The 68664-nt window shown below is 42.7% G+C and overlaps 1 protein-coding gene across 2 annotated transcripts; it reads right to left on the reverse strand.

Annotated features, from left to right (window-relative positions):
* Nucleotides 1-1420: 1420 nt before the first annotated feature.
* MTMR6 (myotubularin related protein 6) lies at nt 1421-59524 on the reverse strand. Of its 2 annotated transcripts, XM_075851655.1 has the most exons (14): nt 59388-59524; nt 48295-48411; nt 46834-46996; nt 42688-42845; nt 37954-38082; nt 32643-32777; nt 32429-32561; nt 30984-31093; nt 26740-26865; nt 24749-24798; nt 22311-22511; nt 15589-15723; nt 13606-13732; nt 1421-9877 (listed from the first exon to the last, which is right to left on the reverse strand). In XM_075851655.1, exons 1-14 carry the CDS (start codon nt 59409-59411, stop codon nt 9623-9625), a joined length of 1863 nt encoding a protein of 620 aa, XP_075707770.1. In that variant the 5' UTR covers nt 59412-59524; the 3' UTR covers nt 1421-9622. The 2 variants fall into 2 exon arrangements, with proteins under 2 accessions (XP_075707770.1, XP_075707769.1); XM_075851654.1 differs by having other exon boundaries at nt 32429-32777.
* Between the last annotated feature and the right edge of the window lie 9140 nt (nt 59525-68664).

Genomic DNA, 68664 nt, shown 5'->3' on the forward strand with positions numbered 1-68664 from the left:
CTTTATGTTAAGTAATGCCCCCCCCCCCCCTCTCCAAAAAAAAGTTCTATAATTAAATTGTCACGAGAGACAGCTCAGTCAGAAGTGACTTGCAGCGTTATTATCTAATGTCAGGCGCCCATTCTCTGAGCCTGTCTGGGTAGAAATCTTAGAATTCATGTTTAAGTCATAAAATTATCATGTCATCTTCCGCATCCATTTATAAAAGAGGCAAAGCTTATTGTCTCAGGTTTATTCTTGGGTATGGCACATTAATAAAAACCTAGATTTGCACATGTTTATTATATTGGTTTGTTGTCTTTTTTTTTACATTTGTATACACTTTTCTTTTATTAAAGAACGACGCCATTAATATTTAGTCTAATTCTATCACACATTTGTTGGAAATTATTTAGGACATAATGACCCCTCTGCTGTAAATTATAAGATTAGAAGTCACAGATTCAGGGGGATAAACAGGGACTGCCAGGCACGTACCAGGAGATATATATATATATATATATATATATAATCCTTTATTCACCGCTCCTCCTTCTTCTGTCTGCCCAGGATCCGCTCAGGCTGCCACATCAGGCCCAGTCTGTTCCACGGCGCATTAAAAATCCTGACACCGGGCAGCATTAGGATGTTGTGTGCGAAGCCGGGTAGAACGTCTGGACTGTCTGACAGCTAAGTGCATTTCTCCAGGCCTCATGCCTCTGAGACTCCTTCTAATATTCTTATAATTTACAGAGTGGGGTACTCAGTAAATTATAATGCACATCTCAGCTGCTGCAGAACTATTTTTTAAAGTTTTTGTTTTTTTATAATGTCCCAAAAAATTGGTTAAAGGAATGTGATTTGCAATATATACTACACCTGAGAAAGGAGCAGGGACTCCTAGCTGGCCATTTACATGCCGGGGAATTAGCCGCTGCCAGGCTTCATCAGCCACTTCTGTTTCAGTACGGAGCAGTATTCCCGCAGGGAGGCAGGGACACTTAGCGTCATACATAACTAGGCTGCTAGGAACCCGGCTCCCTGAACTGTATGGTCTGGGAAATGTGGCCAACATACGGTCCATATATCACAGACCAAACGCGGTCGTGTGCATGACGTTTTTCACGTCCGAGTTGCACCTGTGCGGGACCCATTTTCACGGATCCCTCATAGACATGAGTCTCAATAGACTCATGTCTATGAGGGATCCGTGAAAACAGAAGATAATAGGACATGTCCTATTTTTCCACAGACCCTTCACACGGTTCGTTAAAACAACGGCCGTGTGAATGGCCCCATTGAAATACATGCGATGTATACTAGGGTCATGTGAATAAGCCCTAAATGACCGGCTATTTTTTTTTGTTTTTGCTTCTCCGCCTTTTAGCAAATTCCTAATATGTGTAGGCTTGTTTTTATGTAAAGTATGAGCAATAAAATATATTGGACGACGACATTTCTTTATTATTATTTTAGTTACATATTTTTATTTTAATCCCATGAAGGGATAACTTAACAACTTTAGTATATTAGCATTCTCCTGTATACTAATACATTACAATGTGTCACTATGACACAGGCTGCTGTTAGGGCAATACAAAGTGTTCCCTAGCAGCAGGCATACTGAACAGACAGCCCTGGGGTCCTTTCTAGGTCCCAAGGGCTGACTGCAGAGGGTTCCCACAGTTTCCGATTGCGTCACCGGATCTTTATGGACGTGATAGAAGAGCGGAGTCCCCTTTAATCATGCTGCGTTCACAGACCGTGGCGAACAAAGGGTTAAACAGCAGCTAGGGTCGGAGTTTCCTCTGATCCCAGCTGTATTGAGCAGGCTTCTCTAAGTATAGGAACTGTTAGTAACAGCTCTTGCATAGAGCATGAGGGCTCACTGGGACACTCATATGACTTTTCTACAGTGACGCTTAAAGAGGTCACTGTAGAGTCCGGCCCTGACTGCCCGCCGTCAAAAGACAGTGGGTGGTCGGGAACGGGTTAGAGGGAAAATCTTTCAGGACCAAAATATTTGCAGACAGAACAATAACATATTTCCAGTCAGTCATTTCAGGACAGAGGTGTGCAACATTACAATTTATGTTTAATGAACTACATAGAAATAGGCTGAATAAATTTACAAATTTTGAGGAATTAAGAACTTATGTAGAGTAACATTCAGACAATCACAACGGATGGAAATAAAAGTTTAATAACAATACACTATGTCATGTACCCAGAAAAGCGAGAGTTAGGCCTTACATTACTGGCTTACATCCCCACAATGCATTATGGGATAGTTGTTCTGCAAATAATTGCCATTCGTGGGCTCTTCACCACAACAGTAGGCAAAATACAAGGCACAGGACACACCGCTTATAAATTCTCGATATGTATGGACTTACATATGTCATTGCACTTTTCTGATTTTGACCATATAGAAGTCAATCTAAAATCAGATGTTCACCTTTGAACACCATTTTACAGTGCATATCTAGAACTAATTGGCATAAACGATGAGCAAGGCGTCATGAACACGACTGTAGTTTTGCGACCGTTTACTATCCGCAATTGTGTATAGTATAGAACACATGCTATCCGATAGGATAATGCACATGACCATGGTTTCTACGGTCCGTGCGCTGCCGGACCGCAAAAAAAGTAGGACATGTCATTATACGGTCCGCAATTGCATTGAAATGAATTAAATGCATGCACATCTTGTGTGTGAATAGTCCGTGATTGCAGATGACACTCCGCTGCCCGTCCATGCCGTAATCCCAAACCGGGCACACAGCTAAGGTCGTGTGCAGGAGGCCTAACATTGTTAAGACATTACTTATCTTGTTTTGATATGGCATTACAGCCTGTATTACACTCCAGAGCTGAATTCACAATTCTGCAGGTTTCATAGCAGAAATCTCCCAGCATTGCATAGAGTCAGCACCGAGCTTGATCTACAGATTTGCATTCTGGGAAGTGTCTGAAAACATAACTGTCCCATTGCATTATAGGAGCTTACCTAGGATGTTAATGATATGTCTGACAACAAAATTGTTGACTGTTTCCAGTAGCAACCAGCAGAATTGTAAATGCAGCTCAAGGAAAGAATATAGGCTATAACTCAGACTCAATGTAAAATGAGTAATGTAATATATTGACAATAGATACTGTAAACTTGTGTTTAAAGGTAGACATACCCTTTGCGTAAGGCACCACTGACCCCCCTCTAGCGGTGTATCTTCAATGGATGAACCAATATCATGAAGCAGCTACTGATCAAGTAATTTTGGCAACTGGCAAATACATTTATAAAAAGACATTGAGAGAAATATGCGGACATACGATTCAGCACGATTCTATCTGGTTTTACATTTGGCACATCAAATGCCAAAATATTAATGGATTATTTATCAGCTTTCAGATTTTTCACCAAAGTTACGTCTAGAAAAAAATTATTAATAATATAGAACTTTAGAGATGGGAAATCGCTTCGTAATACTGCTGCCAAGATGCGTTTCCTCCTCTCATGTCAGCGCAGTGCCAATCCAAATTTAAAGGGGATTTGTCATGGGACAGTCTTAGTTAGGACATATATTAGATAAAATACTTAAATGGCGCCTATGTACGCTACTGCACCCCTGACCGCTGAATGTTATACAGCGCAGATTGGCCTGAGAGAGATCACTAGGCTGGCATTACAACTCTTATACATGACAAGTGTCGGACTGCTAGCCGCGTGATCCCTCTCAGCCAAGAGGGACATGCTGCTTAGCATACAATGGGTGCTATTAAACGACCTTCCTATTAAGGGCGTTTTACACAGGATGATTATCGGCAGACGAGCGTTCATATTTCGCTCGTTGCTGATAATTACCCTGTGTAAACAGTGGAACGATCAGCAGATGAACGAGCAAATGCTCGATCATCTGCAGGTCGTATCGTTTTAAAAAAGTTAAATATTATCATTGTCGGCAGCACATCTCATGTGTAAAAAAGGAGACGCGCTGCCGACATGATGATAATGTATGGGGACGAGCGATCGGAGTAACGACCACTCATCCCCCATCCATAGCTCTGTGTGACAGGAGCAAACGAGCGCTGATCAACGAGGTCTCGTTGATCGGCGCGCGCTGCACCGGCCACTTATCAGCCGGTGTAAAAGGGCCTTTAGTTTGGGGCTGCTCAGTGGGTGCAGTAGAACCCGTGGACACCCTAAAGTAGGGCATCTCATTTATGTCCAAGTTTATAGAGGGCTGTCCCTGACAGATCCTCTAAACAGAACAACTTAGTGATGTGAAATAAACTGGTTGCTATGGATATAGCCTAGTAACTAAAAAATGTAAGTAGCAACCAATATCTCAAATATCTTCAAGTAAAGAAGGATGTGGATTGCCTGTACTCAAACCAATATTTCCTCTGTATCTTAAGCCAGTCATACACATATCTCCCTTGACCCAATAACCATGCACCATTGGCTCAGCCAAGCATGCATCCTCCGACAACGACTTAGCACTTGGCACAACAGAGGATGGGCATGGTTAATGCCAACATGCTCGATTCTCGTTTCCACTGACATAGTGGTCAACTGGGAGAAGCCCAACATTACTCTTAAGTGTATGGGTGACTACTATGGTTAGTTACGGTATGTGTATCAGAGCTGTGTCTTCTATTGATCCCAGCACCTGTGTGTCCATCACATGACCATGGACAGAATTTTATCCACTAGAAGTAAATAATGAATGTTCCTACTGAATAACAACAAGCAGAGCTCTTGAAAACCGTGAGGAATTAAAACAGAAATTAGACTGAAAAATGTCTAACTTTTAATTATACAAAAAATAACGTTAATTTTGCTAAAACCCCACCACCCCTTTAAGTTCCATATTAATCAGATTTTTGTAATAGGTGGAGAGAATATGATTAACAGACCCATAGCATATTATACTCATGCAGGCTATTTCAGTTGCCTCCAGCCAATGGCTCCGATATAAAAGACAGAACAGTAAAACACAATTTGCCATGTGGTCTATAAAAACGATCAAAGTATAAAATGAACAACTAAGAATTCCATACATTCCTTCACATTGATGGTTATCATACAAAAATATCTCTTCACTCTGAGGGTCTAAGGCGAGGGTCTAAGGCGACATTCACACGAGCGTTACAGATTTCCATGCGTAAAAAGACACACGTAAATCTGTCCGGGTGCGTTGCGGTTTGCGTCAGTGTGCTTTGCGTATGGCATGTGTTTTTCACGCACTTTTTTTTTTATTTCAATGTAACTGATGCGTGAAACACGGATGTGCGTCCGTATGCGGACTGTGGTTTTCACGCACCCATTGACTTCAATAGGCGACTAGGTGTGTGAAAACAAACCAATATAGGACATGTAGCAAATTTCACACAACGGACACTCGCTGCGTGAAAACTCACGCATGTGTGATTAGCCCCATTGAAATCAATAGGGCCGTGTGCTGTGCGTTGTTTCAACGCACAGCACACGGGCGAGAATCACGCTCGTCTGAAAGAGCCCTAACACATGACTAGTTGTGGCTGTGACTGTAGTATACAGTATAGGATACGCTAAGGTTAGGGCTCTTCTGCAACTTTTTCCAGCTGGACTTTCTCATTTTAACTGTCAAGCTACAGCTGCAGTCCAGAGGAGTACTTTGGGTTGCATGCAACGAAGTGCACCCCTGTGGACTGCAGCAGTCACTCGATAAAATTGGAAACTCGAGGCACAAAAAGTTGCAATGGGAGTGTGGGCATGCTCTATGGGTATGTATCCACTGCAAACCAAGGTGATCTGTATTACGGCCTCCACAGATGGGAGTATTACCCCTGCATTTAACTGTTCAGATAACAGATGTAACCCCTGGATCCCCGTGGTTATAGTAAAACAAACTTTGGTTTAGAAGAACCACGTGGAGTCTGGGTGTTAGGTCTGCAATCCGCTCATCTGTGGACACACGAAAAGTACATTTACATTTCCCAGTTGTGAAGCAGAACAGAGCCAGGCCACCACCTTGAAAACTGCATGCCCTAAAAATCGCCTCTCTTATAATCACATTTTGTGAACGGGATTATTTAAAGGGATCTTCCTATTAAGACAATCAACTGATCGCAAAGGGTCCGGCTCTTAGGCTGTGTTCACACAGAGTTTTTTTACAGGCAGAAAACTCTGCCTCCAAATTCCGCCTGGAATTTTGAGGCAGATTTTGATCTACCTGCACGCCGTTTGCCACGTTTTTCGCCCGCGAACATTGAGCGCAGCGGGCAAAAAATGCGGTAAAATACACTTTCTCTGCCTCCCATTGATATCAATGGGTGGTCAGAGACAAACGCCTGATGTTAGGGCATGTCGCTTCTTTTTCCGCTCGCGGGAAAAAAAATGCCTCCGCCTCCCATTGAAAGCAATGGGAGGCATTTTCGGACATTTTTTGTCGCGTTTTCCACGTCAAAAAACTAGCAAAAAAAACTCAGTGTGAACTGGCCCTTATACATTTCCTCTGCAGTGGTAATATGGACAGTATTTGATTTTAGGAGACAACCACTTTAGGAACCCCATCACTGGTGTAACATCTGACTATTGTGGCAAATAACATACGGCAAAGACCAAAAAACGCCAAGTCACTACATGTGATCACAACCGGTCATGACTGAAATCAAACAGCTGTCCAGGGTAACAGGCAATAATATACAGTAACTAGGTTTTATCAGTATAGAGATTTGAGGCAAGATATTCCGATGCTTTGTTATGAACAATCCAACACTCTTTTCACATTAGCGTCATGGCTTCCATTTATAACTTTAGCTGTTTTCAAATGGGTACCGGCGAATCCTAACAGACCCCATTAACTTTAAAGGGGTCTGTAAGGTTTCGGTGAACAGAGCCTTTAAAACAAACAAAAAAAACAAAAACAAAACACAACTATACAGAAAACTCCTGCCTTAATGTTAGAAGATAGTGAGACTGGACCGCAGATCAGGATAACAATTTAAAGGGGTTGTACAGGTGTAGAAAAACAGGTCTGTTTTGGTTTTTTTAACCCAGAAACAGCACCCCTCCTGTCCGTGGGCTTTGCATTGTACTGCGGCTCATCCCTATTAACTTGAATGGGGTTTAGCTGCAATACCAGACATAGCCCACAAATAGGAGTGGCGCTGTTTCTCTGAAAAAAAACCCGCAGACTGTTTCTAATTTCACACAATCCCCGAAGAGATTTTTACCTAAACCAAATCACTTCCACTGACACTGCACAATCCAAACACACAATGACTACAGGACAAACTACTGAAAATGTCCTGAATGACTGGCTAAATCATGTGTCCAGCACAAAACAAAAAACTGCAATTCTACATCACTGATTTGATAGCTACAAAGCTCATAAGTCTAAAGCCAGGCTGAGATCCCATAACAACGTTGTATCCCTGATGACACAATTGCCATGGATTACTATAATGCCATATGATTCTATTTGTATACAAAGTGCAATAAAACTAACAATGACAAAAATAGAATGTGTATTTCCAGTTCAGCCATTTACTGAAGGCCTTATTACACCGGCCGATAATCGGCCAATGCAGCGAGCGCCGATCAACGAGACATCGTTGATTGGCGCTCGTTTGCTCCTGCCACAAGGAGCTGTGGATGAGGACGAGCGGTCGTTACTCCGATCGCTCGTCCCCATCCATTATTATCATGTCGGCAGCGGGTCTCCCGGTTTACACAGAGAGATGTGCTGCCGACAACGATTATGCTTTGTTGATCGTATCGTTTTAAAAAAGTTGATGATCGAGCGTTTGCTCGTTCACCTGCTGATTGTTCCCGTTTACACTGAATTACCGGCCATAGAACGCTCGTCTGCCCGATAATCGCCCAGTGTAAAACCCCCTTAACATTCTTTACTGGCGGATAAAAACTAGGAAAAATGATTAAGCTATGGTAGTAGTGGATGTAAACATGTGACGTGTGGAACCACTTCATCTATGGTAGTGCGTGATACAGTATATGCAACATGCAGAAAATAACCAAAAACAGACAACTCTACTACATAAAACCCAATATTGGAGAAACGGGCCTTATTAGATACAATGGGGGGACCCATACACCCGCCAAGCCTGTCAAGGTACCACCTGTGCACCAGGAAACGTCACCTAGTGTCAGCAAGAGCAGCTAAATCAGAGGCACATTCACCTATACCAGAGTCCCTTACTAATAATGATTAAAAAAGAAGCAGCGCAGTACGTACATACAACACCCTGAACCACTCACGATCATCACATGAGCTTCAAGCTTTGTAGTGCAAACAATTCCCTTTATAGTAGAAGTTTAAAAACAGCAAAGAATATATTTACATGACCGATTTCTATCGTATCTCCAAAAACAGTCCTCATTTATGGGTTGTAGAAGGGAAACGTTCCTATGGCCACCTATATAGAGTCACTGGTGTATGGTAAAAACAAAGTCATACATACAGAGCCATAGTGTGTTTTGCCAAACAAGGTTTAAAGGACTCTGGCTCCGTAAGTCATGCTGTGATGGTACTCAACATCGCTCAAGCCCTACACCACTGAATCCATGGTTTCCCTAACTTGCGCTAATGAGGACTAAAAAGCCAGAAACTGTTTTGTATGCAGATTGGAATAAGTGGCTCCTTACTTAAAGGGGTTGTCCTATATAGACTAATTATTTTTATATGGAAGTCGGCTGATCGATGTGGATCAGGCTTCTCTAAAGCCATTTATCATATTAATGGCCGTCCATGCAACGCATAGAGGAGCCTAGTCTGCCAGAGCTCTGGATAGTGGCTCTCCATTCTGGCTCATATAGGGGACCCCCTCTAGGACATCCATATGCCCTAATAGCGCCTATGGACAGGGGTTTTCATTACGAGACAACCCTTTTAAAAGTTTGTATCTATTTTAAGAAGGTCTTGCTTGCTGTAGCCCTTTATTTCGCACTCACCATAATCCTACACCCTAAGAAATTCAGAAACTGTAATGTTCTACTTCTTCTGGCTTATAAAACCGGTTACCAAAAAGCAACTGAAACGTTTTCCAAGTCCCTTGTAGAGGTCTCCATGAATTATGATAAAGGATGAATTATTGTGTGATGCAAATATATATATATACACACACAATACGTATACTGTGTTACTGATATGTTATAACGTTACCATTCTACAACAGTGAAGGCCCTTATGTAACAATACAACTACATAGGGGTGATATAAAATATACTCTGTACATATCTATCAGGACAAGTGAAACACACTCCAGAGGTTCTTGCCAGGGGCCCGGAAAATGGCTCCATAAAAAGAACTAGGAGAACCTGGTTTAATAGGAGATATAGGTTATATTAAAGTGTATGTCTTTATCAGTATCTACACATATCTCACTTGTCTGACACTTCAAGCGACTGTATATATCAATCATTTATCGGACTCTGTAAAGTAGCAGCATCACGTAAAAGGTCCCTCGACGACCTGCTCACAGGTGGTTACCATTCCTCTAAATTGATCCTATATTTTTCTGTCATTCTCACATAGACCATCACTATCCATGTTACGTCGTAAGCCAGACAGAGGCACGTCCTGTGCCCTATGGTTGTAACAAACACATGAGGCATTTTCAGTGTAGTCATACTTTAACTGACTCTCATTTTGGCAACTCCAAACTCCAGGCTGACAATGGAGGGCTCAGCCTTAGTGATCTCCTGTGAGTAGTCAGTATAGCGGTTGTCTTCAGTAGTACTGCCCTCTAGGGTTTGTTTAGAGTCCTGCAGGGGGTGAAGAACTTGTTCCTTCTTATAACAAGACGACTCCTTTAGATTGGGGGACACTTGGGTGGTAGGGGAGCTGTTGCCGGCGTATTCTCCTTCTTTCTTAAGGTTGCTGACTTTCTACAGAAGAAAAAAAAAATTAGATTACTGAAAAACAAAAACAAATTAATGTCTGTGACCCTATGTACATAGAATATTAATTCATAAAAAAACACCGGGGTCGTGTATAGAGACTGACTAAAAACAATGACATTGCCCATGGCAACTAGAAGTTAGGTTCCCATTTTTTTAAGTGAACGTGTAACTGATCGATTGCCCTGGGTAACAATACTGCTTTTTCACAGCCCTCGTTTAAATAGATGACCCTCATACTGACCATCTCAAAGCTGGAGCTACACACCGTTTTTGGCGCTTGAAGGTCGCAGTACACAGATATACAGTACATTTAGTAAATGCAACAGAAAATTAGCAGTTTACTAAATCACTTGCCGACCGCCTGATGAAAATAAACATCAGACCGGCGTATGACTCTAAAGCAGCATTCATAAAGAGCGCTGAAGAGTCTGCAGCCGCTCTGTGAACGTGCAGGAGGAGAAAGAAAATGTCTAGGGCGATTAAAGTCCACATAGAGAGGGCAGGGATGGTTTATTACCAATCAAAGATCAAGTGATAAATCATGAGATCACTGGGTACCCGGTAAAATGAAGACCCCGCAACGCTTAGGCTTTGTTCACACGTAGCGTAATTGCTGCAGATTTTCCGTCTGGATTTGCAGAAGGAAAATCCCCACCGTATTACAGTAGCAGCAAAGTGGATGAGAGTTTAAAAATAAAAAAAAACATCCACATACTGTAGAAAATTTCTGTGCAGGGATGAAAAAATGAAAATGATACACATTTATAGAAAAAAACCCTTTTCAAATATATAGGTAGCCTATAAAGCCATCTACTGTCCCTGCTGTGACGGCTCCTGCGGTGACTACTCCATAGATTCACAGTTCTCACAGTAAAGAAGGCTTGTCGCATCTGCAGGTTGAACCTTTTTTTCTCCAGACGGAGGGAGTGCCCCCTTGTCTTTCTTGGGGGGATTTTACATGGAACAGGATTTCACTATATTTCTTGTATGGGTTATTCATATATTTATATAAGTTAATCATGTCCCCCCCCATTAGTCATCTATTTTGAAGGCTAAAGGTAGTTTATCAAGAGGCATCCAGTGAACAAAGAATTACATCTAACGGATGCCATAATAACCTATGGGTGATGAATGCCACTGTATGGCATCCGTCACTGGCCTCGGTTAAAAGTATACATCAGAAAGCTCCAGTGACATCATCACCGCCAATACATGGCCAGTCACGTCACTGGAGCACCCCGGGGTGGAGGTTAAAAACAGCCAGAGACTCCGGCTGCTTTGATGGTTTTGCCGTGACAAAGAGGAAGGATAGTTGGGTTCCCATGCGGGCGAGTATGCCTGGTGACTGGCAGGTGTGGGGATGGCAAGAGAGCGGGCTTTATAGGCAACTTATCCCACTGCATGTCGATATAGTGGGGTACATCACAGCCTTTTGTCAGAGGTACACGTCTGGAGTTCTCATGACGTAAACCTCAGACGGAGAGCTCAAAATGAAGTGTGACAGGGGCCGCACAGGGGGCTCAGAGGCAGGGTATCTCAATATCAGCAGTGGAAATCTGGTGAGACTTTGCTCACTGCTGCCTGTGGAGACACCTCCGGCTGAAGAGCTTTTAGAACTCCGAGAGGAATATTTTTTTATTTAGACAGGGACAGATAAGGCTTTGTATGCAGCTACCAGTCACTCCTCGTCTCTCAGGAAGGGGTCTGTACTCCATCACGTCTTGTAGACCGTAATGATCTATGACATTTGTCTGTTAATGGACATTCATTTATTTCAGCTGCCATAAAGCGCACACACCCTGCTCTACTGTCCATAGTGACAATACAAGAAGGAAATGTGTCTCCAATATGGCCGCCCCCAGGGAAAGGTATTCAAAATTAAACATTATTAAACAAAAAAACAAACACATCATTTGTGTTTTACAGACTTAAATCTAATTAAAAATCTAAAATAAAATTCATGAGACGTCGCCCTTAAGTTTTAATAACAAATGGAAGAACCACATACTGTTCCAAGCAGAAGAATGAAGGTGGTAACATATTGAGGCGTACAGACATCACAATTATAAGATATCACTTCACAGCCATTGCAGTTACAAGCAACTATTGCCCTAACGTTCATATATTCTACGATGGGAAAAAATTGTGTAACAAAATATCACCATTCATAAAAAGACGAGGTTGGAAAAACTAATGTGCGGTTACATGCAAATTGCCGATCTTAGGCGGGATTCACACGACCGGGTCGCGTCCGAGCCCGAGTGCCGGCCGGTAAAATCGGCCATTCTGCCCGGCCGGTTTGCATAAAGTTATGCATCCGTGCCAGGCCGGGCAGATCCGGACAGTGACATCAGCGGCAACTCCTGAAGGGGAATCCCCATGTGTTCGGGGATTCCGCTTCAGGAGTTTCCCCTGATGTCACTGCCCAGATATGGACAGAGACATCAAGCGCTCTGTCCAGGAGCGGAATCCCCGAACACACGGGGATTCCGCTCCTTCGAGGAGCTAAAGTGCGGCTAGCACATAGCAGAGCGGGGAGATACCTCCCCGCTCTGCTATAGTGGCGTCGCTACAGTAGTAGCAGCAGCTGCTGCAGCTGCTAGCGGCGCCATCAAAGGTGTCGCCGGGCCAGGGCGCTTTTAAAACAAGCAGGAGAAGGGAGCCAGCGCAGCGCTCCCTTCCACCTGCTGTACACCCCGGCCCTGCCACACAGTGTACAGCGATGCCATTCGTCAGAATGGCATCAACTCCTCCGCCTCACATGCACTCTGCGCTGTGAGGAGGAGGAGATAGAGCGCAAGAGCCGGAAAACCCGGCCGTCACTCGGGACACATCCCGGTGATGGCCGGGTATTACCCGGCCCCATAGACTTCTATGGGGGCCGGGTACCCGGGCGAAAATAGAGCATGTCCTATTTTTTGACGGGCGGTTTTCCCGGCCGTCAAAAAATCGGTCGTGTGAATAGCCCCATTAGGGGTCTATTATTCCTAATGCAGCCGGGTGCCGGCCGATTTATGAACGGCCGGCACCCGGCCGGGAAACCCTGCCGTGTGAATGAGGCCTTAACCTTAGTCACGTGGCTCTGCTACATTACTGGTACCAGAGTTTTGTAACTAAATTGTTGTGCACTGTCATACAATCTAAACGTTTGACTATGGGGGTATAAGTGGCGTGCCAATAGCAAGAATTCTGAAATGGTCAAAATGCGTGCGTTCAATGCCTTTTTCCCACATAGAAAACCATTGCGGTCACTGAACGGTCATGATAACTTGCTCTTTTACCATGACCGTCGCACAACCAACATTTTTCATAGTGCCCTAGCCCTAAAGGTTTTTTTTTCGCTTTGGACAATCCCCACTTGTTGCTGATCACAAAGTGTACCCCTGCTGGGACTCCAGCAATCAGCTCCTATCCGTGGAGAATGCTGGCAGAAAGAGTTCAATTTCCCTGCAGCGCCACCATAGGGGAAATTAAGCATTACACAGTGCTCATTCAGATCAATAGTTTGTCTGTATAATGCAGGACAGGCCAGGTCCTCCACAGCGAGAGACGCGCTTTGTAACCGCTTTTCACTCTGGCCAAATAATTCGGATGCTGAACAGAAAATCCCACTTTATTGACTAAGAACTCCCTAATGGGATGTATGAAAATTGGTTTACTAAACAGGACAACCCCTTTAAAAGAACGGTGACTTATAATTAAATGAACTTTACCAGTTGAAGTTGTTTCAATTCATCCTCCAAGTTCTTGTTTTCAGCAGATATTTTCATGAGCAGATTGGGCACGGACTGTCTGGGGTGCAGCATTAGATCAAATTGGTGATACATGTTCCTCCAAAACCTGTTTATAGAAGAGAATAATACAGATAACTAGCAGCGAATAGTGGACCCAAGTAGCTGGTGAGCAAAGACTCAGACACAAACACCAAATTTGCCTAAGGCAAATAAATTAGCCCTTTTTAAAAAGAGTAGCCTCCCCCCCCCCCCCCCCCCCCGAAATGTTTCACCAACGTAGTGGCGCCCTCAGGGGAAATAGGGCTTATGGGGGCGAACGCGGCTAGATCCCCTATGCATGATCTCCTAACGTAACTCGAGCTAGACAGGACAGAGAACCAATCAAAACAGCCCTCATTCGGCAAGCCCTTCAGAATAGCGATAGACATGTATATACTCCAATCAGAAGTGCTAAAGCTTCAGCCTATCAAGGGCTTGCTTTTGTGCTGGCGTAATGCTCATAAATGACTCTGAAAACGAACAAGCGCCAATCAGAACCCACTGCGCATGTCAATGGACTTAGTTTTGAAGAGCTTGAAAATGCTTCAGATCAGTGCCAATACCAATGCAATGACAGTACTTAAAGTGTAGCTCAACGTTCGACAAACTTCTGACATGTTATAAAGACATGTCAGAAGTTTGGATTGGTGGGGGTCCGAGCACGGAGACCCCCACCAATCGCTAGAACGAAGATGCTGAAGCACTCGTGTGAGCGCTGAGCTGCTTCGTGTCTGTTCGGCTTTTTCCAGAAAGCCGATGTATCGGTGTACGGGCTCATATTCTTTCTATTGAGTCTGTACACCGGCTATTTCCGGAAATAAATGTATCGAACAGACACGAAGCGGCTGAGCGCTCACACGACCACTTCAGCTGCTTAGTTCTAGCGATTGGTGGGGGTCTCCGTGCTCGGACCCCCACCAATCCAAACTTCTGACATGTCACTATGACATGTCAAAGTTTGTCGAACGTTTAGCTACACTTTAAGGCTGGATACACACGAGCGTGCGCAAAAACCACTTACCAGCTCCGTGTGGCGGCAGCAGCATATGATGCGCGGCTGCGTGATTTTCGTGCAGCCGTCATCATTATGACACTCCCTGATATGTACTAATTAAATACACGTAAGATGGTAATGTAGGATAGGTTAAAAGGAATATACTGATAGATTATTTTGGTAAAGGAGGGTTATAAATTAGGTTCCTTTTTCTATAACATATTGTCAATTCTTCTATTGTCCTTCTGCTCTCAATACAAAAGGCGTCTATTGATATTAAAGATCATAGTCAGAAGGTGAGTATATGAAATATCATTTATGTAATAGCTAGGAGATATAAGACATCATAAGTATGAATTGTACGCTATCGCCGCCATATCGGAATACAGAAGTGAAAATGGCTATATTCATCATACCAATATTTTGAAAAAATATGAAATGAGATAGAATAGAGAACAATATTTAAAACAAGTCATAGGATGCTTCGAGGAATTATCAAAAGTTTATGCTTTATTATAGGTAGGATACAACAGTGAAGCCTTCAACGGGGCTGAGGCTAGGGGGAATCCAACGTGCTTCTTCCTGTAGCAGTCTACGGTCCAAATGACCTCCTCTAGGGCCAGGTTTCACCAAAGTGATCCCCCAAAATTGAAGGGATCTGGTGTCGCACTCATGCGTTGATCTCATATGTCTAGACAATGGAGACTCTTCTTTTCTATTAATTGAAGATATTTCGAAATTCTTCTTCTAAATTGTTGGATAGTTTTGTCTACATAGAATTTGGAGCATGAGCATTTAGCAATGTGTACAACTCCCGAGCTCTGACAGTTTATGATAAGATAATTGATAGAGTTTCCCATAATACAGATAACAACGTCTATGTAAGAATTACCTGCAACGTGATGTATGGACGTAAAAAAGGAGCTTACTTGAAGTTAAAATGGCTGTTGTTTGGTTCCAGAACTGGTTGGGTCTTCAAGGAGTGTAGGTCAAATATAGGATTCTGATACTTGCTCTGCTCATTTAGAAGATGAGCCCATAATGAATGTGTTTTCTCCTTTAATCTGTAGGAAAAAAGTAAAGGAAAAATGTGTAGCTTTCTGAGGTCTTGTTTTTTGCGAGATGTGATGTAGGTTTTTTGGGCTACATTTTGTCAAACACATCAGTAAGCGTTTAATTAATACAATTATATAAATGGCTTAAATGAAAAAAACAAAACCATAAAAACAGTTGCGCAATCTTTACTTCTGTCATTTACCAATCACCAGTGTTCCCTATAAGGTGCACTGCAGCGCACCTTCCACAGTCCGCCCGCTCACTAAAGTTTAAAGCCCGCGGGCGGATGCAGTGGCGTCGCTAGCACCGGAGGGGGCTCCGGTGCTAGTGACAGTCACATTCACTTGTATGTGCGTCATCAGGACGCAGATACAAATGAATACTATAGGCTGCAGGCCACGTTAGGCCTGCAGCCTATAAGGCGCTGGGAAGACTCCCTGCGTAGGCTGGCGTAATGACGTCACATCATCACGCTGGTCTGCGCATGTGTCCCGTCCGAGTGGCAGTGTAGTACTCCGTCCGTCGCGGGAGCGGGGCAAGGTAAGCACAATCTTTTTTTGGGGGGGCTGTGTGGTAATATACAGGGAATTGCTGTGTGGCAGTATATACAAGGGTAGAGGGGGCTGTGTAGAACTATATACAAAGGGAGGGGAGATTGCGGTGTGGCAGTATATAGATCAGGGGGGGAGAGAATTGCTGTGTGGTAGTATATACAAGGGGAGAGGGGGCTGTGTAGCACTATATACAAGAGTGGGGATTGCTGTGTGGCAGTATATACACGGGGGGGGGGGGGGGGAATTGCTGTTTGGTAATATACAGGGGGGGGAATTGCTGTGTAATACTATATTCAAGGGGAGAGGGGGGCTGTGTAGCACTAAACACAGGGGGGGTCACGGTGTAGCACCATATACAAAGGAAGGGGGGCTGTGTGGCAGTATATACAAGGGGTGGTGGCTGTGTGGCAGTATATACAAGGCGAGGGGGGATTGCTCTGTGACCGTATATACAAGGCGAGGGGGATTGCTGTGTAGCAGTATATACAAGGGGAGAGAGATTACTGTGTGATAGTATATACACGGGGAGGGGGATTCCTGTCTGGCAGTATATACAAGGGGAGGGGGATTTCTGTGTAGGAGTATATACAAGGGGAGGGGGATTGCTGTGTAGCAGTATATACCAGGGGAGGAGGGCTGTGTGGCAGTATATACAAGGAGAGGCGGGATTGCTGTGTGGCAGTATATACAAGAGGGCTGTGTGGCAGTATATATATATATATATATATATATATATATATACACACATATATACACCAGGGGCTGTGTGGCACTATATATGCAAGGGGGCTGTGTGTGGTACTATATATACATAAGGGAGCTGTGTGGCACTATATATATATATATATATATATATATATATACACACACACACACACACACACACACACACACACACACACACACACACGGGGGCTCTGTGTGGCACTATATATACAAGGGGGCTGTGTGTGGCACGATCTACAGGCGATCTGTGTGGCACTATCTATAGGGGCAGTGGTGTAATGAAGGATTCTTTCATTAATGCCTATAATTGGTGTTTATAACGGTCTATTTTACTGGTGTACTTGTAATAATATAGTATGTAAAAAAGTAATTAAACTAATTTAAAATACGTTTTCTTATTCTCTTATTTAGTACGCTATATTTGCGTTTACTGGGGGTATTACTTTTGGTCATCAGATCGGCCACCATTGATGGAGACTTGCCCTTTTCCTTAACTTCCCTGCTCAGGAGCTGCCAAGGCATAGAGTGAACATTGCCGATCACCATAAATAACATGTTCTCTGTATTGTACGGGTTGTTACAGCATCAAATTCAACTGTACCCGTGTCCGGAGGACGCAAATACAGTTGGAACAGAGACATCAGTGAGTGGCTCGTAACCCCCCGGAGGTCTTCACACGACCCTCCAGGGGGTCGTGACCCACAGTTTGGGAAACGCTGATCTATGTCATATATACCGTATTTTTCGGACTATAAGACGCACCCAGCATTTAGACCACAGAAAATAGGAAAAAAATTATTTGTTAAAAGATAATTGATTCTGTTTCACCACATTCTGAGAGCCAAAACTTTTTTTATATTTTTTTTATCGATTGAGCGGTGTGAGGGCTTTTTTTGCGGGACGAAATTCTTTTATTTTTTACATTGTGCTTGGGGAAAAATGGGAAAAGGCTTCTTTTTTTTTTTACACTCCTAAAAATGTATCTAACATTGTTTTTTACACATTTTATTTGTTCCCCTAGGGGACTTGAACCAGCGGCCACTTGGTTACATGTGGAGTTACTGAAACAGCGTAACTACGCTGTTTCCCTAACTCCCATAGTAGTGAATGGCAGTTACGGAAGCAGTGTAGCATGCGAGCTACGCTGTTTCTGCAACTACTGTTCAGTTCTATGGGAGTTCCGGAAACAGAGTAACTCCACATGTAACCAAGTGGCCGGGAGCGCACAGAAAGCTAGAACGGGTTTAGGGGGCCCCGTTCTAAAGATAGGTGTGGGTCCCAGAGGTGGGACCTGCATCTATCTGACATTTATGACATATCCTGTGGATATGTCCTAAATGTCCTTCATAGAAAACCCCTATAAATGCCGCAGTCGCTATTGACCACGGCATTTAACTAGTTAAAGGGGTTTGCCATAAAACACATCCACAGAATAGGGGCTACATGTGAGATCACTGGGGGTCCGAGCGCTGGGACCCCCAGCGATAAGGAGAACAGGGGACCGAAAGTCATCCAAAGCGCTACATGAGAAGCCTGGACTTCCGGGTTCTGTGTCTGGCTTATCTGTTCCGCAGCTCCATAGAGATCAATGGAGAGCAGCTCGCGCATGCGCAGAAGAATCCCATTGATCTCTATGAAGCTGCTGGACACAGAACGCGGAAGTCACAGCTTTTCGTGCAGCGCTCTTGGTAACTTTCGATCCCCGTTCTCCTTATCGATCACACATGTATCCCCTATCCTGTGGATAGGGGATACATGCGTTTTATGGCACAACCCCTTTAAACTGCCAGGAACAGCGAAATTGCTGTTCCTGGCCGTTATAGCAGCGTGTCAGAAGCGGACACCTGCAGTGTATGGAGTGGGCTCAGCGCGTGAGCCCGCTCCATACATCACCCTCCTCCAGCTCCATGATGTGCCGGCACGTCATGGGTCGGGAAGGGGTTAAGTAATGAAGCGGTCATGGGGCCCGGCGATGCCGGATCCCTTGACTGCGGACTATAAGACGCAGGGACTTTTTAGCAAGATTTATTCTTGCTAAAAACAGCGCCTTATAGTCTGAAAAATACGGTATCTATCCTCCCACCTGTCCAAGGCAGTTATTTTATTAGTATAAAATAAATGAATATAGATTTATGGCAATTAAGAAACCTCAAACTCCAACCTTCTATGCCCTCCCAAAGATACACAAGGTGATCACCCCTCTCAAGGGTCGTCCAATAGTTTTAGTGATAGGGGGACTTATGCAAAACGTGGGGATTTATATAGACAAAGTCCTCAGAAATTTTGTAGAAGCCTTATCTTCACACACAAGAAACACAATGGATTTACGATCAAAAATCAATGGTATCACGGAAGACCACAACACTATGAATAGTACACACTGAACAGTAGTTACAGACACGGCGTAGCTCTCATGCTACGCTGCTTCCGTAATGGCCATTCACTACTATGGGACTTACGGAAACAGCCTAGCTCAGCGGGCTACGCTGTTTTCGTAACTCCCGACAATATAGTCAGGAAGTGGCCGGGAAGCAGCGAGAGCAGAAGAAAGTAGAACAGGGTTTAGGGGGCCCCGTTCTAGAAATAGGTGCAGGTCCCAGAGGTGGGACCCGCATCTATCTGACATATCCTGTAGATATGAGAAAGACCCTCCACCTGTCACGGGTCAAAACGTTGCCATTTTTTTACTGGATGTTTGACCAATAAAAGAACATATTGATTGAAATTTGGGAGACGTGTGCGGCTGTTCAACCATACTTTTTCTGAGGATTATATCCTGTAGACATGTCATAAACGTCTCTGGAGGGAATCGCTCCCTTAGATATACAGTGTACTAATATTTTACACCAAAAAATGGTGCATGTGTTTAATAAAGTGGTACTTTTTAGTCTCCTCTTAGGCCTCATGCACACGACCGTGCAGTATTTACAGTCAGTAAATACTGCACAGACGGGCCGCGGAGTATCACCCAAATCAAAAACTATAAGAGCACAGCCCGTAAATGCAAAAAATAGGACATGTCCTATTTTCTGCGAGTCATTTCTACAGCCCGGAGGCACACCCGTAAATATACGGTAACGTGTCCGTGGGCGATAGAAATTAATGAGTCCGCAATTTCAGATCCGTAGTTGCGGATAAAAATTACGGTCGTGTGCATGTGGCCGCTATGCCCTTTTCTCTCAACACCTTTCAAAATGATCAAAGTAGGCATAATAGTATCTAAAAATACAATATAGATTTGGCACAAGATAGTGTAGAGTGCCACAATAGAATTCTGTCAGATGTACCTTAGTAAATCTCCCCAAAGTTTATGGCGTGCACAATTTCGGAGACACAATCAAGTAAAACATGTTTAAAACCTGTAAAAATCTTAGTGATTTGTGGTATCAAAGATGGATTTCGTCATTTGCCTTTGGAATCTACAGCAGCCGTAATGTGTGCCCGAATCCTTACTCCAGGTCCTATTGACAAACCCACCTAATAATTATTCTTATCATTATTAGAGAAACCTTCGTAATTGTGTAAGCACAGCTGAAAGAGGCTCTGTCACCAGATTGTGCAACCCCTATCTGCTATTGCAGCAGATCGGCGCTGCAATGTAGATTACAGTAACGTTTTTATTTTTAAAAAACGAGCAATTTTGGCCAAGTTATGACCATTTTTGTATTTATGCAAATGAGGCTTTCTAAAGTACAACTGGGCGTGTTGAAAAGTAAAAGTACAACTGGGCGTGTATTATGTGCGTACTACGGGGAGTGTTTACTACTTTTACTAGCTGGGCGTTCTGATGAGAAGTATCATCCACTTCTCTTCACAACGCCCAGCTTCTGGCAGTGCAGACACAGCCGTGTTCTCGAGGGATCACGCTGTGTCGTCACTCACAGGTCTTGCATCGTGTCAGACGAGCGAGGACACATCGGCACCAGAGGCTACAGATGATTCTGCAGCATCATCAGCGTTTGCAGGTAAGTAGCTACATCGACTTACCTGCAAATGCTGATGCTGCTGCAGAATCAACTGTAGCCTCTGGTGCCGATGTGTCCTCGCTCGTCCGACACGATGCAGGACCTGGGGCAGGAAGTGAGTGACGACACAGCGTGATCTCTGGAGAACACGGCTGTGTCTGCACTGCCAGAAGCTGGGCGTTAACGAACAGAAGTGGATGATACTTCTCGTCAGAACGCCCAGCTAGTAAAAGTAGTAAACACGCCCCGATGTAACACACATAATACACGCCCAGTTGGACTTTTACTTTAAACACGCCCACTTGGACTTTTGCAAGCCTCATTTGCATAACTACAAAAATGGTCATAACTTGGCCAAAAATGCTTGTTTTTTAAAAATAAAAACGTTACTGTAATCTACATTGCAGCGCCTATCTGCTGCAATAGCAGATAGGGGTTGCAAAATCTGGTGACAGAGCCTCTTTAGGCAAGCCAATTGTCTTTGATGAACTTACAGAATGAATTGCAAAGCTATATTAGCCATTACAATGGGTAAAATAAGTCAGACAATGCAGTGAATGACTCAGAAGAGTATTATGGCGGCACACAGAGTTCAGTAATTCAGGGTCCATACATGAGCCCTAAATTTAAAGAAGCACTCTGTTGTTTTTTTCTATAATTAGGAACCCCCCTCCCCCAATATATATATAGTTCTTCTCTTTGGTTGGGTCATGTGACCTCACTCTGACCTGAGTCAGCATCTGCACTTCCTGATTTATGGACTGTACCAAACAGGTACTCCACAGAGGGGATACAGAAACAACCATCACTAACTACTGTGTGACAATTATGCGTCTGCTCATCAGTAGTTAGTAACATAAGTTATATCTTCATTCGAAAAGAGTCATATCTTCATTCCTCAAGCATTTGAGTGAACCCTGCCTCCTTACTTTGATTGACAGCTCCTTGCCTCCCCCTAGCACATACGAAATAACGCGCTTGCGCATCGATGTCCTGTTCTGGTGCGTGCGCACAACGGGATATCATAGTGGCGCATACGCCGTAACTAGATTTGAAACCCGGGGGCGAAGCAGGGAAGGGTATTGGACCACACACGATGGGCGCATGTGCGCTATCTCAGACGAGATTTAGGCCTTCAGGGCGGGCCAGTTTTCAGCAGTGGAGAGCAGAAGAAGATGAACGAATTGCAGGAAGACCAACTCAGTAATTTTAAATCAAAGTTATCACATTGCATAAAATAAACAGCTCAGTGACGAGATCAGCTCTGCTACATCTGTAAATATACTAAAAAAAAAAAAAAAAAAAATCAGCCTTAGTACATTTCTTTTCCCATCAGGAAAGATCACTAACCTTAGTTCTTCTCGCTCCTTTTCACACTTTCCAATAAAGTTTCCAAACTGACAGGAATGTACATGCTCATGTATTTGAAGTAGAAACGCTTCATTGTACTCAAAGGCCAGAGGGAATTGCTCGGTGAGATGCCAGACACACTCCAAAAACTGTGTGAACACCGGGGAGATCTCCTTAGATTCACTGTCTAACTGTCCGCACCTAGAACCAAATTCACATTTCTTCATTTCACAAGACAACTATCAGCAGAACATCAATGCAGGAAATAAAGTAAAATGTGGTTTGTTTTAATCAGTTTTGAGGTAATAAACTTATTCAAAGAACACAACCCCTAAAAAACTAAAAAACAATCACAAGCAAATATAAATCCTTTCAGCCATTTCTTGGTTACATCTTCTGGTAAAGGAAGGCGCCAACCAATATATAACTAATAGCTTCTAAAGGGGTTGCCTTCCAACTTACCTAGACTCCCTCTGAAAAGCAGATCTGCCTAGTTATAACACAATACGGGATACATAATGTATGTGGAATTAGGAAGATTTGCTATTCTAACAGGAAAAGCTGAGGGACAACCCCCGAGGAGCAGTAATGATGGTCATATTGGTTGTGGCCCAAGCTATTTACTTCCAGTTCAAACCTAAAACTCTAATATTCTGTAAGCTCACAGCATCTTCTGGACCAGCAGAATGTTGGATTAGCCGTTCCTTTGGACTACATGATGTTTTAGCTTAAGTATAAAAAAGGGGCTGTAAACACAAAACCAGGAGAAAAGAAACAAAAAACAATCCTTCATATATTGTGCATGGGGAGCTATTTTTAAATATCATCGGTCACTAGTTTAGTAGTGCCCCATCTCCTAGCTAATCTAATATACGCCGTCACACTGATAATGCCAGTGAAAATTATGTCCCAAAACTTTTATTATTTTAAAAGTTATGAGCTTTTTTCTAAATATGCAAATGAGCCTATACTAAACGAGTGGGTGTCAACAGCAGCGATTCTCCTGAGGTGGAGCTGCCTCACAGCCTGTGACGCTGTCCAATCAGCATGAAGCTGCTTCAGACAGTGTGAGAGACTGAGGCTGGAGAAGGGGGATCACTTCAAATAGCCATATCTCCAGCTGTGGTTCTGGTGGCATATGAAAGAGAAGATTCTAGTCTTTCATAGGACACCAGGATCGCAGTTCTAGCTGTGACACAATCGGAGATATCACCAGTTGAATACAGTCGGGAATAGAAGCCATGTACTATATGATCACTCTGTGTTGCTGGGCAAGGAAGGGGGAGAAGCTGTAAGCTGATTGGACAGCGTCATACAGAAAACATTACACCGCCCAGAGTGAAAAGAAAGAGTCACCTCCTAATTTGTAAATATAGCCAAATTAGTAAAATGCTCGTAACTTTGTAAATAATAAATGTTTCTTGAAGAAAAAAAAAAAAAAATCACACTGTAGTTATTATCAGCAGCAAAGTGCCTATTAGATTAGTTAGGAGATAGGGCATTAATAAACTAGTGATAGAGTCTTTAAGGATTACAAAATCATCAGGTTTTACTTATTTATTTCATCAGTATTTCAGTACACGTCGTTCTCTGCACATTTTAATAATAGATCTGTGTCCAAATACTGAATAAAGCAGCTCTGTCTGCCTCTCTCCGAGCAGGAAATCCCAGCAGGATTAAGAGTAACCATTAGCAGAAGAGATACATGCAGCACATCAGTCCAGTCTCTCAACTGGGGAAACTGGCTCAGACTCCTTATCACCTCTCAAACACTGAAAAAGCAGCAATTACTTCTCTGCTAAAACGTAAATCTGTATTTTGATGGCGCAGAGCTTCCATTTTTTTTTTTTTTTAATTACGTATTTTAGAATTGGCTCTAGGCATAAGATAAATGTCAGCCGATTTCAGTCTTCCCTGATTTTTGATAATTATTTGGCCACATTCTTTCATTTGACAACTGACAGACGACCTGTAGAAGTTTTTCTTTGTTTGGTAGTCCATCAATAAACAGTGGCTATGAAGAGCGTCTTGCTCCCTCTCGGGGACCAGTCATGTCTGTGCATTACCCTGACGGCCATGGGTGCTATGTAATTCTTCATTTCCCATGTGGTGATGCTACAATGAAACATTTGTTTCGCAGTCCGTCCCCCCACAAATTACAGCAGATTGCTGCTGGAGGTCCCTGGGACACCCGGTGATCAACTTATTTTTAAAGGGATCCTTCTAACAAGCAGGGATGGTCCAAAGCAGACAACCTTTTAGTGTAATGAGCGGTGTACCGGTGTTAGTTGGATATGATCAGGTTTTTCAGTGACAGAAAACAGAGATTTTGAAAATGTTAAATAACTAAAATACAGAACTATACTAGAAAATGGTAGAACTTTTCATGACACATTAAATAAGACCTAAAATTGGAGAACAATATTAACAATATTCACCTGTCTGCAAACTTGTGCCCAAATGATATCCAGTCTTTCTCAATTAAAACCTGGAGAGAAGTGGAAGATTTTAATGGATACAGTTCATGAGACTAGTCCTGCAGAGCTGCAGTGTGGAAGCCATTGACAGATAATGGATAGTAGTAATACCCAATAATACTATTACTATACTAATAGTAGCTTATTGGGTAAACACTGGGCGTTCTCAAGCTGTTTTTTCTCTCTTGTTCTGGTCAAGGTCAAGACCACAGGACAATACGACAGGCTGGAAGTGCAATTCAATGTTACTACACCATTGTCTATGTCAGTTGTACTAAGCCAAGTGCCACCTACTGAAATAAATTACATCCAAGTACCCCAAAACCTTACACTGTGATCTGTCAGGTCTCCTATCTGAGGTAAGTGCATGAAAGAGGGGGAGACGTTCTCGGGGATAAATCGTTTTCTATGATTTAATTCAGTATTGATACGTAGAGAGATGTCAAAATGCTGCCAGGACTCCGAGAAAGCCTGTGAGTCCTACTTTCCTCGCCCACACATAGTGATTGACAGCTTTTCCGGTATGAGTTTCTATACAGGAAGAGCTGTCAATCTGCTGCACTCAGATAGGGTATCATAGGAGACCTGACAGATCAGCTTTGAAAGCACAGCATGAGGACAATGCGAGACAAGGGGTGGGATTTATTAAACAACTTACGCTAGCTATCGGGCATTAAAAAGTCGAAAATTTTGGTACACGTCGAATTTTCACAAACATTTGTAACTCTTTGCGGGGGTGAGCAAGGCGACCATCAATACATCAGATTTACTATAATTTACGCCAGAAATTGGATTAAATTATAGTGCATATTGGACAGCCAAAGATACTCCAAATTTATGAAGAGACATGAAATGTCCTTTTCATGGTAGGACTTCGATGGTGTAATTTATGAATTAAAGGGCTTTTCCTGTCCTAAGAAATTGATGGACTATTCTCAGGATAGGCCATCAATATCTCATCAGTTGGGTTCCCAGCACCCCCGCCGATCAGCTGTTTTAAAAGGGGCCTTCCCCTTCATTTCCTTTACTGCGCACACTGTGAATCGCTAACACACATGTGGAAGCGGTTCACAGTATTACAGCCTTCTCCCACTGAAGTAAATTTCTTAGGATTGGAAAAACCCTTTAAGACTGCAAAAAAGATAGAACAACGGTCATCCATGTAATACAAAGACGGGGTCTCTCCGTTCCGGCACATAGAGGGAGGACCATGTGGGGAACCCCCTCTATGATGTCCATATGCCCAAATAGGGCATATGGATTGGCGATTGACTTGATGGAACAATCGTTTTAAGCTGCCCATACACATTAGATTAAAGTTAGTAGGATCGGCCGTCAATCTAATGTGTATGGGGTACTCCTGACAGCAGATGTCTGGGCGGGAAAAAAAAGAATGTCTTGTTGTCTCTTTCTACCCCACTCTAGGCTGAGCTTGCATGTTTATGGAGAGGTCGGAGGAGATTGCCATCATCCAAATGAGTATTTGACCAACACCTACCTTATGTGTATTGACGATTTTACGCTTGGGTAGCTCATAAACGCTCAAGTGCCTGACCATGTACCTACCCGACTCTACACGAGTAGACACATTGCCAAACATATCCTAGTACCACAGATAACTGATCCCAACCTTTCCTATGAGAAACTGATACTTTCTATCCTATTGAGAAATCTATTGCACTAATAGGCTATTGTGGTTGAGAAGTTCTGCACATCATCCCATGTAGGACCTAATTCTCAGCCATTGAGCCAAAAACAATAATGTAAATAACCACCTAAATAGTTTGTCTCTTTAATAATTCTTTCCGTTTTCTTGACCCATATCCTTTATAGAATTTTACATACCTGTAATATTCACTAATTGCAGTCTTCATATCCTATGTACTATCCTGTGTATCATTGTCATTTTTTCCCAGGGAACATATCATATAATAAGGTGGTGTTGAACTTACCATGAATCCTTTGATGGTTCTGTAAAATGGATCAAGCAATAAAGATCCGAGTGAACAGACTTGAGATGTGCGGTCCCAGCCATCAGAACAATGTACTAGCACGCTGGTCTTCTCATCATGTATAGCCTGAAGACAAAGAATTGGATTTCGCTAAATATAAGCACATTCAAGAGTATTCAAGGGTTTACATACCATTAGGCAAGAAAGGGGGCCCAGTCCATGTTAGCAACATCCCTTGTTTTAATGGGTGGTGAGAATCGGTGATGGGATTCCCTATCCTTACGCCCTTTAACGTCAGCTAGGAACTAACCCAAGGATGATGAAAAGGAAATGAGGGGAAACAAGAACTAAGTCCCCCTTTCCCATTTGGTTAGGTGTGTGGCAGCTGGAGGTAGTCCCCATTTTCATCTTTGTTATAGAGCCCCATTACCTCTATGTACGACCCTTGTGGGTAATTATTTCACAGAACAACCTCTGTCCATTAAAAGAACAAAGATTGAAATGAGAAGGAACAGCAATGTAATTGATGGCTGATTATTTTTTTCTATTGTGTAGAAATGAGAATCAGAGCAACCTTTCTAGTCATAGATTGTTCCATAAAATGTGAGACAAGTCTTTTTTGAAGCTTGTTCTACCTTGTGTTTGTTTTTTTTTCAATTATAAAGAATTTATTTAAAAAAATAAAAATAACTTCAAAAATGATAAAAAGTCATGAAAATGTCTCTACTGCTTACAATGGAGACATTTATAAATATGTTGGCCAGCCGTGACTAAAACCACATCCACTCTCCAAAATTTTTAGGTGTTAAGAACAGCTGTTTTTGTTATAGGTTTGGTCACAGCCGTTATTCACGGCATACGAGCCATTTAAAAAGGAAAATTGATTTTTGGATGTTCACAAAATTAGGCCATAAATCTTTTTGTTTTTAGGGTATGCTGCATGAATGAAGTCTGATAATGAAGACTGTTTAAAAAGTTACTTAATTATATTTTTTTTACTATTTTGTGGCAACAGATCCTAAGCACACCTATGTGTCTCCATGGTTACAGACTACAAACAAATCCTATGTAGTCTGATCACGTTTTACTCCTTTTCATCCGCTTCTTAATGTTATCAATAGGGGACATATGGAAGAGAGTAAAAGATGACTGCAGAATCAGACTAGCCAGGGTTTGTTTGGAGTCTGTCACCATGGAGACACAAAGGTCCGCATAGGAGTTGTATACACAAAACGGAACAATTTTTGAATTAAAAATAAAATTGCAAAAGGGGTACATATCCTATAAAATACCAGAGACTAATAGAGACTAGTCCATAGCAGAGACTAATGATATGTTTTCCATGGTTGGTGGGAAGCGTTGATAAACAGAGCGGTCCTGCTTACAAAAAATCTCTTGGATAAAAAAAAAATTAGATTTTTAAAATGGCGCAGACTTGTTTTAAAAATGCGTACGAACCCCTTGTAATTGTTGCTCGCAGCTGCTGCATATTTCAGACACTTTGTAAACATTAAAATGTTTAATGTTAACGTGTCGCTCAAGGATTGCAATGTCTTCAATAAAAAAAAGTTTCCAAAAGTGTGAGAGAGCAACAAAATATCTATAGAAATGTATACATGAGATGAATTGTATTTGATCATATAGAGACTTCCGAGTCCTATGACCTTTTCTAGTTATTATTGTCGCTGGATTTATATTACGGATATCTGGCGGACAGGTCGGTTTAGGGAGAAGAGTTTTGCAGGCGAGCACTTGCATTCTTTCCCTAATTGTAATTCCAGGCAGGGAGGAGCGCAGCCCCAGCTTGACACCAGTGAACAGCCATCACATTCCTCCCTCAGTATCGGCATACATACTAAAGAGTATTCCAAATCCCTGGTTACTCCGCCTGTCATGAAAAAGCTGGAATCCATCTCCTTTCACATTACAGCCTCAGATACCTCTGCATTTGACAGGCACACACTGCTCACTGGATATAGGTTACTTCTTATTATTTCCAGGCGTCCTTAGGGGACATTACTATATAGTATTTTTTCATCATATTCTTTAAGGGGGCTAAATTATGACAATGCAATACATCGGAGACGAACTATCGATGATTTAAAAAAAATCATATCCGATGGCCATTAATCTTTGTACATTACACCGCCCTTTTCTAATGTTAATCCGATTTTTGTGGATATTCTGAATGATTTATATAAGAGATAAGGGATAGATGGGAGTTTCTACTGCTTAACCCCTCGCCATCCCATGACGTACATTTACATCCTGGAAAGTATACAGCGGCTGTGAGATGGTGTAAACGTTTTTCGTATTTGCACTTGCTGGTGCCGGCCGTATTATACAGCCGATATTGCACTCGAATGCCCGATTTGGAGATAACTTCTTTCCCGGACATTTAACCCCTTAGATGCCATAGTTAATGCTGACCCGGCCAGGGCACTATAGGATGTCTATCAGCATTACGGTGACAGGCATAATACACTAGAATATAGACATATTGCAGTGCATTATATGAGCGATCAAGTTTTCGCATGGTCAAGCCACCTATTGGAATTAAAAAAGAAAAAAATCTAAAACAAGAAAGGGAAATAAAATTGTAAATATATTAATGAAATAAAGAACACCTTTTTCACAATAAAAAAAATGCTTTGTTATGTAAATAAATATATAGCAAACATAGTACACGTCATTTTTTTTCGTTTTGCCGCATCTGTAACGACTCAAACGCTAAAATAAACACGTTCTTAAACTCGCACGGTGAACGGCGTAAAAAATTACAATTCAAGAATGGCTAATCTTTTGCTCATTCCATAATACAAAAAAAGGGAATAAAAAGCGTTAAAAAAGCTGTATGTATTCCAAAATGGTGCTAATGAAAATACCAACTCATCCCGCAAAAAAAAAAAGTCCTCAGTCGACGGACGATAATAATACAAAGTGATATAAACATAAATAATACTGAAAAAAGGTATTTTTTTCTTGTGAAAAAGTAGTAAAACAAAACAAATTTGGTATTGCCGTAATTGTACTGAGCTGAGGAAAAAGGTTAAATGCCGTTTATAATAATAAAAGCGAAAAAAAAATAATGGAAGAAATAAAAACATTATATAATTATATAATAAATGACATATACTCCAGAAAGGAGAGATTGAAAAATATAATTTACCCTACAAAAAGCAAGCCCAATGGAAAAACTAAAAAAGTTATGGCTTTTGGAATGCGACATTCGAAAAACGAAAGAAATTGCTGCGTTCTAAAGGCCAAAATAGGCCGCGTCCTTAAAGGGCTTTTCCGAGTTATTTAAAAAATTGCCCAATGTAGAAGAGATGAAAAAAACAAAAACAAACATTTCTCAACTCACAGACCCCCATCATTCCAGCGCCGCCGCTCCGTTCGTTCCCGCACCTGTGTGCCCAGTGTCCTAGCTATCAGCCTGGTAATATTCACTCTTCTCAGCCCGGCCTTATACACGGGTACATAGGCCTCCTTTAAACCCTTTAAAGGGGTTTTCCAAGTTATTTAAAAAAAAATTGATCTTCCCGTTGTATTGGCATAGCTGCAGTGATGACATGCCCGTACACCCACGTGATCGCTGCAGCCAAGCACCGGCCTCAGCGATCACGTGGGTATACGAGGACATCATCGTCACTAGTGTGACTAGAAACATTCAGAGCCAGTGTATTGTGTTATGAGCCATCTACAAGTAATGGGATTTATATAACTGAAGTTATGCAACTTTCGAATATATTTTTGAGATCTCTGCTTGCTGTTTTAGAATGGAAACATTCTTGCTTACTTTCAGAGACTGAACACTTGTGACTTTTTCTGGCGTAATGTTTGCAGCAGATTTCACCCTATGCATTGCAAAGAGTGAAATCGGCAGTGAAAATCCGCAACAAAATTGACATGCTGCGGAACAGAAAATCTGCAGCATGCCCCCAATCCCGCACAGATTTCTTTGGTCTACATGTGGATAGGGTTTTATAAATCCCATCCACATGTATTGTAATGTAAATTGCTGCGGATTTTCGCAACGATTCCACAGAGTCTTCCTTTTAACTCTGGATGAGCCACTGAAATGAAATACTGAATGTTTGCATTCACTGATCGCAAGCAGAGATCATGTTGAAGAACTGATAATATAAGTTAATTAGAAAGTTGCACAAGATTTAATCATACAGTGATTTAGCTTTATTAACATCAAGTACTAAGCAATGTATGAGAGTGTTGGTTTATCTTACCCTGGCTAACCAGACCGAAGCATCCAGCACGGCTTTGATGTGACGCAGCCATCCACAGTTTTCCAGGCCACTTAAAAAGTCGTTTACAGATAAGTTCTTTGACCCACAAACTAATTTTAAAAAAAAAGAGAATAATACAAACATGTGAACAATATAGAAGGGAGAAGTATGTGATACCAGATCAAAAAAACAGAATAATCAATAATCACCACTGGGCAACACGGCTATTGTGGGACTTTACTACTTCAAGGGGCTGCTTAGGGGTGTGTCTGACAACAAGCTTGTTAACTGTTTCCAATGACAACCAGCAGAATTGTGAACGCAGCTCCGCACTATAATACAGACTGTAACGCAGGATCAGTACAAGAAAAGTAATGTATTTATAAAAAGTTACCCAACATCTTAAATACCTCATATCTAATATATATATATATCTATCTACCTTAGAAAAAGGAGAATATTTGACAATATGGGTCGCATTGCATGACTTTAAAAGCAATTTTTAAGTAGGTGTAGATTATATCATTATAACAAAGCCATCACCCTATCAATATCCCTGATTATTTTATATAGTTCTGATGCCTGTGCTCTCTTATCAGCATAAAGTAACAAGTGATGTACACCGCCATCTAGTGGATGAAACACAACATTCAACAATTAGCTGTATAAACTCTTACTTCCGGTGCCCAGACTAACCCATTACATTTGGGGAGCACCGGATTAGCTGTGAATGAATAGATTTTTTTTTTTTTTTTAAATTTACCAAAAGAAAATTTGAAGTGTTTTTCCCCTTTTTCAAATAACGAAGCCAAAAAGATATATATATATATATTTGGTTCTACTGACAATAGGCAATAAAAAAAGACATTTTATAAATGAAATAAAAATTTGCAGCAGCAGTCGTAAAGGAAAGGATTTGAAAATAATTTACGCATAATTTTAAATGGTTCTTCTTACCATAGCAAATGATGGCATATTCAAAGATATACAGATCGATCCGTGTGCTGGTCATACACATTAGATGTAGTTTGGCCGAACCCACTCATTTTGATGGACCGGACAACCATCTAAAGTGTATGGCGGCATCGCTTTCTCCCGGCAGCAGATGTCGGGGGAGAGAAGGATTGGACTGATGAATTTCAACTTGCCCGATCCATATGTTTGTTTGGAGATAAGCCGCTGCTAGAGGAGTCTGACAGCAGCTTTCTCACTTCTCCCCATGTAGAACGCATGCACGCTCAGCCGAGGGACATTGGTTAGTTTGTTCTTAGGATTGGCGGGGGTAACCGAACGATATGCAATAAAATTTAAATATGGGAGTCGCTCCTGCTACTGAAGGGGTTAATAAACCAGTGAATTCCACTTTTTATTTCACCCCGAATACATTATAGTGCAGTATGTATAAAAACGGATCACATTATACCAGAAAAGACTGCATCACGTACCTTCCATAAGTTTCTGCAAACTCGATCTCATCACGTGAATATTCTCAATACCGACAAACTGGAACTTGATGTTAGAATAATTGTCTGCGTTCTCGTAGCCTTTGCCTGCCGCTCTGTTTGCCATGGCATTCAACTGTAAATTGACAAAATATGTTCTCATGAAATAGAGGACATGATGTGCACAATAGTAAATATGGAGACGACATGCACTCACCTTCGGCCTAGTATCCATTACATACATGGTCCGCCAAACAGGATTAGCTTTACTAACTGACTGCAGCATATGCTCATCTTCCAGACATCTTGCACTAAAACCAGACAAGGGCTGACTACACCTGCAAATGGTCACCTACAGAGAAGAAAAATAATCAAGCGATTTACCACATATATATATATATATATATATATATATATACATACAGTGAAGGAAATAAGTATTTGATCCCTTGCTGATTTTGTAAGTTTGCCCACTGTCAAAGACATGAACAGTCTAGAATTTTTAGGCTAGGTTAATTTTACCAGTGAGAGATAGATTATATAAAAAAAAAAAACTGAAAATCACATTGTCAAAATTATATATATTTATTTGCATTGTGCACAGAGAAATAAGTATTTGATCCCCTACCAACCATTAAGAGTTCAGCCTCCTCCAGACCAGTTACACGCTCCAAATCAACTTGGTGCCTGCATTAAAGACAGCTCTTACATGGTCACCTGTATAAAAGACTCCTGTCCACAGACTCAATGAATCAGTCTGACTCTAAGACCTCATTTACACGAGCGTAATATACGCGCGTGCGACGCGCATGCTTTTCACGCGTGTCGTACGCACCTATATTACTCTATGGGGCAGTGCAGACGATGCGTGAATTTTGCGCAGCGCGAGTGCGTTGCGTAAAACTCAAGACATGTTCTATAATCGTGCGTTTTTCGCGCATCACGCACCCATTGAAGTCAATGGGTGCGTGAAAACCACGAAGGTCGCACGGAAGCACTTCCGTGCGAACTGCGTGATTCGCGCAAGAGCTGTCAAACTGAATGTAAACAGAAAAGCACCACGTGCTTTTCTGTTTATAAACATCCGAACGGAGTGTCTTAGACATGAGCGAACCGAACTTTACCGGGTTCGGCCAAACTCGTTTTGACCGAACCCGGCAGGAGACAATCACTGTGCAGGGTGCTGAAAGAGTTAAACTGGTTCAGCAGCCTGGACAGTGACTTCCAATTCCAATATACGTGAACGTGTAAAAAAAAAAAAAAGTTCTGACTTACCGATAACTCCCGGCTTCTTCCTCCAGTCTGACCTCCCGGGATGACAATTCAGTCCAAGTGACAGCTGCAGCCAATCACAAGCCAAGCACAGGCTGCAGTGGTCACATGGACTGCCGCGTCATCCAGGGAGGTGGGGCCAGATGTCAAGAGAGGCGCGTCACCAAGGACGCGTCACCAAGGCAACGGCCGGGAAGTTCTCGGTAAGTACGAACCTCTTTTTTTTTAAACAGGTTACTCGATATGGTGATCGGAATGCACTGTCGAGGGTGCTGAAAGAGTTACTGCCGATCAGTTAACTCTTTCAGCACCATGGATAGTGACTGACGTCGACTAGCCTCATCTCTATGATGGCGGCTGCGCGAATATCACGCAGCCGCGCATCATACACGGATGACACACGGAGCTGTCAAGTGCCTTTTGCGCACGCAAAACACTGCGTTTTTTGCGCGCGCAAAACGCACACGCTCGTGTAAATGAGGCCTAACTTCTACAACATGGGTAAGACCAAAGAGCTTTCTAAGGATGTCAGGGACAAGATCATAGACCTGGCTGGAATAGGCTACAAAACCATAAGTAAGACGCTGGGTGAGAAGGAGACAACTGTTGGTGCAATAGTAGGAAAATGGAAGACATACAAAATGACTGTCAATCGACATCGATCTGGGGCTCCATGCAAAATCTCACCTCGTGGGGTATCCTTGATCCTGAGGAAGGTGAGAGCTCAGCCGAAAACTACACGGGGGGAACTTGTTAATGATCTCAAGGCAGCTGGGACCACAGTCACCAAGAAAACCATTGGTAACACATTACGCCGTAATGGATTAAAATCCTGCAGTGCCCGCAAGCTCCCCCTGCTCAAGAAGGCACATGTACAGGCCCGTCTGAAGTTTGCAAATGAACATCTGGATGATTCGGAGAGTGATTGGGAGAAGGTGCTGTGGTCAGATGAGACTAAAATTGAGCTCTTTGGCATTAACTCAACTCGCCGTGTTTGGAGGAAGAGAAATGCTGCCTATGACCCAAAGAACACTTATGGAGGGAGCTGAAGATCCGAGTTGCCAAGCGACAGCCTCGAAATCTTAATGATTTACAGATGATCTGCAAAGAGGAGTGGGCCAAAATTCCATCTAACATGTGTGCAAACCTCATCATCAACTACAAAAAACGTCTGACTGCTGTGCTTGCCAACAAGGGTTTTGCCACCAAGTATTAAGTCTTGTTTGCCAAAGGGATCAAATACTTATTTCTCTGTGCACAATGCAAATAAATATATATAATTTTGACTATGTGATTTTCTGTTTTGTTTTTTTTTTATATATATAATCTATCTTTCACTGGTAAAATTAACATAGCCTAAAAATTCTAGACTATTCATGACTTTGACAGTGGGCAAACTTACAAAATCAGCAAGGGATCAAATACTTATTTCCTTCACTGTATATATATATATATATATATACACACAGCCTGAGGACTGAAATAAGCCAAAGTTTACACATATAGATTGGGAGTAATTATCTGACCACATTAGAACTGAAAGCACAGTGCTCACTTCTCTAAAAGGAACATGAAATCTACAAGTAAACGGAAAGGAACCGCTATCTGCCAGTGTGCATGACTTTCTGCAGGCTTGAGAAACAAATACTCTTTTTGAAATCTTGCAAACACAGAAAATGTTAATTTCCTTCTAATACACTCCACTATTACAAGGGAGGAATAGCTCAATAAGCAGGGTTCAGTTTACATGTTCTTCTATTGAAGTCAGAGCATCGAAGGAAGGTTCCTCCAGCTGGATGCCTCCCAGAAACTGATTGGTCGGATTTAAGGTATTTCGGAAGGATGGAAGGATGGATAGACATGAGGATAGAGGGATAGACATGAGGATAGAGGGATAGACATGAGGATAGATGGATAGACATGAGGATAGATGGATAGACATGAGGATAGATGGATAGACATGAGGATAGATGGATAGACATGAGGATAGATGGATAGACATGAGGATAGATGGATAGACATGAGGATAGATGGATAGACATGAGGATAGATGGATAGACATGAGGATAGATGGATAGACATGAGGATAGATGGATAGACATGAGGATAGATGGATAGACATGAGGATAGATGGATAGACATGAGGATAGATGGATAGACATGAGGATAGATGGATAGACATGAGGATAGATGGATAGACATGAGGATAGATGGATAGACAGATAGATAGATGGATAGACATGAGGATAGATGGATAGACATGAGGATAGATGGATAGACAGATAGACAGACAGACAGATAAAAACACCAAAAAGTTATCCCTACATGCTATAATAAGACCAAATCAAACGTATCTTAGAAAAATACAAAATGACTTTATTGAAAACAAACAACACAGTTGATCAAGACACTTTAAAAATTACCACCCATAAAAACAATGTACAGACAGTACAAAGAGAATAGACAGTGTTGAATATAAGGCAGGGCAAACAATGGTAGTATTATGCATACCTTATCATAGACTATAAAGTATGTATCCTGAGTATAAATGTACTTATATCAATCACCACAGCAAATGCCTAGAGTATGACCACAAAGAATGTATGGTAACAGTCATGGAAAAGAAAAATCACTAAGACCTCAAGATACGCATACAAAAACCCACCATGAGCCATTCCACTGCCACAACACTGTCAGAACACCCCAACGCGCGTTTCAGATAACCCTTCTAAAAGGAGTGCATGATGGCCTAAACATAAGATTTGTCTTTCATTTTTGGAAATAATAAATGATTGACTTTCCGCAACTCTAAATCATTGCATTGAAGAGCGGCTGCGCACACAAGGCCCGCTCTCCACCAGCGGCAAGAACTAAAATATTCCCATGATCAGTGGGGGCCCACTACGACCCCCAGCGTTCCTGACAATGGGCTGGTTTTAGTTCTATTGACAAGTCATAAAATACTGTGGTGGTTAAACCCCTTTTATACACAATTTCTAATTCTCATAGATGTGGTTTCTTGCCACGTAATCCAATGGTAACAAATGAAGGGATTGTTCACTGCGCTGGTAGATAATCTATGAAAGTCGTTTTGCTAAATTTATTTAACCTTTTATTTTTTTCTCCTTATTGTCATTGTTTTCTATGAGAATTAAAAGTTACGCGTCCTGTACTTTATTTTTTGCTGGCTCTGACATTCACAGGTCCTTCTCTAAATTAATAGAACCCATGCACGAGACTCTCCGGGTGTCAGCTGGCCGCCTCGGCGACTGTACCGCACAGAGTGCACCCTGCGCCCCCCCACGCCTGATGTCAGATCTGAAGGGACACTTTAAAGGGAATGTCCACCTCAAAACACCATGAAAGGAATATATTAGGACTGGCAAAGACCTTTTAAAAACATTCTCCCGCCCATTTCTTTAGGTTCATAATTTTGCGCTGATTATTTTCTTAAGATATCTTTATAGTGGTCGCTGCTCAGTTTTTCTGATACAGAACTCCAAATCCCTTGTATAGAGTCTTATCATTCAACTCTACCTATTATTTTATCTTTCACCTACCTCATCTACTGCATATGGTTTAAAAGGGTTTTCCATAATTGATTTCCATCACCTATTCACAGGATAGGTGATAAATATCTGATCAGTTGCGGGACCCCCACCGATCTCGAGAACGGGCTTATGCGCAACGTATGAATGCAGCGAAACTGCGCATACTCAGCCAACACTCTATTAACGGTCTATGGGGCTGCCGGAGATTTAAAAAAAAATTTATAGAGCGGTGGCCGAGCATGCGCAGTACCGCCTCATTCATATGGGGCGCAAAGGGACAGCTAGGTAAGCTTGTTCTCAAGATCGGTGGGGGTCCTAGTGGTCGGACCCCCACCGACCAGATGTTTATCGCCTATCCTGTGGATAGCTAAAAAAAATATTGATTATGGGACAACCCCTTTAATGTATAAGCTCCTGCACTCCCTCTAGTGGTGGCTGCGGGCAGCCAGAATTTTAACTCTGTCTATGCAGGGGATTTGGAACTCAGTATCAAAAAGAAGAAAACTCTGACCATTCAAAAGATGTATTAGGAAAATGAATAAGCATAGAACAAGTGGTATTTAAGGTTTAAACATTCACTTTAAAGCCTTACAGCACATTGAAGACAGATAAATATTCTTACCCCCCCCCAGTCAACCCCCTCAAGTCATTAACATTAGGTTTGTAGATTTCAAAATAATTTATTATGGAAGAAGATGAAGATACCTGGGTCTCCGGGTGATAATAGGACAGCACTGGAAACCTGCCTTTACTTCTGAACTTTGAGCTCCCGACAATGATGGGCTTACTAGCAGTAACTGGTACATACAGGTCTTTCGGATAGGTCTCACACACCTGAAATACAAAAAAACGGATTAACACAATAATAAGAAGAATAAATTCCTAATACTAGGTTACGGCTATGCCCACACTAAAGGTTATATCAAACTTTATTGTATTTTTGCTTATAAATTACATTTGATTTTCACTCAATATGGAAAAATGGCCATCAGAGCAGTAATCCCAGAAAATGATAATATCCCTAAGAATTTTTTTTTACTAAACTTTAGCTGTTCTGATTCACTAAAATTTACCTTTTGAATGATATTCCCTTTTTAAAAACGAAAATTCTAAATAGGTTGAAAATGATGTGCCATTAATTTCTTTAAAAAAACAAAAAACTTAATAGTAATCTGCACTTTGGTTTTCTAAAATCGAGCTCCAAATCCCTTGCAGAGACAAAGTTAATAATTAAAATTCTGGCTGTCTGCAACCACCACTAGAGGGAGCTTATATGCCTACTGCATACTGATAATACATTGAATAATGAAACAGGATGCAATTTGCTGCTAAGCTCCACAAGTGGTGGCAGAAGGCAGCCAGAAGTTATTCTACTTCATCATTAACGCCTATGCAGGAAATTTGGAGCGCTGCACCAGAAAATGTTGGACTGTTATAAAGATATATTATGAAATTAATGAGAATAGAAATTTTGAACTTAAATGCGTTGACATGGAAATTATTTTACATACAAGAGGGGTTATCTTGAGTTAAAAAAGTTGCACTAAGTTTCAGGTTGCAATCTTTTTTCCTTAATTCATTTTCAGACCCCTTGATAAGCAATTTGCAACCTTCTACTAGTTTCAGACTTTCCTTATGAGGACGTGTCTCTCCCAGTAATGCATCCTGGATGTAAGATCTGTGTGTCCAGGATGCTGCTGCCTACACTAGCTCTCATATATCAGCACAGCTTCATCCCCTTCTACAGCCCATGAGGGATCTCTTCTCTCTGGTGCTGACTAATGCTGGTGTGTGTAGGTGTGTGTGTAGGTGTGTGTGTGTAGGTGTTTTTGTAGGTGTGTGTGTAGGTGTGTGTGTGTAGGTGTGTGTGTGTGTGTAGGTGTGTGTGTGTGTGTGTGTGTGTGTGTGTGTGTGTAGGTGTGTGTGTGTGTGTGTGTGTGTGTGTAGGTGTGTGTGTGTAGGTGTGTGTGTGTGTGTAGGTGTGTGTAGGTGTGTGTGTGTAGGTGTGTGTGTGTGTGTAGGTGTGTGTAGGTGTGTGTGTGTGTAGGTGTGTGTGTGTAGGTGTGTGTGTGTGTGTAGGTGTGTGTAGGTGTGTGTGTGTGTAGGTGTGTGTGTGTGTAGGTGTGTGTGTGTGTAGGTGTGTGTGTGTGTAGGTGTGTGTGTGTGTAGGTGTGTGTGTGTGTAGGTGTGTGTGTGTAGGTGTGTGTGTGTAGGTGTGTGTGTGTAGGTGTGTGTGTGTAGGTGTGTGTGTGTAGGTGTGTGTGTGTAGGTGTGTGTGTGTAGGTGTGTGTGTGTAGGTGTGTGTGTGTAGGTGTGTGTGTGTAGGTGTGTGTGTGTAGGTGTGTGTGTGTAGGTGTGTGTGTGTAGGTGTGTGTAGGTGTGTGTGTGTAGGTGTGTGTGTGTAGGTGTGTGTGTGTAGGTGTGTGTGTGTAGGTGTGTGTGTGTGTGTAGGTGTGTGTGTGTAGGTGTGTGTGTGTAGGTGTGTGTGTGTAGGTGTGTGTGTGTAGGTGTGTGTGTGTAGGTGTGTGTGTGTAGGTGTGTGTGTGTAGGTGTGTGTGTGTAGGTGTGTGTGTGTAGGTGTGTGTGTGTAGGTGTGTGTGTGTAGGTGTGTAGGTGTGTGTGTGTAGGTGTGTGTGTGTGTAGGTGTGTGTAGGTGTGTGTGTGTAGGTGTGTGTGTGTAGGTGTGTAGGTGTGTGTGTGTGTGTGTGTGTGTGTGTGTGTAGGTGTGTGTGTAGGTGTGTGTGTAGGTGTGTGTGTAGGTGTGTGTGTGTGTAGGTGTGTGTGTGTGTGTGTAGGTGTGTGTGTGTGTAGGTGTGTGTGTGTGTAGGTGTGTGTGTGTAGGTGTGTGTGTGTGTGTAGGTGTGTAGGTGTGTGTAGGTGTGTGTGTGTGTGTGTGTGTGTGTGTGTGTGTGTGTGTGTGTGTCAACCAGCTATGTTAAGGAGTTACACAGACTACTGCAGCAAAAGGGAAGTACATTTTAATGAAGGGTATTTAGAAAGCAAATGAACAATGAAGATTAATTTTAGAGCGAAGGTGTACATAGCCTTTTAAAGGAAAGGTGTGTGTGTGTAGGTGTTTTTGTAGGTGTGTGTGTAGGTGTGTGTGTGTGTAGGTGTGTGTGTGTGTGTGTGTAGGTGTGTGTGTGTGTGTAGGTGTGTGTGTGTGTGTAGGTGTGTGTGTGTGTGTAGGTGTGTGTGTGTGTAGGTGTGTAGGTGTGTGTGTGTGTAGGTGTGTGTGTGTGTGTAGGTGTGTGTGTGTGTGTAGGTGTGTGTGTGTAGGGGTGTGTGTGTGTGTAGGTGTGTGTGTGTGTAGGTGTGTGTGTGTGTAGGTGTGTGTGTGTAGGTGTGTGTGTGTAGGTGTGTGTGTGTAGGTGTGTGTGTGTAGGTGTGTGTGTGTGTAGGTGTGTGTGTGTAGGTGTGTGTGTGTAGGTGTGTGTGTGTAGGTGTGTGTGTGTAGGTGTGTGTGTGTAGGTGTGTGTGTGTAGGTGTGTGTGTGTGTGTAGGCGTGTGTGTGTAGGCGTGTGTGTGTAGGTGTGTGTGTGTAGGTGTGTGTGTAGGTGTGTGTGTAGGTGTGTGTGTGTGTGTAGGTGTGTGTGTGTGTAGGTGTGTGTGTGTGTAGGTGTGTAGGTGTGTGTGTAGGTGTGTGTGTAGGTGTGTGTGTAGGTGTGTGTAGGTGTGTGTGTGTGTGTGTAGGTGTGTGTGTGTGTAGGTGTGTGTGTGTGTGTAGGTGTGTGTGTGTGTAGGTGTGTGTGTGTAGGTGTGTGTGTGTAGGTGTGTGTGTGTGTGTGTGTGTGTGTGTGTGTGTGTGTCAACCAGCTATGTTAAGGAGTTACACAGACTACTGCAGCAAAAGGGAAGTACATTTTAATGAAGGGTATTTAGAAAGCAAATGAACAATGAAGATTAATTTTAGAGCGAAGGTGTACATAGCCTTTTAAAGGAAAGGTGTGTGTGTGTAGGTGTTTTTGTAGGTGTGTGTGTAGGTGTGTGTGTGTGTAGGTGTGTGTGTGTAGGTGTGTGTGTGTGTAGGTGTGTGTGTGTGTAGGTGTGTGTGTGTGTGTAGGTGTGTAGGTGTGTGTGTAGGTGTGTGTGTAGGTGTGTGTGTAGGTGTGTGTGTGTAGGTGTGTGTGTAGGTGTGTGTGTAGGTGTGTGCGTGTAGGTGTGTGCGTGTAGGTGTGTGCGTGTAGGTGTGTGCGTGTAGGTGTGTGCGTGTAGGTGTGTGTGTAGGTGTGTGTGTAGGTGTGTGTGTAGGTGTGTGTAGGTGTGTGTGTGTAGGTGTGTAGGTGTGTAGGTGTGTGTGTGTGTGTGTGTGTGTGTGTGTGTGTGTGTGTGTGTGTGTGTGTGTGTGTGTGTGTGTGTGTGTGTGTGTGTGTGTGTGTGTGTGTGTGTGTGTGTGTCAACCAGCTATGTTAAGGAGTTACACAGACTACTGCAGCAAAAGGGAAGTACATTTTAATGAAGGGTATTTAGAAAGCAAATGAACAATGAAGATTAATTTTAGAGCGAAGGTGTACATAGCCTTTTAAAGGAAAGGGTGTTAAAAGGTGTTTAATAAATATATCCAAGTCTTTTCTGTCATTATTTTCTAAGTGTATTAAAGCAGACGTTTTCCTTGCAAATTCCTTTTGACCAACGCTGCCCAAGATTCAGGTAGAGTGGCAGCAGTTTCCAAAACCTGCCCCCTCAGTGATTGCCATACAGCTATTGGCTGTAACTGTAGGTCACTAAGGTCATCATTGTACACCCTCTTCCATGTCTGTCGGCATTGTATAGCGTTTGAAAGCATTATGTTCTCTTATAACTCATTCCACTTGTGTTCAGTTGGACCCAAATGCAGAAGGAGTCAGTTATAGAAGACCATAAAGCTCTCCAAAGACATACAAAGCAGCCGGCCATGGGGGAGGGCAGGCAATGTGCCATAGAACTACATTGAATAACTGCATGGCACAGAATGAGGGGGGATGGCTGCCGCTCTCCCTAAATTGACGACTGCTCTAAGACCCCTACAAAAAAAACAACCTTATTTGGGTCAAATTTGTAGAAAGTTATATTTTGTCTGAAGTTTCACTTGAAGGATAAGCAATATAAAACATTTGTTTTTTAATTGTCAAATTTTCAATTAAAGGAAAAAAAAAAAGATGTAAAATCTTTTCTTAATGGCCACCTGCTAGATTCAGTTCTAGTTCTTAGAAAAAAGAATGCGGCAACCAACGCAGACCTCAGATATCTGGCAGTAAACCGGTTACCACAAACTGATATTTTCAGTCAATAGATCTGACTGGCTACACTGTAAAGTGCAACTCCAACTTTAGCGGCTTCTTAAATAACATATGTTACTATCAGAAATTCACTTAAACGGCAGGAGTGTTCCTATAATGACCTGTAGGGCAGCAGGAAATTTTAGTTAGCCAATTCTTGTGCCTCGGACATCCATTTTACCTTGTAACCTCTGTTCACATCAGAGAGTTGCCAGTATGCATTAGGGACTCCCATCCGCTTATACTCCTCTTTCAGGTCAACGCACTGCCAGCCAAGAACCCGTTCTGCCTCCTTTTGTTTGGGGTTGTAGGAAAACGCGTAGAGATCATCATATCTCACTAATAGAAAGAAAAGTAATAGTTACACAAAAATCCAGAAAAGTTTTTGATAAAAAATTTTTGGGGGCTGTGCATTGGTTGGCATGGCGGGAAAAACACATATGGCCATCGACTGCAAAGCAAATCTTATTTAGTTATACTTTTAGGGGTGATTAAACCCCCAATTTACTTGTTAAGGGCTTCTGATATCCTGCTTATCGAAGACAAAAAAAAACCGGGGTGCACCGTAGTGTGATATGGTCATTTCAAAAGGCGATGAAAAAATATAGTAGTGCACTCACCTATGGATAGGCACATCTCTACTGTAGACTTTGGTTGGTACAATGGCATTGAGCCTGCCACGGGGCTATATAGGAAGTTTCTCTCTCAGAGTTGGGGGGCAAAAATCGTAGGCACAAGTAGCTTAAAGAAAAGCTTAGACTTCCAAAGCTAGACACTGATGGCTTCATACAAGGTAAAAATCTTACAGACGTAAAAGTATAAATGTAAAATCACGTAAAAGAGGACGATTTATAATGAAAGATAACTGCAACGCGTTTCAATCTCATACTGAGATCTTCGTCAGGCATGTCTGGTGTGGTTATATGCTTCACTTATAGATAAAATAAAAGGCAGATATTTTTGAAAACCCGGTGACAGGTAAAAGGATAACATTCATAAATGTTCTTCTCAAACTCAAATAATCTTATTGCATGCAGGCGGTATTAACCGGTTCGGCACCAGACTATTTTGAGCCTTCAGGTACAGACACCGTTTAGACATTTTTAGCATGCGTTAAACGGCTATAACTTGTTTTTTTGGGCTAGCGATGTGATTATTGTGCCGTTTTTATTTTAACTTTATTTTACTTTTATTTATTTTTAAAAATAAATAAATATTATGGCTTCTCCCTAAAAGGTCAGAAAAGACCTTTCTGGAACTTTTCTTCTCCTTTACACCTTGTGTTTTTACTGTAACTGGGGTTGAACAGCAGCCCCAGCTACAGGGAGACAAGCCCTGGTATAGTGACTAATGTCATTAATAGGGCTTTGATGGGTTTAGTTCAGGGGTCTCAAGCACGCGGCCCGTGGGACGCATGCGGCCCCTGAGGCCGTCATCTGCGGCCCGCGGGACACAGAGCCGCTAGTATTGTCTCTGCTCCGGGACTCTGTGGAATTCCCTGACATCGCTGTCCATATATGGACAGTGTTGTCAGGGTCTTCCCCAGAGCGGATGTCTATGGAATTCCCTGACATCGCTGTCCAGAGCTGGACAGTGATGTCAGGAGCACAGTTTGGATACCCAGCAGGAGGGCACTGTGGCAGCTTCTACAGAGGGCACTGTGGCAGCTTCTACAGAGGGCACTGTGGCAGCTTCTACAGAGGGCACTGTGGCAGCTTCTACAGAGGGCACTGTGGCAGCTTCTACAGAGGGCACTGTGGCAGTTTCTACAGAGGGCACTGTGGCAGTTTCTACAGAGGGCACTGTGGCAGTTTCTACAGAGGGCACTGTGGCAGTTTCTACAGAGGGCACTGTGGCAGTTTCTACAGAGGGCACTGTGGCAGTTTCTACAGAGGGCACTGTGGCAGTTTCTACAGAGGGCACTGTGGCAGTTTCTACAGAGGGCACTGTGGCAGTTTCTACAGAGGGCACTGTGGCAGTTTCTACAGAGGGCACTGTGGCAGTTTCTACAGAGGGCACTGTGGCAGTTTCTACAGAGGGCACTGTGGCACTATCTAAAAAGGGGCTGCCCAATCTTGACATTTGTGTGTCTGCCAAACGCTGTCAACTGAGCCGACGGACTTCATTTAGAAACACTTAAGCTGGAAAACTGGATTGTTGAAATAAGCACATGGAGAAATCTCTGAAATTTCCATTAAGTTTAAACCTAGCGCTATTATTATACTAGTGTAGCATTATAGTAATGTAGTATTATTATTATTATAGTAGTTCAAATAAATAATTGATTAACAATAATTTTGTATTGTAACAAATTTGAATGTAATGCGGCCCGTCAACTTCACGAGTTTGAGACCCCTGGTCTAGTTAGACTGAGCCGCAGCCTCCCAATAACGGCATCCTGGTGATCATGTGACCAGCCCCTATTCTAATCACAGCGCTCATTGAGCGCTGTGTACAAGAGAACAGAGAAGACAGAAGCGGTGAATACCACGTCTATCTTCTCTCCAGAGTACCCGGCAGTCTGACTATCAGGCACCCGACATTTCGTTGCCTGATCGCTAGGGCAGCCAGCTAAAGCCCGTGCAGTAGACATACTATGGCGCGGGTTCTAAGGATCTCGTATAAATACAGTGGGCGGTTGGCAACCAATTAAGCTCGCTGAATCAATGTATCGCAAAGAATATACACTACATGAACCAAAAGGTATTGGGACCCACTTCTTAATCATTGAATTCAAATGTTTCATTCAGTCCCATTGCCACAGGTGTATAAAATCCAGCACTAGCCATGAAGTCGCCTTTACAAACATTTGTGAAATAATGGGACGTTCTACAGAGATCACCCAATTCCAGTGTGGTCCTGTAATAGGACGCCATTGTTTTTCTTGTGAAATTCTCGCTAAGTTTGATGTGTCACATGACCCTCTTCCCATTGAAAAAACTAAAGTTGGATACAAAATGGCAGACTTCAAAATGGCCGCCATGGTCAACACCCAGCTTGAAAAGTTTCCCCCCTCCCATATACTAATGTGCCACAAACAGGAAGTTAATATCACCAACCATTCCCATTCTATTTAGGTGTTTCCATATAAATGGCCCACCCTGTATTTATAAGTGAAGTATATATGACCACACCAGACATACATGATGAAGATCTCAGTATGAGATCGAAACGCGTTGTAGTAACTTGTATGTGGTTTTAAACTATATCCTGGCACCCGAATTTTTTTTACCTTGTATGAAGTCATTTGCGCCCAGTTTTGGAAGTTCGAGCTTTATTTAAAGTTATGTGTGTCTAATATCCTGGTTATAAAAATTAGCCAAATTATGGCCACCTGAACAACTGAAATGGCAGCCTACATATCCACCAACCAATGAAAAATCAGACTGATTTGTGGCTTTAAGGGCTCAAGCAAAGCTGGATAAGAAAGTAACTGCAGCCTGAGGGTAGGTGCACACGGTTCGGATTTAGTGCAGAAAACTCTGCAGCAAATAACGACCCAGATACCGCCGGGAAATCCAGCTGAAAGTTTGAGCCAAATCGGGTTTGATTTGGTGCAGACTTTTGGCTGGATTCGCTGCTGCGGGGATAAAAACAAAACAAAACACTCCATACTTACCTTCCCCTGGTCTCATTTTAGGGCAGAGATCTGCCGGCCTCCTGGCAGGACATTTTCTCCCACGTGAGCGCTGCAGCCTATGGCTTCAGAGGTCACATAGGATGAAATGTCATCCAAGGAGGCCGGCAGTACAAGAGACTAGATGGGGGAGGCGCGACACTTTTTTGTGAAAAATATTTTTTTTTCCTTTCTTTCTGTACATTCCATTTTTGCTGCACATTCGCAGCTTTTCCGCAGCATAAATCGAACCATTTGCTATTTGTGGCAGAGTTTTATTTCCCAATTAAACATAATAGGGAAAGTCCACAAAAAATATACAACCTTTCCGCAGCATAAATTGACAGGCTGCGGATAAAAAAAAAAATCTGCACTGCAGGTTAATTTCTGCATGGAAATTTTCTGCAGCATGGATTACGTTTTTAAAATCCAAACGGAAAACCTGCAGCAATTATGCTTCGTGTGAACATAGCCTTATTGTCTGTCACCCAGTTTTACCAGAAAGAGAAATACGGTAAGTATAAGTATGAGGACAACCCACGAACCTATATTTACTGATGATTTTCTTTCATTTTAGAGCCTGACTGTATTTCCTTTTTTTTATTCCACTAGTTTTTAGGGGGAAGAGGTTCAATGAGACAAGGTGATAAGGACCACCAACATCCAGCTAAGACCTATGTGTTCAATAAATGAATTGTAGACTGGCCTTACCTGGCCTGGAAAGTTGAAGCAGAGAGTTGTAGATGTCATGACAGTCCCGCTCTCTGGGAACTATGAAATGCACCACGCGGAAGTTCTTGCACTGTATCACTAGGGGGCAGCCTGTTGTAGTGAGGGCGAGTTTCTCCACAGCAGCAATGTGATGGTGTAAAATCTAACACAAACCAGGAACACATTTTACAGGTGGAATATAAACATGAACCTTGTAGAAACCAGTCCAATAAATATACACCCATCCTCGCTCCATAAACTATATATGCTCGTAAAATCATAAAACGTTGTTTTATATTTATCCAATCATTTACATTCACTTTGTTCTCCTACAATTTCATGAACTGTTACACACTCCTACCTGCGAAGGACCTATAGCGCTGCTTATCCTGATCCGCCCGACTCATAAACGTAACGTCCGGAGTGCAGAACTACAGTGACTCTTACACGGCCAGAGACATAGGAGTGGCGTGAGAAGGAACAATCTAGATATGAATTGCTTCTGGGGTCTGTGGGAAGCTCGGTGACAACCCTTTTGAGCACTTTAGGTACTGCCATTAGAGAAGGTAACCCAGCATTACCATTACTAGCCGCCGGTATGTTAGTCTCAGCGTTCTCCGACTCACAGTGTCAGGGAAACGTGTCATACCCTCAACGTGATCTTTGTCACAAACGCCGTCAGATTTTCCGGGAAGAATAGTACTACATGCCGTGATATTCTACCCTTCAAAACAATGGACACCACAACGTAGCTTGACTGACCCAATTATAAGTCAATGGGGTCCGTCAGGCATCGGTGGTACCTGTCGTATGACGGATCCGACACTGTCATAGTATCCATTATAAACAGAAACCATGATGCAAATGTGAACGTAGCCTTACACATAATACAGAGAGTGGGGGGGGGTGGTCTATAGCATGACACACTCGTAAAAGGCCTGCCCTTAGTGCACCAGAAGACGCCCAAAACCAGAGGGCAAGAGGACATACAGGAGTCGGGCAGTGGTGGACCTCCTGAATCAAGTTGTCAGAAGGGGTAACTATGGGGGAACTAGAGGTGTCAAGGCAAAACAGTTTTTGGATTGTGCCCAGACTATCTAAACTGTAAATTAAATCCCAAGTTAAGACATGTTAAAGAGGTTGTCTCTCGACAACCGACAACCCCGGTTCTAATAAAAAGCCGTCAGGGCGATCAGCTGATATAGAAGGGTCAGGTCCGCCACAGCTCCTTGGTTAGTGGCGCTCCACTCTGGATCATAGACGAGGTTCGGGAGTGGGGCCTCAACTATGGCTCCCATATGTCCAAATACGTCACATGGAAAAGTGTTGCGGAGATGAGACAACTCCTTTAATCTTCACCGGGTGTAATTCTTTGTATTCAATTGATAAACTGTTAATAAGTGTGTGTTGGAATGAGATAAGTGCGTGTACACACACGGCCCGCACCGTTACACTACATACCCAGATCTCTCTCTGCAGCGAATCTATAAACAGTAAGTGAGTGGCAGTCAGATACAGCGTCCCAGAAGTCGACTTGTTGCTTGGGCTGAATCGATCCAATAACTTCACCTGCTCCACCTATTAGAACAAACAAAGCAAGTACAAATTCACTGGATTTAACCCCTCCCTGCCGCAGACAGTTTTCGTTGTTTTGTACCCATCTTCCAAGAGTCATAACTTTTTTATTTTTTCTGTCGACATAGCCGCATGAGGGCGTTTTTATCAGGACAATATTAATTTCTAAATAATCCTTATAATAAATTGCAAAACATTTTAAAATGTTTGTGTGTGGTGGAGAGAATACGGGTGGTTTATTTCTGCAAAATAAAAACCAAAATTCTGGCTTATTTTTTTTCCTACGGTGTCTACAGTGTGGGATATAAAACATGATATTTTAACAGTTCAGATCATTACAGACGCAGCAATACCAGTTCGGTTTTTATTGTTTATAATGGAAAATAATGGGAGGGGTTTTTTGAATTATTTTTTTTTCAATTTATTTGAAAATGTTAAACTTTTTCCTGCGTTTTTAAAAAGAATAAAAAAAATAGTGCGAACACATGAACAATACATTTTCGTGTATCTTGTTAGCGTTATCCTATTAGGCGCTGCCTACATTAGGCCACTGCGTATGATGCAGCCTGGACTTCCACAGGAAAAATTTACAGACTTGAACGCGGCTGAATAACAATGATGTCATCTGATTAACTGCCAACTGGGTTATATGGGTTAGAAAGGGTCTGTATTTTTTCAAACAGTTCCACTCTTTTCACTGTATTGTACTGTGCCTGGTACAATAGGGATGAGCTGCAATACCATCCACAGACTATGGACAAGAGTGGCGCTGTTTCTTGGGGAGAAGGGGAAGGGACAGACCTTTTTTTTTTTTCACAATACCTTTAAAAGTAACTCCAACCATATTATTATATATTATATATTTTATTTTCTTGTTGTATTATTTCCTTCTTTACTCCATTTAGGGCTGGTCGATTAATCAAATTAATTTGATTTGTTCGCCCTCAAGGCCTCGGACGATTCTGGTTTTGAATAGAATCGTTCAATAGATTCTTTAGTGTCGCCGCCCTGCAGGAGGAAGCTCCACCTCTTAATTTCCTGGTCGGCCCCGTCTGACAAGTTGTTCCCCCCCGTTCAGTCACTGCTTCCACACGGAACTGCTGTTCTGTACTGAACAAAATGATACAATACGGAACAGCAGTTCCGTGGGGAAGCAGGAACTTCTAGTATATAGCCACAACCCCCTGTAGATACTACCCCCCCCCCTTGTCGATAGCGCCACCACCCTGCTGTAGATAGCACCCCCCTTGCAGATCGCAGCACCCACCCATGCAGATTGCGCCATCCCCCCTTGTAGATCGCAGCACCCACCCATGCAGATTGCGCCATCCCCCCTTGTAGATCGCACCAACCCCACCCCCCTTGTAGATCGCATAATTGATTACAGATTCTGTTAACCTGTTCCCTGGCGGGAACACACAAGTTATAATCCATTAGACACCTTTCCAATTGTATTTCTGATTTAAAAAAAAGTATTTGCAGAGGTTAAAAGACGTTGTCCACTTTCTCAAAACTGATGACTTATCCACTGGATAGGTGATCAGTATATGAACGGAGCGTGTCCGACATCCGGACCCCGCACCAATCCGCAACTCCGGCTGCCTCCGTGAACCGGATGTTTGGAACGGTATGCAGTAGTTGGAAGCAGATGGCTTCGACCACTGCATAGCAGCCATTCGGCAAAACTGAAGCACTGTTCCTATTCACTTGAACAGGAGCAGAGCTGCAATACTGCCGCTATTCTTTGACCGGAGCCATCTGCTTCTGGCAACATCGTCCAGATTTGCAGATTCACCAATATTGGTGGATTGTTGTGGATCCGTGAGTCCTGATGACACACGCATGCACAATAAAGGATTTTTGAAGTCCAATGGACTGCAAAACAGACCGGTGGTTTTACGGACCACAAAAACCAATGTGGGGCCGTGAATGACGCCTTAAATCTGTCTTAATGTTTTCTTATTGTTGTAGTTGTTTTCTGTGGTTTATTTTCACCTATATGTGTATTGTTATTGGTTGTGTTGTTTGATTTGAAGCGGTTGTCCCTCGACTCATTTTCCTCCTTGAAGTGTTAACAAAATTGTTTTAAATAGTTTAAACTTTAATAAATCGACCTAATTCTAGTCTTGGCAACTTTCCGGTTCCCCCCTCATATCCACTGTGAACATGCGCGATTGTGGGCAAGCTGCTAAAGAGGCACTTGTGTTCGCACTGCAGCTGCAGTTTCTTACAAGTCCCAAGAACACTTCAACCTGCCTCTTCTATATTGGCACGCCACTCCGAGCGCTCGACCAGCAGAGACCAAGCCGAATATAATTCTCCGCCCTCCAACTTCAGTGGGATCAATGCACCGGTATTGCATGCGTGTCTACCAGATGAAGCATCGCTGGCTGGATGTGCACACACATTTACTCTACAAACAACAGGGGGCGCCAATCAAGTAAGAACAATATCTCAGCACAGGAACATTTTTTAAACTGTTTTATTTGAGTTATGCCTTCATTTATAATAAAATATGTTTTATTACCATGTTCAATAATGAGATAACCCATGAAAATTTTAAAATAGGTTTTGTTTTTGGTTTTTAAAAGTTGTAGCCATTTTTTTATTTTTAATAACGTCCCTGGGGGAGGCCATATTGGAGGCACATACTTCCTTCCTGTATTATCCATAATGACAGTGTAGTGTGTGTGCTTTATGGCAGCTGCAATGAATGGAACTTGAAGGACAGAAAAGTATCCATAAACTTATACAGTGTCCATAGACTTAGGCCCCATGCACACGAACGTGTTTTTGCGGCCGCAATTCACCCACAAATCTGCGGGTGAATTGCGGCCTTATTCATTTCAATGGGCCCATACACACGACCGTGGTTTCCACGGTCCGTGCGTTGCCCAGGAGCCTGGACCGCAAAAAGATAGGACATGTCTAATTACGGCCGCATTTTGCGGTCCAGGCTCATAGAAATGAATGCACACGGCCATGTGCACGGCCCGAGATTTGTAGGCGGCCCGCGGGTGACGCACCGCGGCCGTCCGAGCTGCAAATCACGGACGTGCACACCACTACGGTTGTGTGCATGATGCCTTCTCCAAGAAGAAATAGAGTACAGCCCCCCGCCAGTGACTAGGGAGTAAAGGGGGTTTTACACAGGACTAGTATCGGGCAGACGAGAGTTCATAGAACGCTTGTTGCCGATAATTTCCCTGTGTAAGCAGGCCAGCGATCAGCAGATGAACGAGCAAACGCTTGATCATCTGCTGGTCGTATCGTTTTAAAAAAGTTAAATATTATCGTTGTGTAAACGGGGAGACGCGCAGCCGACATGATAATAATGTATGGGGACAAGCGATCGGAATAACGACCGCTCGTCCCCATCCATAGCTCCGTGTGACAGGAGCAAATGAGCGGCCATCAAAGATGTATCGTTGATCGGCGCTCGCTGCACCAGCCGCTTATCGACCGTTGTAACAGGTCCTTAACAAGGGAACTGCACACAGAGCCTTATTTACAATCCTGACTTATCTAGACCTCCAACGATACAATACAGCTGTCATCTGTGACTAAATCCCACCCTCTAGTGATCATGAACTGACTCAATGATCCAGTCTACATTAAAAGCTGAAAAGTGAGCTGCAGAAAACCGGATATTTCAGCCTATTGTGCATGCTGCACTAGCAAGCGTGAATACTTGAAAATTGCAGTATTATTTTTACAATAGTGTTGAACAATTTTGTTATTTTTACAAGCAGTTGCGTACATACAATTGTCCACCAACTCATAGGGTGTAACATTAAATAATGTAAATCTACAATGTTAAATCTTGCAAAAAGGAAATTAACAATAAAGAGGAAAAGATAAAAATAAAAGAGAAAGGGGTCCAAAGGAAATAGTCCAATATTTATAGGCAATTCTGACACATTCCTTGCTATGACTTGTTCTGGTGTCTACATACATTAAGACTTCTATCTAACAAAAGCTTTGGACATATATATTCATACAAAAGCCAACATCCAATTATAGGCATGCTGGGGAGAAGCATTAAAGGGGCACTCCAATTATTGAACCTCATGGCATATCGCTAGGATTGTGGTATTTCATCACTTTCTATGGTCAGAGCATCCCTTTAGGACTCATGCACACATCAGTCATTTTCTTCAGTGTGTTGTCCCTTTTATTAATGGATAGAACACTGACGCATTCATCTCTGTGGTGCCAAGCACATATCCAGTTTTTTTGCGGATCCGTGTGCCTGATCTGCAAAACTCAGTGCAGGTCCTATTCCTGTCAATTTTTGAAGATCTACAGTATTGTGCAAAAATGCTGCAAAGTAAGTGTTAATATTTTTTTTTTATCAATTAACAAAATACAAACTTAATCAACAGAAGAGAAATCTAAATCAAAATTAGGTGTGACCACCCTTTGCCTTCAAAACAGAATCAATTCTTCTAGCTGTAGGATTATAGTCAGGTGTATGATTATCCAATTATACCAGACAAGTAATAATGATCATCATTTTCATATGTAGGCTGTAACACAGTCATGAACTGTAACAGAAACATCTGTTTAGGATGTAGTAACCTTTCACCTTCCCATACAAGTGCAGCTGAGTGCATCATGTAATAGGTAGTGAAAGGTTCTCTTTAAAACTGCCAAAGAACAGACAAACTCTGCTACAAAGGTGAGGTTGTGGAAGACCGTTTTATTTCACAGATCCACCATGGCAAGACTGAGCACAGCAACAAGACACAAGCGGTCTCTCCCAGGCAAAGATTTCAAAGCAGACTGGGGTTTCAAAATGTGCTGTTCAAGCTCTTTTGAAGAAGCACAAAAGAACGGGCAACGCTGAGGACCGTAGATGCAGTGGTCGGCCAAGGAAACTTAGATCAAAGACACAGCAGATCAAAGACATATCATGCTTACTTCCTTTCGATATTGGAAGATGTCCTGCAGTGCCATCAGCTCAAATCTGGCAGAAACCAGTGAGATCCAGGTACACACATATACTATTCAGAGAAGTCTAGCCAGAAGTCATCTTCATGGAAGAATCCCTACCAAAAATCCATACCTTCAATGTGGATACAAGGCCAAGCGACTAAACTATGCACGAAAACATAGGAACTGGGGTGCAGAAAAACGGCAGCAGGTGTTCTGGACTGATGAGTCAACATTTTAAATATTTGCCTTTAAGACAAGGCAGTTTGTTCGCCGAAGGGCTGGAGAGCGGTACAATAATGACTGTAGGCAACAGTGAAGCATTATGGAGGTTGCTTGCAAGTTTGGGGCTGCATTTCAGCAAATGGAGTTGTGGATTTGGTCAGTATTACTGGTGTCCTCAATGCTGAGAAATACAGGCAGATACTTATCCTTCATGCAAAACGATCAGGGAGGCGTCTGATTGGCTCCAAATTTATTATGCAGCAGGACAACTACCAAAAACATACAGCCATTGTCATTAAAGGGGTTTTCGCATCAGACACATTTATGACAGATCCACAGGATATGTCATGAACATCAGATAGGTGCGGGTCCCAGTAGTGGGACACGCACCTATCTCTATAACAGGGCACCCTAAATCCCGTTCTACTGCTCTGTGTTGTGGCTGAAGCGTGTGATTTCCGACCATGAATAACGGAAACAGCATAGATCGCTGAGCAAGCTGTTTCTGTAAGTCCCATAGAACTGAATGGTAGTCATGGAAACAGCGTAGCTACGCTGCTTCCGTAACTGCCATTCACTACTATTGGAGTTAGGAAATCAGTGTAGCTCAGCGATCTACGCTGTTTCCGTTATTCATGGTCGGAAATCACACGCTTCAGCCACAACACAGAGCATCCCAGAGATATGACATTTATGACATATCCTGTAGCTATGTCATAAATGTCTCTGATGGGAAAACCCCTTTAACAACTATCTTCAGCGTAAAGAAGAACAAGGAGACCTGGAAGTGATGATATGGCCCCCACAGAGACCTGATCTCAACATCATCGAGTCTGTCTGGGATTACATCAAGAGGCAGAAGGACTTGAGGAAGCCTACAGAAGATCTGTGGTTAGTTCTCCAAGATGTTTGGAACAACCTCCCTGCCGAGTTCCTTCAAAAACTGTGTGCAAGTGTACCTAGAAGAATTTATACTGATTTGAAATCAAAGGGTGGTCACACCAAATATTGATTTGATTTAGATTTAGCTTATCGTTATATATTTAGCATTTTGCTAATTGACTATTAACACTTCTATTTTTGAAAGTTTGTCCAGTCATGGTAATAAGAATCATTCACAATGACCAGATTTGTGAATGTATGACTCATGTAAGGTACAGCCCATTGTCATGGACACTGCCGTATCTGATTGGTAGTGCTCTGATCCGCAACACAACAGAATGTGACTACTTTTCCCTCGTTTCAGCTGATTATTCCTCAATACTTACTTCCTGACAACAACGAGGACATTCATCAGAGATTACAACAAAGAAAGCAGTGGAGTCTGAGACGGAAGCATTGACCAACAACAGATGCGGTCACTGCTAAAACCATACAAATAGAAACACATGCCAAGTGCACTAAGCAATTCATACCATGCCAATGTGTGACACAGCAGCCCCTTACCCTGCGGGTAAACGGTTTATAGATATCCTAACAACATAATGTCAGAAGAAGTGCAGGTTCACCGCTCACCAGCAGTTTACAATTTATACAGAGAGAACATCTACATAGAAAGTTGAGTAACTTTATAAATAAATTGCACTACTTCTCTTATACTGATCCCGAGTTGCAGCCTGTGATATAGTCCATCTAGAGCTGTATTCATAATTCTGCTGGCTGTTATTACAAACTCAATACATTTTATTCAGGGCTAAGGTCAACACCTGGCAAAGGTGGGCACGTACCAGGGACCTTGGGGGACACATGAAGGGTCATTCTGTTGTCCAAAAACTGCAAACAAGAGTTAAAGAGGCTCTGTCACCAGATTTTGCAACCCCTATCTGCTATTGCAGCAGATCGGCGCTGCAATGTAGATTACAGTAACGTTTTTATTTTTAAAAAACGAGCATTTTTGGCCAAGTTATGACCATTTTTGTATTTATGCAAATGAGGCTTGCAAAAGTCCAAGTGGGTGTGTTTAAAGTAAGAGTCCAAGTAGGCGTGTATTATGTGCGTACATCGGGGCGTTTTTACTACTTTTACTAGCTGGGCGTTCTGACGAGAAGTATCATCCACTTCTGTTCAGAACGCCCAGCTTCTGGCAGTGCAGACACAGCGTGTTCTCAAGAGATCACGCTGTGTCGTCACTCACAGGTCCTGCATCGTGTCGGCCACATCGGCACTAGAGGCTACAGTTGATTCTGCAGCATCATCAGCGTTTGCAGGTAAGTAGCTACATCGACTTACCTGCAAACGCCGATGCTGCTGCAGAATCAACTGTAGCCTCTGGTGCCGATGTGTCCTCGCTCGTCTGACACGATGCAGGACCTGTGAGTGACGACACAGCGTGATCTCTCGAGAACACGCTGTGTCTGCACTGCCAGAAGCTGGGCGTTCTGAACAGAAGTGGATGATACTTCTCATCAGAACGCCCAGCTAGTAAAAGTAGTAAAAACGCCCCGATGTACGCACATAATACACGCCCACTCGGATTCTTACTTTAAACACACCCACTTGGACTTTTGCAAGCCTCATTTGCATAAATACAAAAATGGTCATAACTTGGCAAAAATGCTCGTTTTTTAAAAATAAAAACGTTACTGTAATCTACATTGCAGCGCCGATTTGCTGCAATAGCAGATAGGGGTTGCAAAATCTGGTGACAGAGCCTCTTTAAAGGGGTTTTCCGATACAAAAATTAACATTTTTTAATTTGAGATTCTGATTAGGGATGGTGTAAGAACACTGGCCAGCTTTTTTTTTTTTTTTTCATTCAATTTACTTACTGCACTCGCACTGCGGTCGATTTGCGCTTTGTTTACCTCTGATACTTCCTCTTGTCGGCCGTTTCCTGTAAGGCTTCATGCCCACTTTAGTCGTTTTCTTCAGGGTGCTAGCCGTTTTTCAGACGACTAGCACCCTGACCCATTCATTTCATTGGGGCCATGCACACTTCAGTTTTTTTTTACGGTCCCGTTGCTCCATTCCGACAAAAGTAGAGGATGTCCTACTTTGGGCCGAGATTCCGTGACCGTGAGGCCCATGCAAGTCAATGGGGCCGTCAAAAAAAACTGAAGGCAACGGCCGGGTGGGAAGAGGTACACATACAGACAGATACTGCACTAATCGGCAGCCCCTTCCCTCTGTCAGCACTGATAGAGAGAAGAGGCTGCTGATCAGTGCTGGAACGCAGCGATATTAAGAAAAATAAGTTCATACGTACCCCGGCCGTTGTCTTGGTGACGCGTCCCTCTTCTGACATCCAGTCCGACCTCCCTGGATGACGCGGCAGTCCATGTGACCGCTGCAGCCTGTGATTGGCTGCAGCGGTCACATGGTCTGAAACGTCATCTCAGGAGGCCGGACTTGAGGAAGGAGCACGCAAGCAGGGAGTTCTGGGTAAGTAGTAACTTTTTTTTCTATGCAGGTTTTTTTTAATGAACCGTTAATCTATATTGTGAGCGCTGCGCATGGTATTCCCTGTCCAGCGGTAGTCTCTGTCCAGGGTGCTGAAAGAGTTAAGGGGCTGCACTGATCGGCAGTAACTCTTTCAGCACCCTGGACAGTGAGTACCGCTGGACAGGGAATAGCATGTGCGGCGCTCACAATATCGTGTACATAGTGTGAGCGGGTTCCAGTTTCCTCTCGGAAACTGAAACACGGAAGTGTACGAGGACTAAACACAGGAAGCACACGGTTCCAATAACGGGCACACGGATCCGTGAAAAACGGCTGTTAAAACAGTGATGGAAGTGTGCACGAGGCCTAAATCTCATTGCTTAAATTTGGCGCAGTCGCTGTGACAGTAAAGGATTGGGCATGTGTGGTGAACACTGTTTGTGTAGCAACTACGCATGCTCAGAGACGGCTGAGAAAGAGGATCCGGTCCACCCCTTCCCTCAGTGTATAGTGACGTCAGAAATGACGTACCCGTCCATTGAGCTGGCCGGAAAAGGGAAGTAATAGCTGATGTACAGGGCAGCGCCGGAAGATCTGATTTTACTGTTGGAGACGCATCACGTGACCGGTTTTGGAATAGGGTGTTAGAAACAACAATGCAAACGCAAGTATATTACAAAGTGCATTGATTTTAGATGTTCAGTTAAATATGATTGAGTAAATTGGTTCCGGAAAACCCCTTTAACTAGCTTACCTGCCTGCCTGTTTAGAGACTGTGTGATGACATCATCACACAGGGTCTGCATAGCGACGTTTGATGGATTTTAAAGCGTAGGCTCACCTTCAACGTCCGGCTGTGGGAAATTGAAATCCCTCTAGTCATTTCTCGGAGTCCGATTTATCGGGAGAACTGTTCTGAAAGCGAAGATGGCGGCAGGAGGAGGGTCGCCATGCAGGTGCGCAGCTCTCTCCTTTAAAGTTTATGGGAGTTATAGAAACATATGCGGCAGGTTCAACGTCACTGGTGTCTCTCGCCACTCTACAGTGGGCATCTGAATTCTCTGACATGGAGCTCAACTTTGCAACCACATCTCAGAATACAAATGGCTGGCAACTGAATTTGCTAAAAGATTTGCCTTGGATATCCAGAGGACCATAGAAGAGGCAAGGGAGGGTTTGAGTTTGCTCTGCTCTGACTACCTTAGAGAGGGCCTACGGTGACTATTGAGGAAGTATGGAGTGCTAGGACTAAAGGGGCCCTGCTGTGACTACTAGGAAACTTGGAGGCCTGCTCTGACTCTGGGGAATTGGGGAAGTGATTGACACATTATTTTACTACTAGTGGTGTGCTTTACTATTCCTTACTTCATAGGATGACAACTAACATATCAGTAGGTTTTTGAGGAGTGGAAGGAAACCAGCGTACAGGGACATATTATCAGTCTATTCATTCAAATTATTGGTGCGGCTATGGCCAATAAAACCATAACACGGGGTCAATCCAGTAGACAAATGAACGTTCTTAGTGGCCCAACAATAAAAACTGTCATAGGGAAGAACAGACAACCTACAAAACTTCTAGGCCCATTGGCCTCATCAGAACAGAATGTTATGTTATGTGTGATAAGAAAGCTCTGATTGTATTTGCACTGTGTAGAACGCATTACTGTCCATACTGTGATTATAACGTCCCCTGAAAATAATGTACAATGAATAGAATATACCCCGATTATAATGTCCCCTGATTATAATATACCCTGATTATAATGTCCCCTGAATATAATGTCCACTGATTATAATGTCCCCTGATTATAATATACCCTGAATATAATGTCCCCTGATTATAATGTCCCCTGAATAGAATATACCCGGATTATAATGTCCCCTGATTATAATGTACAATGAATAGAATATACCCGGATTATAATGTCCCCTGATTATAATGTACAATGAATAGAATATACCCGGATTATAATGTCCCCTGATTATAATGTACAATGAATAGAATATACCCGGATTATAATGTCCCCTGATTATAATATACCCTGAATATAATGTCCCCTGATTATAATGTCCCCTGATTATAATGTACAATGAATGGAATGTCCCCCGATCATAATAACCAGACATTGGTGACTGCTGCAGTGAATTGTCATTATATACATTGTTGCTGCTCTGGGCAGATCCTGTTATATGAGACTTAGTAACCAGCAATACTGACACCAGAAAGTGACATAATAACAACCCTGAGTCATTGGCACTAGCAGGCTGGCTGCTGCAGAGGTCCTGCCTGTAAACACAGTGCCATCCAGATACATGACCATGCCAACTCACCCTGACCCTGCACAGCTTCATGAATGGTAAATGCACTAGTGTGCCATCCATACAGCTCAGCCATGACACTGCTCTTACTGCTACACGCACAGCCATTACTGTACCTTGGTGGTCCGGATGTGCTCCATCTCTGGGCCCGTCTATGAGATCCACCATGGACCGGGTGACGGCCGATCTCTCGGAGCCTCCGCGCTTCCTGCTGCTGGAGCTGCTGAACACTTCCTGCTAGACCAGCGCTACAAGCAATGACACTCCAGACTATTCTGCGGCGGCGCTGTAACGTCCTGTGTGTACAACAGCGCCACCATGAGTTCACATATGGTACTGTGGCCACTTGTCTGAAAAACAGTCTAATGTTTTACTTCTACCAAATCAGAAGATAAAGGAATCATATTAATGAACAGTTGAGAACATTGTCATACACTTGCCTTTACAATCTTAATCATTTCACTTTTATTTAGTACCATAAGCCTCCAAGAATCACAAACTTGGTTATGTTTTTACATAAGCGGTTTGTAGGACTCTCGGTTCTATTATAGTATTAGGTTATGTTCACACAGAGCGTAAATGTTGCAGATTTTCCGACCGGATTTGTGGGCGGAAAATCTGCAGCGCTTTATAGCAGCAGCAAAGTGGATAAGATTGAACAAATCTCATCCACAACATGCAAAAAAATATCCAGGCGTTACCTGATGTCAGCATTTTAATGAAGATGTACTTGAAATATTCTCATGCTATGCTATTGGCTGAATAAAAAATATTGTCACATTGCCTCCGATTGGTTAACCTCAAGCCTACACCCCTTTTGAATGATATTATTGTAATTGAGTTTGGCAATAAACCCCCAGAGGAGTATTTTGAGCATACCAGCATTGCCTGCGTGTTATTTCTCCTCTCTCGATATATATCGGTATGAAATCTCCTGATTAGGATGCTGGATAAAGTTCCTGGCGTGAGTGTCTGTTGGAAATTTCAGTCTAATATATTTTGAGCCATTAAATTCCACGACAATACCCTTACAGAGCTGCCCGCTTGGCTCAACTTACAAAAGTTAATGATCCCAGACCTGGACCTCTTTGGGTCTCCTTGGAGTCCTTCTTTCTATCCCCATATTCCCAGCCGACACTAATGTCATGAGATGTACGGCTCATTTCCACGAGATCTACATTTACAATCCAAATGGACATACTATGTGTTACTCCTTTGGAGAAAGGTGAGATTTAAGCTGAATTTTTTATTGAAAATTGAAAAAAGTTAAGGAGAGTTCATAACTTATTAAATTGTGGGAGGCCAACTTATTTCTATACACACCTTCTACAAACTGTGCTACAATAGGGGAGGAATTCAGGATTAACCAGATCTTCAAAAATACATATTAAAAAAATACATCTTAAAATCCAGCCCTAGCCATGCAGTCGCATTTTAAAAACATGAGAGAATGGGTCGTTCTAAAAGGCTCACCGAATTCCAGCGCGGTCCTGTAACAGGACGCCACCGTTGTAACAAGTCAGTTTGTGACATTTTTTCCCTCCTAGATATTCTGGGATGAACTGTGATTGGTATTATTGTAAAGTGGAAGCTTTTAGGAGCCGCAGCAACTCAGCCACGAAGTGCAGACCACGTAAAGTTACAGAGCGGCGGAGCCGAGTGCTGAGGGGCATAGTAAGTAAAAGTCGCCAACGCTCTGCTGACTCAACTGCAGAAACCTCCTCTGGTATTAACATCTGCACAAAAACAGGGAGCTTCATAGCATTGGTGTCTCAGTGCACAAAGAGAGGTCCATAAAGTCATGGTTGGATGAGTTTGGTGTGGAAGAACATGACTGGTCCGCACAGAGCCCTGACCTCAAGACCATCCAACACTTTTGGGGTCAACTAGAACGGAGAATGCGAGCCAGGCCCCCTCCTCCAACATCAAATGCTCTTCTGGATGAATGGGCAAAAATTCCCACAGACCCTCTCCAAAATCTTGTAGAAAGCCTTTCCAGAAGAGTGGAAGCTGTTTTATCTGAAAAGGGGAGGACCAACTCCATATTAATGTCTATAGATGTCATATAAGCTCCAGTAGGTGTATTGTGTAGGTGTCACAATACTTTTATCCGTATAGTGTATTAGAAGTTGGATAGGTAAGGGTCCGGGTGCTGAGACCCCCACCGTCACTGAGCACCCTACATCTTTGGCTGTGATTAGCGCTCCCTGTAAGGCTGAAGATGGCTCACACAGATATTCTATGTAAGCCGTCTTGATCACAGCCAAAGGTGCAGGGTGCTCACCTGAGCGAGCCGTTTTAGTGGTGTTGGGAGCACCTGGACCCCCCGATCCAAACTTCTGATATGTCTTTATGACATGGCAAACTTTCCATGAAAGTGCAGATACTCTTTGAGTAAGGGAAGCTGGCGAGTATCCCTTATGGAAAGGACCTTAAAAGTTCTTCACAGGGCCTATAAGGTTCCTGAAAGAATACACAAAATGTATCCTAATGTGCTGCCTACGTGATTTTGTGGCTGCAACTTTTTGGGTTCTGCTTATAATACCTGGCGGGCTTTCCCTGTAGTAAATACTTTCTGGAAATGGATCTGCTCCGCACTGTGCAATACCCTACAAATATCTTTCCATACCACTACAGTAGCTTGTCTGTTTGGAGTGAGACACTCTACCTACCAGGATACATATTGAATGGCAGTCTCCAGATTTGCACTTTGACATGGTTATTTCTTGCGTAAACTGGATAATAATTTTTGAAAAATTAAATGCAATTACCACGGATACCATGGAAAGAAATGGAAAGATTTGGCAGCCTTGGATATCCTCCTCCCATTCTTCTGACATTTTGTACCATATGACTTGGGATTATGGGCTGGTTCTGTGTGACTCTTGCTTTCCTATCACTGGGGCACTTGTCACTTTGACTCCTCTAGCGAAGGTGGAGAGAGATTCACAGCTAATCTGAAAGATTTTTCCCTAGTTTTACCTCCTGACTTCTTTGTATTGTGATCAACCAACATCAATCCGTAGTTATTTGGTTTGTGTTTTATGTTTATTGTTTTTTTCATATGACGTTTTAAGCTACTAAAATATATTGCTTTGTGGTATATTGAGTCAACCACTCTGTGTAGGGGTATGGCTTTTGTGTTATTCCTCTGTAAACTACAGTAAATGACTTTGTAAATAAAATCTTAATCATGATGCACTTGACTGAGTAAGAGTAGTATAGGTTGTGCAATAGAAATACCAAACATTTTCTTCTACAATAAAATCAAATCAGAAAATACACGATTGTCCTCTGTGCAGTTAAAAAAAAATTATTCTAAAATTTTTCATATACATCGTTCTGTGAAAGCTCGGTGGCCACCTGTATGGTCTTCATTAAATTTCCCCCAGTCACCTGCTTAAAATGTATTGTAAATATTTTTAATTAATCTTGTCTGGTTTCCATGGTCCGTTCATTGCCCAGATCACGGACCGCAAAAAAAATAGGACCTGTCATTATACGGTCCGCAATTGTGGTTCGGGCTCATTGAAAACAATGCACATCTTGTGTGTGTGCGGTCCGTGATTGAGGACGGCCCACGGATGACACTCCGCGGCCCGTCCATGCTGTAATCACGGACTGTGCACACCTCTACAGTCATGTGCATGAGGCCTTATTTCTTCCGTTTATTTTGGAACTGTTTTTCTTATTTTTGTATGTCATTTTATTTTGTCTCTTTTTGTATTTTTGTAAGCACTCTTCCTTTTATATGGTTTTCATCTGCGTCTGGGTTTCCGTTGCTCTGCTTGGTCACAGGAGTAGAACATCAAAAATTTCGGAAGCACGGTATCCGTTTTATGGTGGAAACCATCGGCGCCTGACAGAACTCATTGACTGTAATTGGTTATGTTGGGTTTCCAACATGGTTTCCATCATTTTGCCAGGCATAATAGTGCAGCGTCACAAAATCTGTGACGGAGGCCCCTAACGGAACCTGCGATGCAGATGTGAACAGCCCCAATAAGTTTGGTCCTTGTATGCTCTAAAAAATCCATAGCCTTTCATACAGTGGTTAACCCTTTGATTGATGGAGAGCAGTTTGTGTGTTAGGTACCTATCGGCTCAGAAACTCGGTAGTTGGTGGCAGCGAGTTGTGTAACTGGGGTGTGTGGCTGTGTTGGGGTGTTATTTATGGTTATATTGCAACATACATAGAAAAAAAATAACCCCTAGCAGTCGCACTCAGATCACGTGCTGTGAAAGTGTGTACGTGACAATTTCCAACTGCTGATTTAATAGTTCATATGGTACGTCTACTAGTTGTGATGTCACAGTAGCTAACCTGACCGAAGCGCACTTGTGGTGTCACAGGAAATTACCTTACAAAAACACACTTGTGACATCATAGTAGATTACCTGAAGGAATCAAAAATGTGATATCGCAGCAGCTTTCCTGACTGAACCCCACCTATGATGTCACAGCAGCTTAGAGAGTTGTGATGTCACAGCATGTTATCTGTCTGAAACCCACTTCTGATATCACAACAGCTTGCCTCACAGAAACACAGTTGTGATGCCACATAAGTTTACCTGACTAAAACCATTTGTGATGTCACAGTAGTTTACTTGACTCAAAAAGATGTGATGTCACAGCAGCTACTTGGTGGAAACACAGTTGTGATGTTACAGTAGCATCCCTAATTAAAATACACTTGTGATATCACATGAGCTTACCTGACTAAAATACACTTGTATTACACAGTAGCTTAGCCAGGGGAGGCACCAACAACAGAGGGCATGTGTGCAGGAACAGTATATGGGCTCCTTGACTTCCAACTGTTATTTTGATGACAGCGGGTGCCTGCAATAGACCACCTCATTCATGGCTCTAATGAAAATCCCTCGCCACTGTACCAATGCAGCAATAATTGTAAAAGATGGATAGTAAGATTCATAGTTCCTTAAGGTCTTTTTACAAGGGCCAATTATCGGGATTATGAGCGTTAACAGAACGTTCATTCCCGATCAATGCCGTGTGTACACAGGGCAACAATCAGCTAGTTCGTCGGCTGATCGTATCGTGTTGGCAGCACATCTTCCTGACAGGGGCCCCTGTATTGTATTGTATTGTAAATTGTTGCAGATTTTCTGGACGGAAACCGCAGCAAATCTGCCACGTTTGTTCCCAGCCTTAGGCCTCATGCACACGACCGTGTTTTTGCGTCCGCAATTCAACCGCAAATCCACGGGTTAATTGCGGACCCATTCATTTCTATGTGGCCATACCCATTATCCGTGTTTTCACGGCTCTCCGCATGTCCGCACATCCGTGCCGCAGAAACTCCGGACATGTCTTATTATGGGCCGCAAATGCGGTGCGGACATGCCAATAGAAGTCAATGGGCCCGTGGAAATTGCGGATACACCGCCGTGTGTCATCCGCAGTTTGCGGATTTGCGGATCATGTGACCTTCTAAAGGGGGTTTGACCAAGCTTTTGGCATCCTGTTTAAAAGTCCTTTTTTTTTTTTTTTTTTTTCATCCGCATTTTTGCGGATTACATACGGATGAACTGCGGATTACATACGGATGAACTGCGGATGACATTCCACGGAACACGGTCCTGGAATTTGCGGACCAGAAAAACACCATGGTCGTGTGCATGAGGCCTTAGTATATAGAAAGTTGCTTTAATAGTAATTCTCAACTATAATTAGGGAAACTGCTTAATTTGGGAATTGTAACTGTACCATTTTTACAATAAGCATTTTCTCTAACCAGCTCATAGATTGGCATTAAAGGGGTTCTCCAGGAATTTTAAATTGACTGCCTATCCTTTAAGATAGGTTATCAATATCAGATTTATTGGGGATCCCACTCCCGGCAACCCCAGACAGGCTGACTGAAGGGGCCGTGGCGGTGAACGCTGCGGCCTCTTCAATGTTTACGAGGCGCAGCCCCGTACACATCCGTAGCGACTGTGCCTGGTATTGCAGCTCGTCCCATTCACTTGTGACCCTTAGTCTGCTGATCGGCGGGGATGCCGGGAGTCGGACCCCCACCAATATGATATTGATGACCTATAATATGGATAGGCCATCAATATAAAATGCCCAGGGAACCACTTGAAAGTACAATTTTGCTAAAGGGGTATAAGTGGGCAGCACCAATTCTAACATCTACAGCAGAATAGCAGAGACCAAGAGAGTTTACGCTATTGCTCTGAATGAGTTTATCTATGTAGTGAGTGCATACAGCGAAATAGAACTTATACCGATGTATACCAGGCCGACAGATGCCGCAAGCACATACACTTGTCCAAAAGTACAATGCATTCGGAAAGTCTTCAGACCCTTTCAATTTTTTCACATTTTGTTATGTTGATCCCTGTGCTAAAATACAAAAAAAAATTCAAGTTTTCCGTAGTCGTTCTGCACTTAATACCTCATAATGACGAAGTGAAAACAGAATGTCAGTAATCTTTGCTAATTTATTGAAAAGGAAAAACTAAAATATTGCATTGACATAAGTATTCAGACTCTTTACTCAGTTGAACCACCTTTGGCAGCGATAACCTCCAGCCTTCTTGGGTATGATGCCACCAGGTTTGCACACCTGGATTTGGGAATTTTCTGCCATTCTTCCCTGCAGATCCTCTCAAGCTCTGTCAGGTTGGATGGGGACTGTTGGTGGACAGCCATTTTTAGGTCTCTACAGAGATGTTCAATTGGGTTCAAGCCAGGGCTTTGGCTGGGCCACTCAAGGACATTCACAGAGTTGTCCCTAAGCCTCTCCTGTGTTGTCTTGGCTGTTTGCTTAGGATCATTGTCTTGTTGGAAGGTGAACCTTTGGCCCAGTCTGAGGTCCAGAGCACTCTGGATCAGGTTTTTATTAAGAATATTTCTGTACTTTGCTCCATTCATCTTTCCATTACCCTGACCAACCTCCCTGTCCCAGCCGCTGAAAAACACCCCCACAGCATGATGCTGCCACCGCCATGCTTCACTGTAGGGATGCTATTGGGCAGGTGATGAGCAGTCCCTAATTTCCTCCAGACATGACGCTTAGATTTGAGACCAAAAAGTTAAATCTTGGTTTCATCAGACCACAGAATCTTGTTTCTCACAGCCTGAGAGTCCTTTAGGTGCTTTTTTTTTTTTTTACAAACTCCTGATGGGCTTTAATGTATCTCTACTGAGAATAGGCTTTTTTCTGGCCATTCTGCCATAAAGCCCAGATTAAAAGTGCTGGTTGACCTTCTGGAAGTTTCTCCCATCTGCGCACAGAATCTTTGGAGCTCAGCCAGAGCGACCATTAGGTTCTTGGTCACCTCTCTTACCAAGACACTTTTCCCCCGATTGCTTAGTTTGGTGGGGTCACCAGCTCTAGGAAGAGTCCTGATTGTTCCAAACTTCTTCCATTTAAGAATTATGGAGGCCACCGTGCTCTTGGGAACTTTCAGTGCAGCAGAATATTTTGTACCCTTCTCCAGATCTGTGCCTCCACACAATCCTGTCTCTGAGCTCTACACTCAGCTCTTTCCTCCTCCTGGCTCGGTTTTTGCTCTGATATGCATTGTCAGCTGTGAGACCTTATATAGACAGGGGTGTGTCCTTCCAAATCATGTCCAATCAAATGAATTTACCACAGGTGGACTCCAATCAAGGTGTAGAAACATTTCAGAGATGATCTAGAGAAACGGGAGGCCCCAGAGCTAAATTTCAAGTGTCATAGTAAAGGGTCTGAATACTTATATCCATGCGAAATTAGAGTTTTTCATTTTTAATAAATTTGCAAATATTTCTAACATTCTGTATTAATTTTTTCATTACGGGGTATTGAGTGCAGAATGATGGGGAAAATTATTTTAGCACAAGGCCTAAACACAGCAAAATGTGCAAGAAGTGAAAGGGTCTGAAGACTTTCCGAATTCACTGTATGTACTCACTAAATATAAATGTGTGACCTGAGGTCATTTGTCAGCCCTGGATGTTTTTTATATCCGGTCTGCCTCTGCCATACACATTAGATGTGGGCGTACCTGATGATTTTGGTGGGACCGACTGACCATCTAATGTGTAATGCGGCATCTCGACTCTCTCCCAAAGGCAGATGTTGGGAGAGAGAAGGGTCGGGGGCATGTTGAATTTTGATCCTATTGTTCATGAGTAGATAACCTGCTGCCAGAGCTTATCACGTGCACGCTTGGAAGGAATAGCTATCGGTTGAATGAGCGTTCGGTCGACAGATATCTGAAATCCAGCCTTAGACACACAACAAAATATTTCCTTTGGGAAAAAAAACCCCTTGTACATCTCTGTTCACATTGCTGTCAGAGGCCTCCCTGAAAATTTGACGGAAAGAATAGCACGTTGTCAAAATAATAGACATTACGCTGGAACCCAAGAGATCCCATTGTCGGTGCTTATGTGACGTCTGTAACAGGTGGGAGGGGGTTTAGGATGGTCACTGCCCCGCAGAGGAAATTGCGCAGTAAGAACTTCAGACGACACAGGTATAAGAACTTTACTAAAACAGAGGCACAATCTTCACGGTTACAATATTTGGTACATGACCTTGACGGTTTCACTAATAAATAGGCTCTACACTTGTCAGTTTCTGATTTTACTGGTGGGAACGGGACATCGTTTTGGCTAATGGTTCAGTCTCAAGTTAAAATTGTGGTGCAGGGGATCTTTGTTCTATGAACACCACAAATTGGGTATGTATATTGGCACAATGACAAATACTATGATAAATTTAAAAAATTTAAAAACATTTATTTACATAAACTTCACTTACATCATAAAAACATTTAAAAGTGTAATAGAGATACTCTATCCAACAATCTTAAAGAGGCTCTGTCACCACATTATAAGTGTCCTATATTGTACATGATGTGATCGGCGCTGTAATGTAGATAACAGTGGTCCTAGTAATAAAGAGGCTCTGTCACCACATTATAAGTGTCCTATATTGTACATGATGTGATCGGCGCTGTAATGTAGATAACAGTGGTCCTAGTAATAAAGAGGCTCTGTCACCACATTATAAGTGTCCTATATTGTACATGATGTGATCGGCGCTGTAATGTAGATAACAGTGGTCCTAGTAATAAAGAGGCTCTGTCACCACATTATAAGTGGCCTATCTTGTACATGATGTGATCGGCGCTGTAATGTAGATTACAGCAGTGGTTTTTATTTAGAAAAATGATCATTTTTGACGGAGTTATGACCTATATTAGATTTATGCTAATGAGTTTCTCAAATGACAACTGGGCGTGTTTTACTATATGACCAAGTGGGCGTTGTACAGAGGAGTGCATGACGCTGACCAATCAGTGACCAATCAGCGTCATACACTTCTCCCCATTCATGCAATCAGCACATAGCGATCTGTCACTTGCTCA

Source organism: Rhinoderma darwinii, chromosome 2 (assembly GCF_050947455.1).
Source record: "Rhinoderma darwinii isolate aRhiDar2 chromosome 2, aRhiDar2.hap1, whole genome shotgun sequence".
Taxonomy (NCBI): Eukaryota; Metazoa; Chordata; class Amphibia; order Anura; family Rhinodermatidae; genus Rhinoderma; species Rhinoderma darwinii.

What these genes read in the sequence shown, in the direction of transcription:
- MTMR6 (XM_075851654.1), bottom strand. Translation starts at nt 59,411, where the DNA reads ATGGAGCACATCCGGACCACCAAG. An exon ending in GCTTCAACTTTCCAGGCCAG is followed by an intron (nt 42,846 to 46,833) that starts GTAAGGCCAGTC and finishes TCTTTCTATTAG; the next exon opens with TGAGATATGATGATCTCTAC. An exon ending in ATTATCACCCGGAGACCCAG is followed by an intron (nt 32,778 to 37,953) that starts GTATCTTCATCT and finishes TCTTCTCTGTAG; the next exon opens with GTGACCATTTGCAGGTGTAG.